The sequence below is a fragment of the Salvelinus fontinalis genome, unplaced genomic scaffold (assembly GCF_029448725.1).
Source record: "Salvelinus fontinalis isolate EN_2023a unplaced genomic scaffold, ASM2944872v1 scaffold_1095, whole genome shotgun sequence".
Taxonomy (NCBI): Eukaryota; Metazoa; Chordata; class Actinopteri; order Salmoniformes; family Salmonidae; genus Salvelinus; species Salvelinus fontinalis.
In genome coordinates, this window is record NW_026601304.1 from 1 (window position 1) to 60,138 (window position 60,138).

The 60,138-nt window shown below is 42.2% G+C and overlaps 2 protein-coding genes, 3 long non-coding RNA genes and 1 other non-coding gene across 6 annotated transcripts; 3 read left to right on the forward strand and 3 right to left on the reverse strand.

Annotated features, from left to right (window-relative positions):
- Window positions 1-15,172: 15,172 nt before the first annotated feature.
- Window positions 15,173-15,249, forward strand: trnaa-ugc (transfer RNA alanine (anticodon UGC)). Its single transcript has one exon. It is a non-coding gene; the product is annotated as a tRNA-Ala (tRNA).
- Window positions 15,250-19,313: 4,064 nt separating this feature from the next.
- LOC129848669 (uncharacterized) lies at window positions 19,314-28,976 on the reverse strand. The gene is made up of 11 exons (XM_055915763.1): window positions 28,776-28,976; window positions 28,395-28,603; window positions 26,227-26,418; window positions 25,928-26,089; window positions 25,719-25,808; window positions 25,405-25,544; window positions 25,135-25,309; window positions 24,848-24,989; window positions 24,640-24,705; window positions 22,951-24,518; window positions 19,314-21,716 (listed from the first exon to the last, which is right to left on the reverse strand). Exons 2-11 carry the CDS (start codon window positions 28,422-28,424, stop codon window positions 20,520-20,522), a joined length of 3,762 nt encoding a protein of 1,253 aa, XP_055771738.1. The 5' UTR covers window positions 28,425-28,603; window positions 28,776-28,976; the 3' UTR covers window positions 19,314-20,519.
- Window positions 28,869-33,259, forward strand: LOC129848670 (uncharacterized). Its single transcript, XR_008758526.1, has 4 exons — window positions 28,869-29,390; window positions 29,860-29,960; window positions 32,228-32,296; window positions 32,718-33,259. It is a non-coding gene; the product is annotated as an uncharacterized LOC129848670 (long non-coding RNA).
- An 8,679-nt stretch (window positions 33,260-41,938) lies between these two features.
- On the reverse strand, window positions 41,939-46,081 carry LOC129848667 (uncharacterized). The gene is made up of 4 exons (XR_008758524.1): window positions 45,992-46,081; window positions 45,416-45,515; window positions 43,083-43,151; window positions 41,939-42,669 (listed from the first exon to the last, which is right to left on the reverse strand). It is a non-coding gene; the product is annotated as an uncharacterized LOC129848667 (long non-coding RNA).
- Window positions 46,082-46,516: 435 nt separating this feature from the next.
- Window positions 46,517-58,058, forward strand: LOC129848666 (uncharacterized). Its single transcript, XM_055915762.1, has 12 exons — window positions 46,517-46,605; window positions 46,779-46,987; window positions 48,931-49,122; window positions 49,260-49,421; window positions 49,541-49,630; window positions 49,805-49,944; window positions 50,038-50,212; window positions 50,356-50,497; window positions 50,640-50,705; window positions 50,827-52,394; window positions 53,630-55,461; window positions 55,638-58,058. The coding sequence occupies exons 2-12, from the start codon at window positions 46,958-46,960 to the stop codon at window positions 55,837-55,839; spliced, it is 4,599 nt and encodes a 1,532-aa protein (XP_055771737.1). The 5' UTR covers window positions 46,517-46,605; window positions 46,779-46,957; the 3' UTR covers window positions 55,840-58,058.
- On the reverse strand, window positions 56,222-60,130 carry LOC129848668 (uncharacterized). Its single transcript, XR_008758525.1, has 2 exons — window positions 58,129-60,130; window positions 56,222-57,715 (listed from the first exon to the last, which is right to left on the reverse strand). It is a non-coding gene; the product is annotated as an uncharacterized LOC129848668 (long non-coding RNA).
- Window positions 60,131-60,138: the final 8 nt, after the last annotated feature.

Here is a 60,138-nt window from a genome sequence, read left to right on the forward strand (position 1 = left end):
CCCCAGCGCCATCTGAGCCATCCGTCTCCCCAGCGCCATCTGAGCCATCCGTCTCCCCAGCGCCATCTGAGCCATCCGTCTCCCCAGCGCCATCTGAGCCATCCGTCTCCCCAGCGCCGTCTGAGCCATCCGTCTGCCAGGAGCCTGCAAAGCCGCCCGTCTGCCATGAGCCTGCAAAGCCGCCCGTCTGCCATGAGCCTACAGAGCCATCCGCCAGACAGGAGCCGCTAGAGCCGTCAGCCAGACAGGAGCCGCTAGAGCCGTCAGCCAGACAGGAGCCGCTAGAGCCGTCAGCCAGACAGGATCTGCCAGAGCCGCCAACCAGACAGGATCTGCCAGAGCCGCCAACCAGACAGGATCTGCCAGAGCCGCCAACCAGACAGGATCTGCCAGAGCCGCCAACCAGACAGGATCTGCCAGAGCCGCCAACCAGACAGGATCTGCCAGAGCCGCCAGCAAGCCATGAGCAGCCAGATCCGCCAGAGAGCCATGAGCAGCCAGAGCCGTCAGAGAGCCATGAGCAGCCAGAGCCGTCAGAGAGCCATGAGCAGCCAGAGCCGTCAGAGAGCCATGAGCAGCCAGAGCCGTCAGAGCGCCATGAGCGTCGAGAGCCGTCAGCCTGCCATGAGCGTCGAGAGCCGTCAGCCTGCCATGAGCGTCGAGAGCCGTCAGCCTGCCATGAGCGTCGAGAGCCGTCAGCCAGCCATGAGCGTCGAGATTCGTCAGTCAGCCATGAGCTGCCCTTCAGCCTGAAAAGGCTAGATACCCAGAACTGCCCATCAGTCCAGAGCTGTCTCTCTGTCCGGAGCTGCCTTTCAGTCCGGAGTTGCCCCTCTATCCTGATCTCCCTCTCTATCTTGATCTACCTCTATATTCTTATCTATCCCTCTGTCTTGATTTATCTCTCTGTCCCGGTGATGTCCTTATTAGTGATGTTATTAAGGGGATTTTGTGGGAGTAAAAAGAGGGTGGACATTCTTGGAGGGAGGAAGCTAGGATGGATTATGGTGGGGTGGGGACCTCGCCCGGAGCCTGAGCCACCACCGTGGTTAGATGCCCACCCAGACCCTCCCCTAGACTTTGTGCTGGTGCGTCCGGAGTTCGCACCTTGTGGGGGGGGTAATGTCACGTTCCTGACCTATTTATGTTAGTTGTTATGTGTGTTAGTTGGTCAGGACGTGAGGTTGGGTGGGCATTCTATGTTTTCTGTTTCTGTGTTGGTTTTGGGTTACCTGGTATGGCTCTTAATTAGAGGCAGGTGTTTGGCGTTCCTCTAATTAAGAGTCATATTTAGGTAGGCGTTGTCACAGTGTTCGTTGTGGGTGATTGTCTCCTGTGTTTGTGTATGTCGTTGCGCCACACGGGACTGGTTTCGGTTTGTTTGTTTAGTGTCATTTATGTGTAGGCTTTTTCCCTGTTCGTGCGTTCTCGTGTGTTATGTGAGTCCGTCGTTCAGATCTGTTCTACACCGTTTATTTGTTTTGTTAGTGTATAGTCAAGTTCGTGTTTTTTTCGTCTTGTCAATAAATTCATTATGTATTCAAACTCCACTGCGCCTTGGTTCAATCCCTGCTCCTCTTCGGATGAAGAAGAGGAGGACAGCCGTTACACATGTTATGTGTATGCTTGTAATCGTTAACAACTGGGGAGTTTTTCAGGATAAAAATGAAACTGAATGGAGCTAAGCACATGCAAAATCCTAGATGAAAACCTGGTTCAGTCTGCTTTCCACCAGCCACTTGGACATTAATTCACCTTTTAGCAGGACAGTAACCTAAAACACAAGGCCAAATCTACACGGTGTACCAAGAACACAGTGAATGTTCCTGAGTTGCAGAGTTCCAATTTTGACTTAAATCTGCTTACAAATCTATGGCAAGAGTTGAAAATGGTTGTCTAGCAATGATCAACAACCAATTTGACAGAGCTTGACACATTTTTAAAAGAATAATGGGCAAATATTGTACAATCCAGGTGCGCAAAGCTCTTAGAGGCTTACCCAGAAAGACTCACTGCCTTAAACGCTTCCAAAGGTGATTTTAACATGTATTGACATATAGATTTTTCAATAAATTTGCTACAATTTCTACAAACATGTTTTCACTTTGTCACTATGGGGTGTTGTGTGTAGATAAAAGAAATTTATGCAAAAATGTATTCCATTTCCAATTCAGTCTGTAACAGAACAAAATGGGGAATAAGTCAAGGGGTATGAATACTTTCTGAAGGCACTGTACATATGAGGGCAATGCATGCCAGCACTTTCCCGATTGCATTTTGGCTGTTGAATGGCCTCATGTATGACAAAGTGTACGGCAACTCCAGATCAGACTGGGAGATTCAGGATGGCATTTACATTGGATAGGCATCGGGTAGGTACAACTCCTATGACATCATTGAAAGTCCACTAAGTGGATGGCATTTCTTGTCAATGAGTGGCAGGTTGTGTTGGTTTATTGTAGTAAACACCTGCCTTATGCACATGTCATCATGTGTGGTTGCATCCACCCTAGACACCATAATTTCACCAAGTCAATATATACGGCAACTCCAGGACAGCCAGCCAGGATGGTGGACATGCTTTTTGGGAAAAACTAAATGTGCCAGCTCAACCCAAACATCTTTAAGAGGTGCACCGGAACATCACTATGCACATCACAAATGCAGTGAGCCAGCGGAAGGTCATGTTTGGATTCAGGCAGACATATTGGACTAGCAATGAATCAAAGCTTACTTCGAAGTAACAAGGAGATGACTGAAGAGCCCAATCCTGGAGACAAAAGTTATACCACAGTTGGTATTCCGCAAGTTGTAGAGCTAGGGAGAGGGTGTCCAGTGTTCTCCTTCCTTTCGTTGGAGCCTCCGAATTGCCTCATTGTTCCTCAAAGAGACCCGCGACTTGGAATACTTGGTGTTTCCATTCCAAGCAGTCTGCTGCTTTCGTTTTATATCCAGACAATGGTGCTTGAGTATAATTAGGGCAGGCCTAATGGATTCCCAATTTCAGAGCTTGCAATATTGGGTTACATGAGTTTATGTGGCCCACCCCCCTCTAGCCAGGCATTATTCTGCATGTTTTTAGTTTAGGGAGTGTGTCATGATATTTATCAATCACTTATGCAGTCAAATATTTTTTCATAGCCATCCATTTCATAGAATGGAGACAGCTCAAAAATATGGTTGTGTTTTGTTCTACCGCTGGAAGGGGTATCTCAAAAGCTAAAGCCTTTTTTGAAGATTGCCCACTAGCCTATCTAGTTACACACACACACCCACATACACACCCACATAAACACACACACACACACACACACACACACACACACACACACACACAGCAGCCCTTTGCGCCTGCACAATACAATTACAATACTGGATGAATATGAAATGTTCACTCAATCCCTATAAAGCTGTTCTCACGCTATAAAGGAGATGCATTTATAATGCCATTATGATGGGATAGGCTATTGTTCAGTGTTTCAGTTTTATACAACTAATGTTAATTTACGCTTGTTTATTATTTTTCATTTTCCAAAAATAGTTAGCAAACCATTCAAAAAGCTTTCTGCAGAACAACTAAGCAATTGATAGATAGTCTACGAAGCTTTAGCAAAGTGCAATGACTTGGCTGGGAAAAAAACGATACGCTCAATTTCATTTGATTGAAGATAGGTTTACTAAACCATATTTAAAAAATGTAAACCAACGCCTAGAAGCTTCATTGTACATGCCACACTTCGAGAGTCGGTTGTATCATATTGCAACTGTCGAAATAAATTCTTACCTGTAGTGATTGGTGGCGGAGAACATGCCATACGGTTCAGTTTACACTAGTGATAAAAGTCCGTGTCAACGAATTGTCCTTAGCATTCAAATCAACGTTGTAACTGGTAGCGCACTTCAGTCCAGTTTTCAATTGGCGGCATATGTTGATGTGCGTGCATCTGCCCGCGAAAATAATTGGTGTCAGCGAATTCCCGTCAACTAGGAGAGGAGTCGCGCCACTGCCGCTTCGTGCGCAATGATGAGCAACAGTCCTCCAACCCTACAGCTGCTTCATGAGATTAACGTCACCAAAAATCACTTGTAGTCCTCAGAACTAATTAATTTATGTCCATTCATAATACCCTTGATAAAAAAAAATGTTACCTTCATTCCACCATTGGATAGTGTTACTCGTAAGCATATCCTATAGTTTATGGCAAAATCCTATCACGTTGCACATACAGCACAGGGACAATGTCTTTGTAGAACAAAGCATATATCCAGTATAAATTATTGAAGCCCAAAGGGACCGAGGGCACAATAAATGAATGTAACATTTAGTTATAGTCGTTTTCTATGAGGGCAACATCAGAGCATATTGAAGCCATCCTATTCTTAAATTAGCCAACACTTTACATAACAGGCTATAAATGTATTTATTCCATTACATGTAGGCCTAACTAAACTCTTAAAGACAAATACTACACCTGAGACACACTCAGACACACTGAACTGTGCTAAACTGTACATACTGTATGTTTTGTATGTTACTTTTACCATATAACATTCTTGTTGAATACCCAGTTCTCTTTTTGAGTTAGTGTTAAATAGTGTACACCATTGGAGGAAGTTGAGGACCATCCTTCTCAGTGAATTTCATAAAAATAAAAATAGTCAAACATAAGAAAGTGATCATTTTTATGAAAAACTATACTACACTGAACAAAAATATAAACACATCATGCAACCATTTCAAGGATTTTACTGATTTACAGTTCATATAAGGGAATCAGTCAATTGGAGAGAAAAAAATAGGCCCTAATCTATGGTTGAGAATGGTCTTGTCCTGTCTGCAGTGTATGGCCAGTTGGATATGTCTCATCCGGAAGTGGTGTAGGTCTCGTAGACCTTAACCACCAAATGTTTAGATCTATTGCAGTAGATTTGCTGATACTGCATGTCTCCAGCAAAGACATGGTTGGGGTGTTACGATTGTACACTTTTTGTGGAAGGGACCTAGGGAAACACACGTTTGTTGGTAAAGGTGTAAACCAATTGGGACCTAAGTGTTTAGAGACAATGAGGGACATTGGGAGCTGCTTTTGAGAGGAAAGATCATTCAACAAAGTGAAATTGCTGGGGGGGGGGGGGGGGGGGGGGCTGAAAAGTCTTAAGAGCGCAGTTCTTACACAGCATGTATTGTTGTGTATGGGAGATTGAGGAGAAATGGCACCTTTCAATCGTTCTCATACACGACAATACCTTTACTGTCGCTAAGCACAACTATGCACAACCAAAACTCCTTCCTCATCTCAAAGACCTATCTGTAAACTTTCCCCAGCCCATTGACTTTGACAGATCATTCTTGTCAATAGTAGCTCTTGGCAGTTTGTTTTTGTAGACATGTCTTTGTATTGTGTTTAGGGAATCTGCAGAGAGAATAATTAGGTGGTCGTGTCATTACAGTTGTAGTCTTTATTTTATACCTTTCAGTGTCCGTTGCTCGTTTTTGCCCCACAAACTTGTTGTGCTCCGCTTTGGGGTATTCTTCAGCAGGGTACTGTGGAAAGGTTTCAGATAACCTGAGTTTTACAAAGAGAAAAGGTAAAAATAGAAACTAGATAGACTAAATTGATTACATGGTCTGGAAGTTGCTCTGGGGGTCCTCAGGCTACATCTAACCACATGTAACCTCAAAACATTAACAAACTTTTACAAACACTACCCAGTTCATGGTTATGCCATGCTTACTGTAAATTGATCTATCTTAGCTGTCAGCTTGTAAATATTTTTGCTAACTTCCCTTGTGCAGAGCTAGACTTTAGAAGCACATACTGGTGGAATCAGATTATGTACCACCTACAACAAAACACACACCAATACACAATTGAACCACCCTACTAATGTTATTGATCTCTATTAGACTAGCTAGCTTAGCACACCTAACATGGACATTTCAATATTGTCAACTTGCTGTTAGCTAGAGTAAACTAACAAACCATAGATGATTTATACAACTTCAACATTTGCTAAAAACACAGAAACAGAGAATGAATTAGCTAAAGTGCATTCAGAAAGTATTCAGACCCCTTGACCTTTTCCACATTTTGGTATGTTACAGCCTTGTTCAAAAATGTATTAAATAGTTGTTTCCCCCTCATCAATCTACACACAGTACTCCATAATGACAAAGTAAAAATAGTTTTTTAGACATTTTTGCAAATTTATTAAAAATAAAAAATTGAAATATTACATTTATATAGTAAGTATTCAGAACCTTTACTCAGTACTTTGTTGAAGCACCTTTGGCAGCGATTACAGCCTTGAGTCTTATTGGGTATGACGCTACAAGCTTGGCACACCTGTATTTGGGGAGTTTCTCCCATTCTTCTCTGCAGATCCTCTCAAGCTCTGTCAGGTTGGATGGGGAGCTTCGCTGCACAGCTACTTTCAGGTCTCCAGAGATGTTCGATCGAATTCAAGTCTAGGCTCTGGCTGGGTCACTCAAGGACATTCAGAGAATTGTCCCAAAGCCACTCCTACATTGTCTTGGCTGTGTGCTATGGGTCATTGTCCTGTTGGAAGGTGAACCTTCGCCCCAGGCTGAGGTCCTGAGCGCTCTGGAGCAGCTTTTCATCAAGGATCTCTCATCTTTCCTTCGATCCTGACTAGTCTTCCAGTCCCTGCAGCTGAAACACATTACCACAGAATGATGCTGCCATCACCATGCTTCACAGTAAGAATGGTGCCAGGTTTCCTCCAGACGTGACACTTGGCATTCAGGCCAAAGAGTTCAACCTTGGTTTCATCATACCAGAGAATCTTGTTTCTCATGGTCTGAGAGTCCTTCAGGTGCCTTTTGCAAAACTCCATGCAGGCTGTTATGTGCCTTTTACTGAAGAGTGGCTTCCGTCTGGCCACTCTACCATAAAGGCCTGAATGGTGGAGCGCTGCAGAGATGTTGTCCTTCTGGAAGTTTCTCCTATCTCCACAGAGGAACTCCAGAACTCTGTCAGAGTGACCATCAGGTTCTTGGTCACCTCCCTGACCAAGGCCCTTCTCCCTTGATTGCTCAGTTTGGCCGGGTGGCTAGCTCTAGGAACAGTCTTTAGTAGTTCCAAACTTCTTACATTTAAGAATGATTGAGGCCACTGTGTTCTTGTGTACCTTCAATGCTGCAGAAAGGTTTTAGTACCCTTCCCCAGATCTGTTCCTCGACATTATCCTGTCTCGGAGCTCTACTGACGAATCCTTCGACGTCATGGCTTGGTTTTTGTTTTGACATGCACTGTCAACTGTGGGACCTTATATAGACAGGTGTGTGCCTTTCTGAATAATGTCCAATCAATTTTCCACAGCTGGACTCCAATCAAGTTGTAGAAAGATCTCAAGGATGATTAATGTAAACAAGATGCTCCTGAGCTCAATTTCGAGTCTCATAGCAAAGGGTCTGAATACTTATGTAAATAAGGTATTTCTGTGTTTTAATAAGTGTGACATTTAAAAAAAAGTTGTTCTGGGGTATTGTGTGTAGATTGAGGAGGAACATATTTTACTTCCATTTTAGAGTAAGGCTGTATCTTAACAAAATGTAGGAAAAGGGAACGGGTCTGAATACTTCCCGAATGGACTGTATATTGTTACGCTCGTCGAAATGATCGGACCAAGGTGCAGCGTGGTAGAGGTACATTTTATATTTATTAAAAATGAACACCCAAAAACAACAAAAGGAAAACGAATGTAACGTGCGGTAGGCTACACAGAACTGTACAAAAACAACATCCCACAAACTAAGGTGGCAAAACAGGCTGCCTAAGTATGACTCCCAATCAGAGACAACGATAGACAGCTGCCTCTGATTGGGAACCACACTCGGCCAAAAACAAAGAAATATGGAACATAGAATGCCCACCCAAATCACACCCTGACCTAACTAAATAGAGAAATAAAAAGGCCCTCTAAAGGTCAGGGCGTGACAGTACCCCCCCCCCCCCCCCCCCCCCCCAAAGGTACCCCCCCAAAGTATACTCCGGCCGCAAAACCTGACTCTATAGGGGAGGGTCTGGGTGGGCATCTATCCTCGGTGGCGGCTCCGGTTCGGGACGTAGCCCACGCTCCGCACGCTGATCCCTCCGCTTCCGTGGAACCGGACCGTGGATCGTCGCCGGAAACTCCCGACCGTGAATCATTGCCGGAGGAACCGGACCGTGGATCATCGCCGGAGGCTCTGAGCTGGGAACCACCGCTGGAGGCTCCGGACTGCAGCTCGTCGCTGAAGACTCCGGACTGCGGACCGTCGCTGGAGGCTCCGGACCGGGGACCGTCGCTGGAGGCTCCGGACCGGGGACCGTCGCTGGAGGCTCCGGACCGGGGACCGTCGCTGGAGGCTCCGGACCGGAGACCGTCGCTGGAGGCTCCGGACCGCGTACCGACGCTGGAGGCTTCGTGCCATGGGTCATCACTGGAGGCTTCGTGCCATGGGTCATCACTGGAGGCTTCGTGCCATGGATCATCACTTGATGCTTCGGGCCATGGATCATCACTGGAGGCTTCCTATGTGGAGCCGGAACAGGTCTCACTGGACTGAGGAGACGTACTGGAAGCCTGGTGCGTGGAGCTGCACTCCACATCTGCACTCCATATCTCTCTGTGTAACAATACATATTTTGGTTCATTCATCCCTGTTTCCTCATCTAGGTCTGCTCTTGGGTTCCCCTGTGTCGCTCCGCTTAACACTAATCTGCTCTGGTCAAGGCCATGTGTATCTATGTTTTATTTATGGGATGTACATACTGTACATAGGATATTAATTTGATCACTCTTTTGTTGCTGAAAATGTTCTTGCACTTCAGGAAATGCAGATGAGCTTTGTGATGAACATAAATTGACTGCCAATCCACACTAACACACGATTATATTAACCTTTGCGCTTTTCATGTAGCCTACTTTTGGCCAGCTAATAGCGTAACCACCATTCAAGCAACATTATGAGCGAAACACTCAAATCCTGTTGCCGCAGGATTCTTTTTCTGCGAAAATATAGGTCAAATTAAGATTGTTCATCTGTACAGTATTCCATGATTCACTCATTTCCACCGTTTTACCCCAGGTCACTTGGGGCACCCAGACTAAACGAGCACCATTGCGCCCTTCAAACCTGTATTCCTACTGCACAGTGATCTCTTTTCCATAGTTCTCCAGAGGTCAGCCCCCCATCAGATATTTTTCATCCATGAACAGCAAAGGATAATCCAACTCTTGAATCTTTCAATAATGGAATATCGAAGGGACTATGAGGGAGAACCATTGAGGAAAGGCCGCTAGGTTGCATTCTGATCAGTGTGCTATGTATCCTTCAAGTTGCTATATTGTCATGGATCATGTCCATTCCCTGCACTAAACCACTCAACAGCCACAACAAAGACACGCAGCAACAATTAGTTCAGCTGAGCCTCTAAACCCAGTCATGCATTATGCAGTATTTTGACTTCCATAATCTTTTGTTTTTGAGGAACTGTTTTCAAGGGGAAGTGCTTTACTTGGGGGAAGATGACCTTGGAATTTCCATCAGTGATCATGGAATCCAGTGATACATCTGAGATACCATTTTCAACAATTGAATGTGTAGGCCTATACAAATTGTGAACAGGTTGTAAAGAGCTAATTGACCTTTAGGCATTTTGCTTTGTGTTTTCAGAACGTAGAAAGCTCTTAACTACATAACCAGTAGCACTGTATCCAATTCGCATCATTTCTCAAAACCAAAATTGTCTCTATGTAAATCATGAGTATAGTATCTTCATCTGTTAATCTCAATATGTTTTGGGGAAGCATACATATGTGTGCAAATCCTACATTCCCTAAACTATCATACACATAGCCTCGATCCAGTCCAATGAGGTATCAACTTCAGAGCCTGCTCTATTGTATCAACAATCACCCTGCTCTACTCAGAATCAATTCAGCACCATGGACAGCTCAGGATGCCCCTTTAAGAAATTAATCACCATGGGCAGGGCAATGATCACTCCTCTCTATTCAAGATCCATTCAGCACCATGCACAGCTCAGGATGCCCCTTTAAGAAATGAATCACCATGGGCAGGGCAATGATCACTCCTCTCTATTCAAGATCCTTCCAGCACCATGCACAGCTCAGGATGCCCCTTTAAGAAATTAATCACCATGGGCAGGGCAATGATCACTCCTCTCTATTCAAGATCCATTCAGCACCATGCACAGCTCAGGATGCCCCTTTAAGAAATGAATCACCATGGGCAGGGCAATGATCACTCCTCTCTATTCAAGATCAATTCAGCACCAAGGACAGCTCAAGATGCCCTTTTAAGAATTTCAGCTCTCAGTCACAATTGAGAGTAATATCATTCCATTCTCTCAATAACCTATCCTCAGGCAATGGCAGTTCAGTATTGATTTTGTTCATGACCACCATTTCCCTCATTTATCTGTCACTCATCAATGCCAAAGCTGTCACCCCCCCCCCCCCCCCCACCCCCACACCCCCACACACACACTATATCACTACAGATGATGTGTCCAGTATTATGACAGTATGACAGTATTACATTATTAATTGACAGTATTACAGTATGACAATACTACAGTATTAGTTGGCAGAATTACAGTATTACAGTATTAGTTGACAGTATTACAGTACTAGTTGACAGTATTACAGTATGACAGTATTACAGTATTAGTTGACAGTATTACAGTATTAGTTGACAGTATTGCAGTATGACAGTAAGACAGTATTACAGTATTAGTTGACAGTATTACAGTATTAGTTGACAGTATTACAGTATGACAGTATTACACTATGACAGTATTACAGTATTAGTTGACAATCTTTCAGTATGACAGTATTACAGTATGACAGTATTACAGTGTGGCGACCATAAACAGGACAGTGTGTTGAGCAAAGTAGCTTTGTTAGGTTGTAGGCTACTTCTGTACCTATTCGAGCATCACTTCAAACCTCATGATATCACCATTGGATCATCATGTCCCCTGTATGAGTGCTGCTATAAACACTCATTAGACAGATGTTGTTGCCAAAGGGGACTTTGGTATCTGGGGTAAATTGTTTGGAGTTTTGTTACTTTTATTTCACCAGAGCAGCTGTGTGGTTGAGCGATGAGACTGAAAACTGTACAGTCATTCCACCTGAGGTTTTAAACCTTGCAGTTTCCTTTTCCGGTGTGTTTAATTTGAACATCAAACTCTCCCAATTTGGAGTTTCTGTGTTAAATGTACCCAGGCAATGGGCTGGGCAGTGATGTGCAAATTAACTGTGAAAACTGTCAGGGAAACCATAGAGTGATAGCAGAATTTTTTATGACAAAATGAATACAAAGATTTTAGAAGTAGTGTATTTATAGCTTGATGATAAATATGCTTATACAAAAGTAATTACGGAACCTAGGACTGGTTTCACAGACTCTTTAGGATTTTTGGCCTAATTCTGGTATGGTTAATTAAATCAATAACTTAAATTAAGAATGTGATTTCATGACGCGTTGCCATAATCCAAGACTTATATCAGCCATGTCTATGAAACCAAATCATCAGCTTGATATGAAGTGCAACTCGGTCCAAGTGCAGGCTTAATCCGGATCTGTGGATCTGACCCTTTATTGGCACCCCTCACATCTGATGAGTCAAAAGTACTGGAACATTTGACCTAAGGCTCTAGTCTAATTTGCTACTATCGGTGTCTTTCTTCACAGTGTGAGCCTACTGCAGTGAGTCATTCTTCCCCTTGTTCATTCAATTGCACATCTAGACCTTCAATGAGCCCTGCCGAGACACTTCACGTGGCTTTACCTACATTTTTATTTATTTTTTTAACATCAAAGAACAATCGAGGGAGAAAGGTGCTCATTCGTTTCTCATAAGTTGCCTAGACAACTGGTTTGCCTGCGTAGCCAAAGCTGAGCATCATTCATTTGGAGCTGTGATCGGTGTAATTGGTTCCCAAACCACTAGTTCCCGGGTTTTTCTCCCTTTTTTCTTCCTCACATCCACATCTTTTATCTTTGCCCACAACATTTTCCTCTTCTTTGTCCTCTGTCACTCTCTCATTCCTACAGTTCTGCTACCAACAAGGCTTAGGCTTTAGCTAAGTGTAGCCGATCCTTTTCCCCCCTCACATCAACATGCACCCTGGCATCACCTGGCACTGCCAGAGGCATAAGACCATTCAACCTGGCGTGCGTCAGGCGTGGCGCTTTATCGCCATCACTTGGCTAAGACACCCTTTGTGAACACTTCACTGACAAAAACACTGTTGAACACGGAGAGGAAGAGCGACACTACAAAACCATCTAAATACATCAAAAATCACCTGCCCTACAGTCCAACATGAAACCACTTTATTCAACTTGAATGTGTAACACAAACCAACCTTTTCCATTGGACCATGGTATAATAAAGCAATAAATATGTCACGCCCTGGTCTGTTTTACCTGTTCCTGTGATTGTTCCCACCCCCTCCAGGTGTCGCTTATTTTCCCCAGTGTATTTATCACTGTTTCCTGTCTCTCTGTGCCAGTTCGTCTTGTATGTTTAGTCAAGTCAACCAGCGTGTTTTTCCCGTACTCCTTTTGCTATTCTCTTTTTGATAGTCTTCCCGGTTTTGACCCCTGCCTGACACTGGACTACTTTCCCGCCTGCCTGATCATCCTGCCTGCCCTGACCTTGATTCTGCCTGCCCTTCGGTACCTTTTGGACTCGGAACTGGTTTTGACCCTTTTGCCTGTCCATGATCATTCTCTTGCCTTCCCCTATTGGATGAATAAATATTGTAAGACTCCAACCATCTGCCTCCTGTGTCTGCATCTGGGTCTCGCCTTGTGTCATGATAACATACACATTTGAGAGGAGACATATCACAAACTGTTTGCTCTATACAGGATAACATAGGTCATTCTATGGAGATGCATGTGTAACACTTGCCGACTAGGGTTACCTAAAATGTCTCAACTACTAGACTACGCCAGTTCCTGTTTAATGAGGGGACACACCTCAACCAGTACATGAGACACAGGTTCGTGACAGGTCACCTTAGATGTGTGCCATGAGCAATGCAATGGACTTACAATAAACTTCTTACAGTTACAGGTTTGAAACCAACTGGCAATCTTTTTTCAAGCCATTTTCACATCAATCAATACATACCCAGATGGGTTAACTACTCAGACTATAGTAAATACCTAGGACTTCAAATCATGTACTGTCACTTTAAGAGCATTCAATTATGTTGCATATCCTAATCATGACAAATCTACTTGGGAAAGCCATCCTCACCACGAGCACGGGGATTGGCACTTGGAGCAAGAACTACAGAAGGGGGGACGCCAGTATGAGCTAGCTCCAACCAGAGCTCCGCAGTTCAGACCTTTGAAGTTTGGACCAAGAACTTGCATCTTGTACTCCAGCTCCCTGCACTGCCCTAACAGATGGTGCTTGACCCCAAACACAGGTGCACCACAGGGGACATGAGGGCATGAACTGCAAGGAAAGAGACCGTTTAGGGCATGTGTCAAACTCATTCCACGGAGGGCCTAGTATCTGTGGGTTTTCGCTGTTCCCTTGGACTTGATTGAATTAAGGTCCCTGATTAGTAAGGAACTCCCCTCACCTGGCTGTCTAGGTTTGAATTGAAATGAAAAACCAAAAACCAGCAGACATTAGGCCCTCCATGGAATGAGTTTTACACTCCTGGTTTCAGGATGCTTCAATCATAGGAAAAGTAATGAAATACCAATTTGGTTGTTTTGACAAGTTCCTGGGAATGCTGAGAATGTTCCAAAGCCAAGCAACTATCTTGCACCACTCCAAGAACGTTGTGGAAGTTAGAATGCAAAATAACCATAGGAGAACCACGCTCTCACCAAGCTCTAAGAAACATATAGTTCTCAGAACGTTATGTGTTAGCTGGGAAAGGGCTTGGGGGTTTGCTGTAGGTTGTTTTTGGAATTTCCTTTTTTGATATGCCTCAATGTTCAATGGAGAATATGTAAAGGGGGCCTTTTTTTATGTCAAAATGTTAATTAAGTATGTGGCTAATGAGGCCATGAAAATATGAAATATTTGTGTGTGTGGACCTGTTTAATTATATTTGTAGGGACCAGAAGTCCCCACAAGAATAGTAAATGTGGAAAAAATTACCAACTGGGGACATTTTGTTAGTCCCCACAAAGTAAAATGCAACTTCTAGTGGATTTACGGGTTATGGTGGAATTAGTGTTAGGGTTAGAATTAGGTTTAGGGTTAGTTTTAGGGTTAAGGTTAGGTTTTGGGGTTAATGTTAGGGAAAATATGATTTTGAATGGTTATAAATTGTGTCCCCACAAGGTTAGTTAAACAAGACTGTGTGTGTGTGTGTACATCCAATCAATCAGAATAAACCAAATTACAACACAGTCAATACACAACTACATTGCTTATTGGGAAACACAGGCACAAACACAAAGCAAAATGCAGTGCCATCTGGCCCTAAATTGACAGTACACCGTGGCTAACTATTTGACCATGGTTATTGATCAAAACCTTAGAAAAACCTTGACAAAGTACAGGCTCAGTGAGCACAGCCTTGCCATTGAGAAGGGTAGACACAGGAAAACCTGACTCGCTGTAGAGGAAAGGCTGTGCAACCACTGCACAACAGCAGAACCTGAGACGGAGCTGCATTTCCTGACAAAATGTGAAAAATATATAACAATTAGAGAGTGTAATTTCCCCAAATTTGAAACCTTTATTAAAGATTTCAAAGACCTACCCGTCCTGTTGGGGGAGGACGCAGAGAGCTGTGGGTTGGCAGCGCACTACATTGCTGCCTGCCATAAGATGAGGGACAGTGTCTGACAGACCAATAAACCTGCACATGTACTCTACTGTATGCTTATTGCTTATTGTAATATGTACATTGTTAAGTCATGCCAATAAAGCAAATTGAATTGAAGAGAGAGATAGAGAGAGACTGACTGACTGACTGATTGAATGACTGACTGACTGACTGACTGGAGGCTGAGACAGTGGGGGGGGGGGGGGGGGGGGACGACACTGTGGCCAACCAGGCAGGATGTAACACCACCCACTTTGCCAAAGCAGAGCCCCCAACTTACTATCCTGAGACAAGGCTGAGTATAGACCATGAAGATCTCTTAGGTCCCGTGTGGCTCAGTTGGTAGAGCATGGCGCTTGCAACGCCAGGGTCGTGGGTTCAATTCCCACGGGGGGACCAGGGTTCAATTCCCACGGGGGGGACCAGGATGAATATGTATGAACTTTCCAATTTGTAAGTCGCTCTGGATAAGAGCGTCTGCTAAATGACTTAAATGTAATGTAAATGTAATCTCCACCGCACAAGCCCGAGTAGGGGCGCAAAACCGGACAGGACGATCACGTCAGTGACTCAACTCACCCAAGTCGAGTATAGCGAGAAAAAAAGCCTAGCACGACGTGACGCACCCCTCCTAGGGACGGCATGGAAGAGCCCTAGTAAGACAGTGACTCAGCCCCCATAATAGGTTCAGAGGCAGAGAATCACGGTGGAGAAACAGCAAGGGCGGTTAGTCACTCCAGTGCCTTGCCATTCACCTTTGCACCCCTGTGCCAGACTACACTCAATCATAGCACCAACTGAAGAGATGAGTCTTCAGTAAAGACTTAAAGGTCGAGACCCAGTCTGTGTCTCTCACATGGATAGGCAGACCATTCTGTAAAAATTGAGTCTATAGGAGAAAGCCCTGCCTCCAGCTGTTTGCTTAGAAATTCTAGCGACATTGTGACCGTAGCGTACGTGTCGTGTAGGTATGTACGACAAGACCAAATGGGAGAAATAGAGTATAGCATTGCAGTAGTCTGATCTGGAAGTGACAAAAGCATGGATGAGTATTTTTGCTTCATTTTGGACAAAAAGTTTCAGATTTTTGCAATGTTACAAAGATGGAAAAAAGCTGCCATTGAAATATTCTTGATAAGTTCGTCAAGAGATCATGGTCCAGAGTAACGCTGAGGTCCTTCACAGTTTTATTTGAGACAACTGTACAACCATAAAGCTTCATTGTCAGATGAAACAGATGATCTCTTTGTTTCTTGGAACCTAGAACTAGTTTTAAAAGTAAAACATTCACCTCTTCATGTCTGGAACACAGGATTCCAGGGTAGGCAATAGTAATGTTTTATCAGAACCACATGCTCTCACATTTTGTTGCGGCAATATGTTCTGAAACATTACAGGTACATTGTGTTATTACATTACCTGGGCCATTCCTACAATGCAGTGCCCTTTGGACATCATACCTTTTGGGGGAAAAAGTACATATATAAAGTATCAGTCAAAAGTTTGGACACCCTGTTAGATTTATGCAGCAAACAGTTTGGATAATCCACCTAAAAAATATGAAGTGCCTGAGCTTGAGCAATATGTTGAGGCTGTTCTGAGGGAAAAAGGGGGAGGTCCAACTCAAAATTAAGAAGGTTTTCTTAATACTTTGTACACTCAATGTATATACAAATATATACAGCTCTGGAAAACATTAAGAGACCACTGCAAAATTAGCAGTTTCTCTGGTTTTACTATTTATAGGTGTGTGTTTGGGTAAAATTAACATTTTTGTTTCATTCTATAAACTACTGACAACATTTCTCCCAAATTCCAAATAGAAATATGATCACATAGAGCATTTATTTGCAGAAAATGACAACTGGTCCAAATAGCAAAAAGTATGCAGTGTGTCAGACCTTGAATAATGCAAAGAAAATAAGTTAATATTCATTTTTAAACCACACAATACTAATATTTTAACTTAGGAAGAGTTCAGAAATCAATATTTGGTGGAATATTCCTGATTTTCAATCACAGCTTTTCATACCAATCAAAAGGTTTGGACACACCTACTCATTCAAGGGTTTTTCTTTATTTGTACTATTTTCTGCATTGTATAATATATTGAAGACATCAAAACTATGAAATAATAATCATGTTGTCACCAAAAAAGTGATAACAACTCAAAATATATTTTATATTTGAGATTCTTCAAAATAGCCACCCTTTGCCTTGATGACAGCTTTGCACACTCCTGGCATTCTCTCAAACAGCTTCATGAGGTAGTCATATGGAATGCATTTCAATTAACAGGTGGGCCTTGTTAAAAGTGAATTTGTGGAATTTCTTTCCTTAATGCATTTGAGCCAATCAGTTGTGCTGTGACAAGGTGTGGGTGGAATACAGAAGATAGCCTTATTTGGTAAAAGACCAAGTCCATATTATGGCAAGAACAGCTCAAATAAGCAAAGAGAAAAAAACAGTCCATCGTTACTTTAAGACATGAAGGTCAGTCAATCTGGAAAATGTCAAGAACTTTGAAAGTTTCTTCAGGTGCGCTAAACCATCCAAGTGCTATGATGAAACTGTCTCTCATGAGGACTGCCACAGTAAAGGAGTTAACTGCACCTGAGATTGCAGGCCAAATTCAAGTACAAGTAACAGTGCCTGTGCTGGAATAATACATTATGGCCTTTCTCTTGCATTTCAAAGATGATGTTACAAAAAAAAGGTTTATTTCTATGTATTATCTTTTACCAGATCTAATGTGTTATATTATCCTACATTCATTTCACATTTCCACAAACTTCAAAGTGATTCCTTTCAAATGGTATCAAGAATATGCATATCTGTGCTTCAGGTCCTGAGCTACAGGCAGTTATATTGGGTATGTAATTTTAGGTGAAAATTGAGGGACCGATCCTTAAGAGGGTAACCACTTCACTGTACTGTTTACAGTGTAAACTTTACACCTTCTGTATCCTTTGCATGTGACAAATAAACTTTTTTTTTTTTTTGATACAGCATGTGTTTACCATGTGGCCTCTCATGTGAATCCTTAAAGAGATGGATGGGGCTAAGGCTTAAGAGGGTGTGATTGATGCTGAATGGGTATGTAGACAAAGAAGAGCTATCCAGTAGGTGTACCAAAAGATTCAAGCAGTGGAGGCTCCTCAGAGGAGGAAGGGGAGGACCATCCTCTTCAGTGAATTTCTTAAAAATAAGAGTGTTAAAACATTGAAAAAGTTATAATTTTCAGATAAAACTATTGTAAATATATTCACGTCACCAAATAATTGATTAAAACACATTTAGCAATGAAGGTCTACAGTAGCTTCAACAGCCCTCTGTTGGGTAGCACCATGGTGTAGCCGGAGGACAGCTAGCTTCCATCCTCCTCTTGGTACATTGACTTCAATACAAAACCTAGGAGGCTTTTGGTTCTCTCCCCCTTCCATAGACTTAAACAGTAATTATGACAGGTTGGAGGACGTCCTCCGGAAGTTATCAGAGCTCTTGCAGCATGAACTGACAAGTTGTCCACCCAATCAAAGGATCAGGGAATGAATCTAGTACTGAAAGCATAAGCTACAGCTAACTAGCACTGCACTGCATAAAATGTGGTGAGTAGTTGACTCAAGAGAGAAAGAAAATAGTTGAACAGTTTTCAACAAATGAAATTCTTCAAAAATGAAGGAGAAGCAAGAGAGAGAGAGAGATTGTCATTGTCTTCACCTTCAGTTTCACCTCCGTAGCTAACATATGCAGTTGGCTAGTTTAGTTATTCAACCACCTGCCGCAAACAGAAGGAAGCTATGTTAGCTAGCTGGCCATGACTATTCAACACAACACTGGAACCCTTCCAAGTCGAGGTAAGCTTTTTGTTCTATTAATTTGTTGTCACCTGGGTCTGTCAGTGTAACTGCTTACTGACTGTACACTGTAATGTTACTTCCTGATTGTAGCGGGCTTACTAACGCATTAGTTCTATTAGCTATGTTAACTAGAACGTTACTTCAGCTAATATGGGGACAACGATGTAGGCTGTGTGTAGCGGTTATGACATGGTTTGGCTTGGAAAGGTTTTTTGGACTGGTCACATACAGCTGATGTGTTGTTCATTGAAGTCCGCAAACGAAGGGAAAAGGTGAGAGGAGGATATGCATAGAGGCTAGAATGAATACAACGTGGCTGCTATTATCAGGGGTGTATTCATTCCACCGATTCTGTTGAAAAACATTTGTTAAACAGAAGCAAACAAAACAGGGATAAAAATACCAGAATTTGTCGAATAGAAACTCTTGTTTGCAACTGTTGGACTAGTTATTACACCCTAGATACGCTTGATGCAGGCAAGAGTGTGAAAGGCGGTATTGAATGTGTCTGTCATCATCATTTTTCTCTTGAGCTGTGTGCACCTATGTTGTAAACTTTCATTAAACAATGTCACCATTCAGAGCAAAGATATATAATTACTCTCTCCTAATTTTCTATTTAATATTCCTAACTTAACACTTACATCTAAGAAAAACTACACATTGTAAATAAATGCTTTTGTCTTTTTTAGAAAATAAATGCATTCTTTAATAGCTCAATGTGATTCAAAATAATGTAAGCAAATGCTTCTACCATGTATGTCCAAGTCAGTTATCACTCTCGCTATGAGGAGAGATGTTGGAGGCAGTTCATGAATCGGCGCGGGGTGTCCCACTCTGAGCCAAAGTGCTGAGCATCTCATTGTCAGACGACAGCGTAGCCAGATGTGCGGCCAACTCTCTCTGCTTTGCCTCAACAACGTCCTCCCGAACAGACAGCATTATCTCTGCGACGAGTCTTTTGGATGAGTCTATATTAAAGATAGACTCCTTGTCTGAGCTGTCCACCGCTCTTAATGAATAAAAAATACATTTCATTTGTGCAACGCTTTTCATAACAGAGTTCTCAAAGCTCTACGAAAGCTCTACAAAAATAAAAACATTTAGAATCAAGGCTGTTCAAATATCAACAGTGGGCTAGGTGTTAAAAAGCTTTTCAGATTAGGACTATGAGAAAGACAGTATTACCTTGGCCTCTGGGACTCTGTAGTTGAGAATTCTCCCTCGAATGATGATGGACTGGTCGATCGCATTGTCTCAGTTGGGAATTGAAAAGCATCCCTGCAAACTGTGTCAATGTGCATCTTTTTAGGGGGCTCCTCTGGAACCTTCCTAAGGCGAAGCACTGGGCGCCGTGGCAGCCTCACCTTTGGCTTTCCCTCTGGAGGAGTAGGGACGAGGCCAGAGACATTGAAGACTGATTTGGAAGAGGTCAGGAGGGATTTGGACAGACTGTCTTCTTCGTATGTGGAGGAAATCCTTTGGGCCTCTTTGTCAATAGGGATATCGGATCGACTGGAGGGAAACTCCAATGAGCTCCGACAGTTGCTCATGGCATAAAGTGAGGATGATGCAGAGACATCCTTTTGCAACTGTGTCAGTTTCAATTCTGTGCCGTATGAAACTTCCTTTGAGGTTGAAGTAGGCACACCAATTACGGAGAGAGAGTCAATGCTTCTACTGAGGTGAGTAGCATTTTCAATGTCTTCAGGATTCTTCAAAGCATCAAGGTAGGACATTGACAGGCATTCTTTGACGGGCATGCAATTGACTGGGGATGCTGGTTTTGAAGTAATTACCTTATGAAGATCAAGGTCTTCCTGTGAGGATATTGCACCAGCGCTCATCCTCATCCAGTAGGTCATCACAGACAGTGTCCATGAGGCCTGAGGCAATATATTTTATCTTCAGGGATGACATCCAGATCCCTGGATATCCCTCAAAAGCTTCAGTTGAGTAAGATGCTACATCATCTAGGTCAGGCTGGAGTCCAGCCACATTAGGAACAAATGGTGTGTTGCTTGCCTTGAGAGAGGTTCCCATAGCACCCAAAATGTTGCTGACAGCATTGATGGCAGTCTGGCTTGCCTTGGGGGAAATCGTCCTGTTGGGAGAATCTTGTCTAATCATATTGATTATTTTAGTGTTGACCTGCTCCAGAACTTTGATGATTTGGTCTTTGGCAGTAGACTGTAGTTTGGGGGTAAGTGAAATGGCATCTACGTTGGCATTCATGGTCTCACTGGCTTTCCCGGTCAGCTGACAGGCCTGGTCTTTACTGCGTTTTCTGGATACACTTTTCAACATATCCTCAATAATTTCTTTCTCTGAGCAGTCCTCGCTTTTGAGGTTCACCGATCCAAATTGAGGCAAAGAGACAGAATGTCTTACCTCATTCCTCACAGATTGGGCCAGGGTTTCTTTGAAAGGTTCTGTGCTAATTTGGTCCAGAACTCCATCCACAAGGGTGACATAGAGGTTAGGGAAAGAGGTGCTTCTGGTGGCCCGGTGAGCTTTCCTTCTAGGGAATGAGTTAAAGACATAACTTACTCTAATGACTCTTTTTTCATCCGTATTCTTCTCACCTGGAGACATGAGCGCTGTGTCTTGGATCAAAATTGGCTTTACCTCATGGTCTTCAATCTTTATTGCAAGGACCTGTGATTTTGTGTGGCGTTCATCAAATCCAGACAGGCTGCTCTGAATTGGTCCAGGAACAACAACATTTGATGTACCTTCTTCAGGATCGTCATGTAGTAGGGCTAGTGGCTGGTCGTCTAAAATCATTTCACTGCACATATCGATGGCATCTTCCACTAAATCATCAGCGATCAACTCAACTTTTGCAGAGGCCATTGATTTCGCTGGGTGCTCGCCTGTTGCCTCAGAGAGCATTCCTTCCATATCTGCTCTGGAAGTAGTACAAGAACATGGAACACTGGCCATCACAGTTGTCTCCATGTCACCCAGAAGACTGCTCACAGCATTGATGGCTGTTTGGCTTACCTTTGGAGATAGAATCAGAATAATTTATCGCCATGCAACAAATGCAGTGGTGTAAAGTACTTAAGTAAAAATACTTTAAAGTACTACTTCAGTAGTTTATTTGGGTATCTGTACTTCACTATTTATATATTTTTGACAACATTTACTTCTACTTCACTGCATTCCTCATGAAAATAAAGTACTTTTTACTCCATACATTTTCCCTGTCATCCAAAAGTACTCATTACATTTTGAATGCTTAGCAAGACAGGAAAATAGTCAAATTCACACATTTATCAAGAGAACATCCCTGGCAGACTCACTAAATACACATGCTTCATTTGTAAGTGTTGGAGTGTGCTCCTGGCTATCTGTAATTTAAAATTACAAAAAAATGGTGCTGTCTGGTTTGCTTAATATAAGGAATTTGAAATGATTTATACTTTTACTTTTGATTCTTAGATATATTTAAAACCAAATACTTTTAGACTTTTACTTAAGTAGTATCTTACTGGGTGACTCATTTTTACTTGAGTCATTTTCTATTAAGGTATCTTCACTTTTACACAAATATGACAATTGGGTACTTTTTCCACCACTGAACAAATGATACTAGGAATTTATCTTGGTGTTGCAAATAGAAGCATCCCCATCAACAATCAATCAGATCACCATCAACACAGATAAAACATCAACACAAATACATTAAGAACACCTGCTCTTTCTATGACATAGACTGACCAGGTGAATCCAGGTGAAAGCTATGATCCCTTATGGATATCACCTGTTAATTCCACTTCAAATCAGTGTAGATGAAGGGGAGGAGACAGGTTAAAGAAGGATTTTTAAGCACTGGGACCCTGTGTGTACCATTTAAATGGTGAATGGGCAAGACAAAACATTGAATTGCCTTTGAACGGGGTATAGTAGTAGGTGCCAGGCACACCAGCTTGTGTCAAGAACCACAACGCTCCTAGGTTTTTCACGCTCAACAGTTCCAAGAATAGTCCACAACCCAATGGAGATCCAGCCAACTTGACACAACTGTGGGGAAGCTTTGGAGTCAACATGGGCCACCATCCCTGTGGAATGCTTTCGACACCACTCAATATTAGATTAGGAAGGTGTTCCTAATGCTTAGTATACTCAGTGTACATGACCTCCCTTGTAGGAAAAGTGTCATGGCATCACACAGCACATATAAATGTTGCATACAACATTACACAGTACATACAACATTAATATATTGACTTACTTCTGGGGATAGACATCTCTTGGGAGAACCCTTCTTGATCTTGACAACAAAATTTGTCTTGACCTCCTGGAAAACTTTCTGTATCAGTTGTGCTGCAGCAGATTCTAGTCTGTAGATCTCTTCTTCATCTGTAGCCTCTTCAGCCACGGTGCTAGAGCTTGTTCCTCCGCACTGTCGGGATACGTCCTTCAGCATATCCTCTAGCATTTTCCTCTCAAAGTAATTATCAATTTGAAGGTTCAACAATCCACATTCAGGCATAGAAAGGGTGCGTCTCACCTCATTCTTCACTGATTGGGCCAGATTGTCTTTGAAGGGTTCTGTGCTGAAGTGGTCCATAACTGCATCCACAACAAGTCCATACAGGTTGGGAAGAGAAGCGCTTCTGGTGGCTGCATTTTCTTTCTTCACCTTGTGCAAGAGAATAGGCTTTGAAACAACTTCTTCAGTATTGACTGAGGGGACAGAAAGGACGTTGTCTGTTTCACTGGTGTTACCATTCTCTACTCTTTCTTCTTTGCATTCTACAGTGGTTGTGGTATCCGACTCCTGGGACGAGGTTGATGCAGCTGCGGAGGCCTCTGAGCTGCTTGTCTTACTGTTGATTTCTGCAACCTCTGAAGTGTCAGATGAAAACACCATTCCATAACTGGGAGAGTTGGATAAAGATGAGATCACTGGCTCCGAGGGAAGTATTTCCAGAGTCAGGGAAGGAGATTTTTCATCTCTTTCACCCTGAAGCTCAGGAAAAGCCAGCTCGAATAGGATGCTGTCATATGCAGTGTTAATAAGGTCACAGGCGACACCTTCTAGTTTTGAACAGGAATCTCGGCGGTTCTCGGGGTCTGCCTTTTTTAATGCAGTCAATGCAGGTGGCTGAATGTTTGTTATACCTGAGGTGCCTTCTTCAGCATCACAGTCTAGTGCAAGCTCTTCAATGTTTTCCTCATTTAATAAGTGTCTAATGTCTTCCAAAACATTGCTTACCACATCAATGGCTGTTTGGCTGGCCTTTGCAGAGACAACTCTGAATTGGGTAGGGGAGTCTTCTCGGATCATTACGATAACCTGCTCCTGGACTTCCTCCAGAACGTCAGTGATCAACGTTGTCACATAGGTGTTTATGTCTTCTCCGTTGGCCATCCGCTCCTCTGGTTCTGGATCATCTGCTTGAGCATTGGGTTTGATTGTGTTGCCCCCACGGAGTCTGCAGGCAGGTTCATTGCTAGGATTGGCCGCTCGAGAGACGCACTTCAACACATCGTAAGCGATTCTGGCACTCAGAGCCCTTTGTGCCGCTGGTGTAGACCCTGGAATCGTCAGTTTGACCTCATCCCTGATTGACTCCGCCAGCTGCTTCCTGACAAGCTTGGAGCCTAAGTGGTCGAGGATGACAGATTTCAGCTGAGCTCTGTCTGGGATGCTTTGTCCCTTGATGGCTTTGAAGATCCTAAAAACAGGTTCTTGGAAACCCTTCAGCGGTGCCAGACCATCCAGGCATGGTCTCCTCTGGCGTGGTGCAAGGCTTGGTCTCCTCTGTAGCATGGCTGGCTTTTCCTTAGATTTTACTATTAATAACACACACACATTTTAAAAATTTGATTTAATTTAGCATTCACTGGCTATAAACATACTCTGAAAGATATTTCGTAATGAAATTGTGGTTCTTTAGTAAGGAAATGTTCTTACCTGACAGAGAAACTGTTTTCTTTACAGTTTTGGAGTGAGCAGGTTTGAGAGCAGGCTGAGCAGATGCTATAATAGATTATTTATTATTTTAAATACAAAATACGATATGATATACAGCACAGCACATTCAACTGCTCCTTGTAGGTTGCATTTGGCATAGTCATTTAAACATTGCTTAACTGTGTGATGAATTCAAATGAAATCTTACCTGGTTTTTCAAATATTTCTTCCAGCAGCTTATTTGGTTTGATAGAGGCCTCTCTCAACCTCTCAAACTCCTGGAGGTTTTTCAATTCCTCTTCCATTATCCTCAACTGAATAGCCTGTTTTTGTTCCATAATGCACATTTTCTGTGAAGAACATAGAGTCCAAAAATAGCAACTTAGCATCCACAAAAGTTGAGGTAAAATTATTTCTTAATTTTCATGATACATTCAAACTTGAAAATAATTGTGGGTAGTTTTGTGAAGTATGATGAAAGTGTGACATTTGTACCTTTCTGATGCGCTTTTCTTTGGCCTCTTTCATATACTTGGCCTTGTTCAAATCGTGCCTCACATCCTTTTCAATGAGTTTCAGCCTGGATCGCTCCTTAGAAACCCAATTCTCTTTAAACTCTCTCTCTTGGTCATACAACGCAGTTTGCAGGCCATATTTCTGTCCCCTGTCCCTATCAATACATTAAACAGATGAGTCATGACATTGCCAACACAGAGTAGGACTATATAAAACTCTACTTTATTACCTCATGCACTTCTTGCCTACCTGGAACCAATGGTTGACTGCAGATGCTTCAGGTTCTGTGCTCCTTTATTCAGTAAGTACTCTATCATATCTTCCAGGGTAACGTCCTTAGGTATATGGCCTTCCTCTTGCAACTGAACCATTCTCAGTATCTGTTCCTTCTTAAATAGGATAAATACAATTTTTGTACATTTTAAACACTTATCTACCTAATAAAATACATGTTACATTGTTTTTAGAGTGATGAATGATCATTTCACATTTTCTCGTGAAAATAACATGTGTAATCTTCACAGAAGTTCACATTTAAGAACGCAGTCATACTGCCCACATACCAACTTTTTGCTGTACGTTTTATGATGGTCAGTCTTGACCGTATCCAGGTAATGTTTGTATGTGTTATACTCCTTTAATGAGCATACAACCTTGAGAAGAGAGAGAATCAAAATGTTTCCTGCTATAATACTACTGGAGTTAACTATCGGTAAAGCTTACAGTTTTCTACTACACTGTTCAGAAACAATAATATTAACTTCAAACTTACGTTGTCCTCTTTAGTGATGAAGTTTCGCTTCTTTAACTTCTCATGCATTTCCTTCCGATGGTAGTATTCATTGAGGTTTGGGTCATGCAAACTGTTGTACGTCGGCCTCATAATGTGACAGTTTGGGTCACTGAGGTTGAAATCAGATGTAGGCTGATACAACTGAAGGAACAAGGATATAAACAAAAAAAATAAACATTCTACTGGACCCTTCTTCTATTCTACTGCACCATTCTATTGTATGCATGTTCTTTTTAAAAATGTTATACTGTATCCTGTTAAATATATGTTCTGCTTACCTTTTTACCCAGGCTGGCTCTATGAAATTTAAAGGCGACCCCAGGTAGGACTGGAAGCTTTGTCATGGCAGGCAATCTGCTGCTCACTGACGGCTTTGTTTCTATCATGATCTGAGGAGGCTTCCCTTTCAGTGGACGAGTTTGCATCTCTGGTTGCGAGGGTATCTGACACAGGGGCTTTGAGGTCTTCTCCTGAAAACAGCAACATAGCAATAATGTATTTCTTACAAACTCACCTGTGATAGTTCATCCGACCATTATGACATGGCGGCGAGCCTGATATGTCATCATAGGTTGACGCCCAATGAACTACTGTTGCCATAGGCTGAGTGCCAGTCTATTTGTTTTTTATATTAACTCCCTGCCACTGTCATGCCAAATATGATTTTTGATCCACAAGACTGAGGGGATTAGTTTATGTGGCCCGGGCTACCTCAGTGGGAGGAGTTCGCACTGGGTGAAAAGTGATTGCATCCGTTTTAAAACCGCACCGCCTCCCGGGGGTGAGCCAGGTGCCGAGCTCTGGCCGAAGGCGAAGTCGGCTCAAAATAAAAGTGACGTAACTATTAAGCTCATGGAGTGATGAGTAGGATTATGTGTTTTCACATGCAAAAGTGATTGCTTTGATAAAAACGCTTTATCTGCCTTCCCAATGAAAACTAGTTTGAAAATTCAAACATCTATTTTATGCAAAAGAGATGTGTTTCTGGAAGATGCACCATGCTGCCTTGTTGACAACATGACCGACTGGCGCAGATTACTGTTTCATTGAGAAGGGTGCTCCTTCCTCCCTACTTTCACCAAATGATGTGACTGACCATTGCCTGGTTCAACCCGGGCCAGCGTAATAGAACTCCCTCACTGTGTGTGTTGGCCAGAGGGTTGTTGCCAGGGGTCGGATCCATAGGATGTCCCAAGGATACCGCCTAGCATCAACCATGAGACTGACTGGGTTTGAACCGAGGTCAATCTTTTACAAAATAGCCTCCAAAACCCTACTCAATAAATTGGATGCAGTCCATCACAGTGCCATCCGTTTTGTCACCAAAGCCCCATATACTACCCACCACTGCGACCTGTACGCTCTCGTTGGCTGGCCCTCGCTTCACACTCGTCGCCAAACCCACTGGCTCCAGGTCATCTACAAGACCCTGCTAGGTAAAGTCCCCCCTTATCTCAGCTCGCTGGTCACCATAGCAACGCCCACCCGTAGCACGCGCTCCAGCAGGTATATCTCTCTGGTCACCCCCAAAACCAATTCTTCCTTTGGCCGCCTCTCCTTCCAGTTCTCTGCTGCCAATGACTGGAACGAACTACAAAAATCTCTGAAACTGGAAACACTTATCTCCCTCACTAGCTTTAAGCACCAGCTGTCAGAGCAGCTCATAGATTACTGCACCTGTACATAGCCCATCTATAATTTAGCCCAAACAACTACCTCTTTACCTACTGTATTTATTTATTTTGCTCCTTTGCACCCCATTATTTCTATCTCTACTTTGCACCTTCTTCCACTGCAAACCAACCATTCCAGTGTTATTTTTTTTTACTTGCTATATTGTATTTACTTCGCCACCATGGCCTTTTTATATTTTTTTATTTATGTATATATATATCTTGTTTGCCTTCACCTCCCTTATCTCACCTCACTTGCTCATATTGTATATAGACTTATTTTCACTGTATTATTGACTGTATGTTTGTTTTACTCCATGTGTAACTATGTGTTGTTGTATGTGTCGAACTGCTTTGCTTTATCTTGGCCAGGTCGCAATTGTAAATGAGAACGTGTTCTCAATTTGCCTACCTGGTTAAATAAAGGTGAAATAAAAAAAAAAAAAAAAAAAATCTCCATGTCACAAGACTGTGTTAGCCCACTGAGCTTAAATCTAGGCATTAGCTCAGACAGATAACACACATTTCAGGCAAGGTTACTCATCACACAAGAATAGTTCACTTTGTAGTCCTTTGTAGCTCAGTTCAGAGCATGGGACTTGTAAACTTTAATGACAATTAGGCTTGATTCACATAGTCCTACTGTTTATGTTCAGACTTCATATTATTGGAGTACACAATCGTCTATTTTACCTTTTCAATTACACAATACTTAGGCTAGACAATTGTTTACAAGTTTAGCAAAATGCAAAGGTAAAAGCAAAAGTGTTTACCTGACAGCTTTTAAAAACGTCGTTCTCCATTGCACAGCATGACAGGAAAGAGCAAAATGCCTCTGAACATGATTATTTGTCAATACATATGCATCATAATGTAGTGAGAATACTGTACCATCTGTGACGCAACGCATTGGCATATCCGAAATTCCATTGATTATACCGCATGTATTGGAGTCACATTGTTTAATTTTTCCCCTCTAAATCTGTTGGATTAAAAAAGTAAGGATCAATGTATATAATGAACGATTTAGGCCTATCAATAAAGATATTTTACATGAAAAACTGGGCTATACATTTCATTGTGTCAAAGCAAATTACTAAAGTTACACCGAATTTACACACAAAAACAAAAAAAGATTTATGATAGCAATGTACCAAATCAAAGCGGTTGGGATTTTACTGAAGAAGCAGACGGGTCGATTTCTGATGGATGAAACAGATTCCGCATTTAATTATCTAAGTCGTAACGGGCATTCCGAGTCTTTTCGGTGACTGGTATCATTTAATTTTGCTCCCAACGGGCTTTTCGTTCAGTAGTTCTTAGGAATTGACCTAAAACCATAATAAAATTGTCAATATATAATTTAAATCGTAAAAAGTTGCCTACCAGATCGTGAAATTTGAGTTCAAATACATTTTTACCTGACCAGATTATTAGATGGCCTACAAAAACAAACTGAGAAAAAAATGTAATGCGCTGAAAAAATGAGCGCGAACTAGACTGAGGCTCCTCACTAGATTGTTCCTGCACTGAGCAATTACCATCTTCTGTGAATATTTGTATAATTTGTCAGCAGATAATCGATGTCTGGATTCTGGGGTTCAAAAAGCAATAACAGTAGGCTATGCAAATCAGGAAGCCAAATTAACGTCTCTTTCACAGCTGCAATTCGGTTCCCGACGGTCACCAAAAAGAGCAGTTCGTTCGCGAATGACCGACCACTACAACAAAGCAAGATGGCTGAAGTTGTGGAACTCCAGAAACTAAAGGTTGTTAACCCGTTTTAGCTTAGTTTGAAACGTCTAATAAAGGTATTATATTTTGGGGAAATCAAGTATTGTATGTTGTTAGCTATCTTTACTTTGTAAATCATGATCTAGCACGCTGGGGATCTTCGGACACAAAGAGTCGTAGGTAGCTAGCTAGCGGACAGGACGGAAATAGTCCATGATTGCTGCACGGTGTAGCTAGCTAACAAGGCGTTTGAGATATCCACGCGTGTATTGGGTTGGGGTGGCTTTGTTAGTCAACGAGGGCCAAAGTTTGCTCTGCTACTGCTGTGAAGTTGGCAACTGACATCAGCGCTTGCGCGACTACAAGTGGATGAATGAAATTGTACAGGATGTTTGGCCTAACGTTCAAGCACTTCGCTGTTGGGCAGTAACATTTGAATTGCCAAAATTGCCATTTAGTAGGAAATCATCTCAAATGTAATCTACACTCATGTCTCTCCCACAGCTTGCTGAACTGAAGCATGAGTGTGAAACCAGAGGTCTAAGATGTGAAGGGCAACAAAGTTGAACTGATCACACGACTACAGGCTTATCTGGAGGAACATGGTGAGCATGCAATAATGTATGGACGAAATACACATGGGGTCAGGTTCCCATACTCTAATAAAGCCTGGTGCTGTTTCCAATCAATCAAATGTATTTATACAGCCCTTTTACATCAGCTGATATCAAATCAGCCGATGTCAATCAAATTTTATTGGTCGCATACACATATAGCAGATGTTATTGCCTATGTAGCGGAATGCTTGTGTTCCTAGCTCGAACAGTGCAGTAATTTCTAACGACACACAAATCTAAAAGTATGAAAGTGGAATTAAGAAATATAGAAATATTAGGATGAACCATGTTGGAGTTGTGTGTGTGATGGGATTTATGGACAGTGTGGATATAATACGTAGTATATCTGAAGAATACGTGAGTAGAATAGTATATGTACAGCAATAGTTGAATAGCATGGCCTTGACTAGAATACAGGATATACATATGAAATGGGGAAAATGGTATTAAATATGTATTAAAGTGACCAGTGTTCCATGTCTATGTACATGGGGCATCAGCCTCTAAGGTGCAGGGATGAGTAACCGGGTGATAGCCAGCTAGTGACTAAGTTCAGGGCATGATACTGAGTGGAGGCCGGCTAGTGATGGCTATTTAAGTCTGATTGTCTTGAGATAGAAGCTGTTTTTCAGTCTCTTGGTCCCAGTTTGGATGCACTTGTACTAACCTCGCCTTCTGGATGATAGTAGGGTGAACAATCCGTGACATATTTGGCTCAGGTCCTTGATGATGTAATTGGCCTTCCTGTGACACTGGGTGCTGTAGATATCCTGAAGGGCAGGCAGTGTGATATGTTGGGCTGCCCGCACCACCCTCTGGATAGCCCTGCGGTTGTGTGCAGTGCATTTGCCTTACCAGGCAATGCTACAGCCCGACAAGATGTAGGCAATGATGCAGCCTGACAAGATGCTCTCAATGGTGCATCGGTAAAAATGTGGGGGTCTTAGGGGCCAAATTTCTTCAACCTCCTGTTGCGCCTTGTTCACCACATCGTCTGTATGAGTGGACCATTTCAGATTGTCAGTGATGTGTATGTTGAGGAACTTTAAGCTTTTCACCTTCTCCACTGCGGCCCCATCCTCATCGATGTGAATGGGTGTGTGCTCCCTCTGCTCTCTCCTGAAGCCACCATCAGCTCTTTCGGTTTGTTGAGGTTATTTTCCTAGCACCACTCCGCCAAGGCACTCACCTCCTTCCTGTAGGCTGTCTCGTCATTTAGGAATGAATGGAATTCTACAGTATTTCAATTAAATGACATGTATTTAAGTATTCTGTAGTGGGGACATAGATTTCAGTCATCTCTAAAAAATTATACTTCAGGGGAAAAATGGTTTTGTATGTTTAGCTCACATAATATTATTTAAAAGTATGCATTAAGGTGTCTGTAATATGATTAACGTGTCACAAACAAATGTAGTCATTAATAAATGAATTTCTATTGCTTCCAAAATATTTTTTACAATATAATAAAATGCCTTATTAGTCATCTAGTATAGCCTATATATAAATCATTGGTGATTACAGAGTCACGTGTGAAAACTTGTGCTAATAAGTGAATAGCCATCTTAAAATACAACCTGACCCATTGCATTTAGGCCAATCTGGACTCAATATGTCCCAAAGTAGTCCTAATGATTCTGGGATTTACCCTCAAATAGTTGCAGCTCTATTCTAATGAGGCTATTCAGTATTAAAATATTCTGACAATCCGAGCAATAATGATCAAATCTTGCCAGAATAAACGGTGAATAAAATACCACAACACTCTTGATGCACAAATTCAACAATCTGAGGTATAATAACTGGAATACAGAGGAATTAGTGAAGGGAAGCGTTTCTGTGTCAACAGAACAATAGGTCATACAATGCTGTTAATAGAGACTACATTCCTGCCATTTTTCCTGCTTGTAAGTAAAGTTAATAAAGATTACTGGGGCGCTAAATTCATGCAGCTTTGTCCTCTCCTCCCTTTAGAACCTTAAAAGTCAATGAAAAAAAAAAAAAGTGTAATATTTTATGGTCAAATTGTGAGACTGTTTAACCCTTTCATGCGTGAGTTCCAAATATCTCTAACGGTCGCCCCAGCGTGAGTTTTTTTTATACACGTGATGTTAGAACGTTCTCTCCATTCCAGAATGTGATTGTTATGTAACAGTACATTTCATCCGCGCTGCCCTCAAACCAAAGCACACAGCCTGTTTTTATTTGTCAATTTTAAATTATTTTCTAACAAGTTTTTTATTTTCTAATAACAGTTTGAAATGAGGTGTGTTCCGCGTCACAACAGACACCCATCTTCAAATCCAGACTGCGTTTCTATCAAAGTAAGTGCCTAATTACGTTATAATAGTTTGTCGTGTTATACCGTTTCTACTGTAGCTCACTGTGTGTATGGAGCATAATATATTTGTGTATATTCCTTATAACTGCGGACACGCTAGGTAACGTTACTCATGTTACTCACCTTTTATGGTGTTATATTCAATCGTGCTTATGTAGCTAGTTACATGATTATATTAGCTCTGTAAAACAATGCTAAATATGTCAGAAGTATTGGCATGTTTTATTTTGACACTACCCTGGAAAAATTTAAAAATATCTTATACCACTTGGTCGTTTTCTGAGTGCATTCCACAAAGCTGTTTATCATGTCGGCCTTATCCACTGCTTCCATTTTGAGGTAATAGTCAAGCACGCAGTCTGGTTTCATATTTCTCTGTCTGGTTTGTTTCTCTCTCCCGTCAGGTGGTCCACCTTCCCTGTGGCTGACATGGTTGCTGTATGGACAGTGGAGAGGACATGGACGTCTCGTTTGTTATGGCACTTTACTGCCAGCTGTTAACATTTCTTATTTTGTATAATGGGTCATTTAGGATGGTAGTACCGTTGATGAAATGCAGTCATAGCAGCAGAACTAGAAAGCAGTCTTTACTGTCACCAGGAATGCATACATTTCACTAATTGTGGTTGTCCCCCACTCCTAGCTCTCTCTTATCCTGTAGCTCCAAGGCATAGCGATTGGTCTCTACTATGTCTCCCACCAGCTCCTCTGTCAGAAACAACTTGAAGCACTCTGCCTCAGTTGGAAATGGCAAGGGGCGTTGCACTCCAGACGGGGACTCGTCAAAGCAAACAGCAGGGCCAGGAGGGGTGGAATGACTGGTGGCCTTCCAGCTACCACAGAACTCCTGTACTTCATCCACTGTTGGTATACCTCCATCACCACCAGCATCTTCAAAGGCACCTGGGACTTCGTCAGTGGACAAGGGAAATGCAGATTCAGGGTTCTCAATGGCTACAAGGTTGGGGGGGCAGCTCCTCATTGTCAGAATCTGATTCCTGACTTTCAGACTCATTGTCAGAATTGTAAAAAATCTCCAGAATGTTCTCATTTGTTTGTCTCCTTTTGAAAGACAATGCTAATGCTTCAGCTTAGCTCACTAGCTACATACATAAACAACAACACTGAATGGTTTAGAGTGAGAGGGTACGTGGTTGAATGCCGGTACTTTATTTATTTTTATTTTTATTTCACCTTTATTTAACCAGGTAGGCTAGTTGAGAACAAGTTCTCATTTGCAACTGCGACCTGGCCAAGATAAAGCATAGCAGTGTGAACAGACAACAACACAGAGTTACACATGGAGTAAACAATAAACAAGTCAATAACATGGTAAAAAAAAAAGAATCTATATACAATGTGTGCAAAAGGCATGAGGTAGGCAATAAATCGGGTAATTACAATTTAGCAGATTAACATTGGAGTGATAAATCATCAGATGATCATGTGCATGAAGAGATACTGGTGTGCAAAAGAGCAGAAAAGTAAATAAATAAAAGCAGTATGGGGGGTGAGGTAGGTAAATTGGGTGGGTAGTTTACAGATGGACTATGTACAGCTGCAGCGATCGGTTAGCTGCTCGGATAGCAGATTTTTAAAGTTGTTGAGGGAGATAAAAGTCTCCAACTTCAGAGATTTTTGCAATTCGTTCCAGTCGCAGGCAGCAGAGAACTGGAAGGAAAGGCGTCCAAATGAGGTTTTGGCTTTAGGGATGATCAGTGAGATACACCTGCTGGAGCGCGTGCTACGGGTGGGTGTAGCCATCGTGACCAGTGAACTGAGATAAGGCGGCACTTTACCTAGCATAGCCTTGTAGATGACCTGGAGCCAGTGGGTCTGACGACGAACATTTATTTTTATTTATTTATTTAACCAGGTAGGCAAATTGAGAACACGTTCTCATTTACAATTGCGACCTGGCCAAGATAAAGCAAAGCAGTTCGACACATACAACAACACATAGTTACACATGGAGTAAAAACCAACATATAGTCAATAATACAGTGAAAAAAAAATAAGTCTATATACAATGTGAGCAAGTGAGGTGAGATAAGGGAGGTGAAGGCAAACAGATATATGTATAAATAAATAAAAATATAAAAAGGCCATGGAGGCGAAGTGAGTACAACACAGCAAGTAAAATAAAAACTAAAAAAAACACTGGAATGGTTGGTTTGCATTGGAAGAAAGTGCAAAGTAGAGACAGAAATAATGGGGTGCAAAGGAGCAAAATAAATTAATAAATACAGTAGGTAAAGAGGTAGTTGTTTGGGCTAAATTGTAGATGGGTTATGTACAGGTGCAGTAATCTATGAGCTGCTCTGACAGCTGGTGCTTAAAGCTAGTGAGGGAGCTAGGTGTTTCCAGTTTCAGAGATTTTTGTAGTTCGTTCCAGTCATTGGCAGCAGAGAACTGGAAGGAGAGGCGTCCAAAGGAAGAATTGGTTTTGGGGGTGACTAGAGAGATATACCTGCTGGAGCGCGTGCTACAGGTAGGTGCTGCTATGGTGACCAGCGAGCTGAGATAAGGGGGGACTTTACCTAGCAGGGTCTTGTAGATGACCTGGAACCAGTGGGTTTGGCGACGAGTATGAAGCGAGGGCCAGCCAACGAGAGTGTACAGGTCGCAGTGGTGGGTAGTATATGGGGCTTTGGTGACAAAACGGATGGCACTGTGATAGACTGCATCCAATTTATTGAGTAGGGTTTTGGAGGCTATTTTGTAAATGACATCACCGAAGTCGAGGATTGGTAGGATGGTCAGTTTTACAAGGGTATGTTTGGCAGCATGAGTAAAGGATGCTTTGTTGCGGAATAGGAAGCCAATTCTAGATTTGACTTTGGATTGGAGATGTTTGATGTGGGTCTGGAAGGAGAGTTTACAGTCTAACCAGACACCTAGGTATTTGTAAATGTCCACATATTCTAAGTCAGAGCCGTCCAAAGTAGTGATGTTGGACAGGCGGGCAGGAGCAGGCAGCGATCGGTTGAAGAGCATGCATTTGGTTTACTTGTATTTAAGAGCAGTTGGAGGCCACGGAAGGAGAGTTGTATGGCATTGAAGCTCGCCTGGAGGGTTGTTAACACAGTGTCAAAAGAAGGGCCAGAAGTATACAGAATAGTGTCGTCTGCGTAGAGGTGGATCAGAGAATCACCAGCAGCAAGAGCGACATCATTGATGTAAACAGAGAAGAGAGTCGGTCCAAGAATTGAGCCCTGTGGCACCCCCATAGAGACTGCCAGAGGCCCGGACAACAGACCCTCCGATTTGACACACTGAACTCAATCAGAGAAGTAGTTGGTGAACCAGGCGAGGCAATCATTAGAGAAACCAAGGCTGTCGAGTCTGCCAATGAGGATGTGGTGATTGACAGAGTCAAAAGCCTTGGCCAGGTCAATGAATACGGCTGCACAGTATTGTTTCCTATCGATGGCGGTTACGATATCGTTTATGACCTTGAGCGTGGCTGAGGTGCACCCATGACCAGCTCTGAAACCAGATTGCATAGCGGAGAAGGTGTGGTGTGATTCGAAATGGTCGGTAATCTGTTTGTTGACTTGGCTTTCGAAGACCTTACAAAGGCAGGGTAGGATAGATATAGGTCTGTAGCAGTTAGGGTCAAGGGTGTCCCCCCCTTTGAAGAGGGGGATAACCGCAGCTGCTTTCCAATCTTTGGGGATCTCAGACGACACGAAAGAGAGGTTGAAGAGGCTAGTAATAGGGGTGGCAACAATTTCAGCAGATAGTTTTAGAAAGAAAGGGTCCAAATTATCTAGCCCGGCTGATTTGTAAGGGTCCAGATTTTTCAGCTCATTAAGAACATCAGCTGACTGTATTTGGGAGAAAGAGAAATGGGGAAGGCTTGGGCGAGTAGCAGAGGGGAGGGCAGTGCTGTTGTCCGGGGTAGGGGCAGCCAGGTGGAAAGCATGGCCAGCCGTAGAAAAATGCTTATTGAAATTCTCAATTATAGTGGATTTGTCGGTGGTGACAGTGTTTCCTATCTTCAGAGCGGTTGGAAGCTGGGAGGAGGTGTTCTTATTCTCCATGGACTTTACGGTGTCCCAGAACTTTTTTGAATTTGTGTTGCAGGAAGCAAATTTCTGCTTGAAAAAGCTAGCCTTGGCTGTTCTAACTGCCTGTGTATATTGGTTTCTGGCTTCCCTGAAAAGTTGCATATCACGGGGGCTGTTCGATGCTAATGCAGAACGCCATAGGATGTTTTTCTGTTGGTTAAGGGCAGTCAGGTCAGGAGAGAACCAAGGGCTATATCTGTTCCTGGTTCTAAATTTCTTGAATGGGGCATGCTTATTCAAGATGGTGAGGAAGGCATTTTTTAAAAATGACCAGGCATCCTCTACTGACGGGATGAGATCAATATCCTTCCAGGATACCCCGGCCAGGTCGATTAGGAAGGCCTGCTCGCTGAAGTGTTTCAGGGAGCGTTTGACAGTGATGAGTGGAGGTCGTTTGACCGCTGACCCATTACGGATGCAGGCAATGAGGCAGTGATCGCTGAGATCTTGGTTGAAAACAGCAGAGGTGTATTTGGAGGGCAAGTTTGTTAGGATGATATCTATGAGGGTACCCGTGTTTACGGAATTGGGGTGGTACCTGGTGGGTTCATTGATAATTTGTGTGAGATTGAGGGCATCAAGCTTAGATTGTAGGGTGGCTGGGGTGTTGAGCATGTTCAAATTTAGGTCGCCTAGCAGCACGAGCTCTGAAGATAGATGGGGGGCAATCAGTTCACATATAGTGTCCAGAGCACAGCTGGGGGCAGAGGGTGGTCTATAGCAGGCGGCAACGGTGAGAGACTTGTTTTTAGAGAGGTGGATTTTTAAAAGTAGAAGTTCAAATTGTTTGGGAACAGACCTGGATAGTATAACAGAACTCTGCAGGCAGTCTTTGCAGTAGATTGCAACACCGCCCCCTTTGGCCGTTCTATCTTGTCTGAAAATATTGTAATTGGGGATAAAAATGTCTGAATTTTTGGTGGTCTTCCTAAGCCAGGATTCAGACACGGCTAAAACATCCGGGTTGGTAGAGTGTGCTAAAGCAGTGAACAAAACAAACTTAGGGAGGAGGCTTCTAATGTTAACATGCATGAAGCCAAGGCTATTACGGTTACAGAAGTCATCAAAAGAGAGCGCCTGGGGAATAGGAGTGGAGCCAGGTACTGCAGGGCCTGGATTCACCTCTACATCACCAGAGGAACAGAGGAGAAGTACGATAAGGGTACGGCTAAAAGCTATGAGAATTGGTCGCCTAGAGCTACAAGAGCAGAGAGTAAAAGGAAGTTTCTGGGGGCGATAAAATAGTTTAAAGGAATAATGTACAGACAAAGGTATGGTAGGATGTGAATACAGTGGAGGTAAACCTAGGTATTGAGTGATGATGAGAGAGATCTTGTCTCTAGAAACATCATTGAAACCAGGTGATGTCATCGCATATGTGGGTGGTGGAACTGAGAGGTTGGATATGGTATAGAGAGCAGGGCTAGAATCTCTACAGTGAAATAAGCCAATAAACACTAACCAGAACAGCAATGGACAAGGCATATTTACATTAAGGAGAGGCATGCTTAATCGAGTGATCAATAAGGGTCCAGTGAGTAGAGGTTGGTTGGGGTCGTGGCGATCCAGACAGCTGGCCGGGTATATGGCTATCGGTAGCAGCATAGGATGGAGGTCTGTTTGTAGATACCTCGTGCGTTTCCGTCGGTAGGTTCCGTGTAGTGGGGTTTTGTTCAGATAGCAGCCGATAAGACAGCTAACGATTAGCGGGCCTCAGATGAGCGTTCAGGTAACGTCGGGACGGAGGTGCCGGTTGGATAAATCCCTCGGGCAGATAACGTCGGCAGTCAGTCGTGAAGGCCCGGTGGGGTTCCGTATCTGCAGCAGCAACAAAAGAAACGGGTCCGGATGGTGATGGAGCTCCTCAGCTGGCTAGCTCCAGCATGATTTGAGTTTGCTCCGGGGTCGACGTAAGCCAATAGTCACACGGTATGCAGCTAGCTAGCTGCGAAATCAAGGTGCAAGTGTCCAGAGCCTGCGGTTGGAATCCGGGGAAACTGAGAGAAAAAAAGTCCCGGAATGCTCCGGTCCGAGTCGCGTTGCACAAAAGTGCCGGTAGATTATCGAGCTAAAGGAATAGCTGATGACCGCAAAACGTGGGCAGCTGAAACACCAACGCTAGCCAGCAAACCGGCTAATTTCGGGGCAGCTACAGATTAGCTTCTGGCTAGCTATCGGAGTAGCTTCTGGTTAGCTTTCAGGCTAGCTTCTGAATTAGCCCCTGGCTATCTTCCACGATGGATTTTCAGATTGAGGTAAATAATACTTATTGTAATTGGTGAAGCGGGTTGCAGGAAAGCTTTTGCAGGAAAGCTTTTGTAGTTGAGTTCTTGGATAATAAAATAAATTAAAGATATGTGAAGAAAAGGTGTAAATATATATATATATACACGACACGACAATACGGAAAAAGACGTCTGAACTGCTAAGCCACCTTGGAACATGTAGCGAGGGCCAGCCGACTAGGGCATACAGGTCGCAGTGGTGGGTCGTATAAGGTGCTTTAGTAACAAAACGGATGGCACTGTGATAAACTGCATCCAGTTTGCTGAGTAGAGTATTGGAAGCTATTTTGTAGATGACATCGCCGAAGTCGAGGATCGGTAGGATAGTCAGTTTTACTAGGGTAAGTTTGGCGGCGTGAGTGAAGGAGGCTTTGTTGCGGAATAGAAAGCCGACTCTAGATTTGATTTTGGATTGGAGATGTTTGATATGAGTCTGGAAGGAGAGTTTGCAGTCTAGCCAGACACCTAGGTACTTATAGATGTCCACATATTCTAGGTCGGAACCGTCCAGGGTGGTGATGCTAGTCGGGCGTGCGGGTGCAGGCAGCGAACGGTTGAAAAGCATGCATTTGGTTTTACTAGCGTTTAAGAGCAGTTGGAGGCCACGGAAGGAGTGTTGTATGGCATTGAAGCTCATTTGGAGGTTAGATAGCACAGTGTCCAAGGAAGGGCCGGAAGTATACAGAATGGTGTCGTCTGCATAGAGGTGGATCAGGGAATCGCCCGCAGCAAGAGCAACATCATTGATGTATACAGAGAAAAGTCGGCCCGAGAATTGAACCCTGTGGTACCCCCATAGAGACTGCCAGAGGACCGGACAACATGCCCTCCGATTTGACACACTGAACTCTGTCTGCAAAGTAGTTGGTGAACCAGGCAAGGCAGTCATTAGAAAAACCGAGGCTACTGAGTCTGCCGATAAGAATATGGTGATTGACAGAGTCGAAAGCCTTGGCCAGGTCGATGAAGACGGCTGCACAGTAATGTCTTTTATCGATGGCGGTTATGACATTGTTTAGTACCTTGAGCGTGGCTGAGGTGCACCCGTGACCGGCTCGGAAACCGGATTGCACAGCGGAGAAGGTATGGTGGGATTCGAGATGGTCAGTGATCTGTTTGTTGACTTGGCTTTCGAAGACCTTAGATAGGCAGGGCAGGATGGATATAGGTCTGTAACAGTTTGGGTCCAGGGTATCTCCCCCTTTGAAGAGGGGGATGACCGCGGCAGCTTTCCAATCCTTGGGGATCTCAGATGATACGAATGAGAGGTTGAACAGGCTGGTAATAGGGGGTGTGACAATGGCGGCGGACAGTTTCAGAAATACGGGGTCCAGAACAGATTGTATATCTGTTCTTGGTTCTGCATTTTTTGAACGGAGCCTGCTTGTCTAATATGGTGAGGAAGTAACTTTTAAAGAATGACCAGGCATCCTCAACTGACGGGATGAGGTCAATATCCTTCCAGGGTAGCGCCACTTGTATCAATAAATCACTATCAGAAAATGTTTTGTGTGGCAATTATTTGGATTTACGGTTTTATTCACATGTTTTCAAATCTAGGTGACAAATCATGCATTCCCGATTCTTGCACATATATGTGTGTAAAATACTTTTTTGAAGGTTGTACTGATGGTGATGAGCTAAGCTAATTCCAGCTGTGGAGCCATGTTTGTTGACATTCAATGCGTTCTGTGTTCACGTACTCGTCTGTTTGACAAAAGATGTTATAACAAAATGAGGTGAGTAAGAGTTCACTCATTTTGAGGACTTCCTGAAATGAATGGTGGGATGTGAACGACGGTAGATGACACACCCCTTAAACATGCATACTATAAACAGACCAAACTAATCTTATTATCTTCGGTTTCTGTGAGGAAAAAATGCATGGCTGCGCGCAGAAACTAGTCGGATTACTTTCAATCAATGGTGGGCTCCCCGTTATGGCTGCCAGAGCCATACCGGAAAAATGTAGGCTACATTTGTCCTAGCGCTAACTGAGTAAAGATTGACCCAACGCAAGCAGTCATATTTTCTAACTCTCAGCTGACAAATGTAAGAAATACCATTGTAAATAACACAAACATATTGCTATTACATTGTTATAACTAACTTCTTTCTAAAAAACAGGGTTTCTCACAAGCAGAAACTGAGACACACACACACCAGAGACAGATGGCTGACACAGAACATTCATAAACACTGATAAGGCAGGAAAGGCCTTGAGCAAGAGTGCTTGGGTCTGTATTTCACGAAATAATGAGACACACACATAACCAAGGACTGAGGTAAACCTTTCATAAACACCGATTAGATAGGAACATCTGCGCACACACCTAAATCTCCTGTTTTAACTGAACATTGGTAACAAAGAACTTTTGATACAAGACTCAGAAGGATGACGCACAGCTCATCAGGACCAATCTGAGAAGACAACAACCTGATCAGGACCAACCAGAAAACCAGATCTACCAGACTCAACCTACTTTCTGTCCTGTATAAAATGTCTATGTATTTCTGTTATCTGGGCTCTGTCTGCAGGTTCATTACGAGCTGAATGAACGAGTCCAAGCATGCTTGTATCAGATATCTTTACCTCTGAATAAAACTGCTTTTTATTATACGAATATCCACCCTGTCCAGAGTCTCTACTTCGTCTCAGTTCTCCAGTAAACGTGTCATCAACACAAACTACAATATGAATTAGCTAATAGCAATTACTATGTATAATTAATCACATCACGGGTGAGTTCACCATTGATCGAAATAATTAGGTAAAGGACTTTTTAGAAATCGAAAGTAATCCGACAATTAGTTTCAGCGCGCAGCCATATATTTTTTCCTCACCGAACCCGAAGATAAGACAAGGTGAGTTTGGTCTGTTTTTAGTATGCATGTTTAAGAGGTGTGTCATCTACCGTCGTTCACATCCACCATTCATTTCCGGAAGTCTTCAAAATGAGTGAACTCTTACTCACCTAATTTTGTTATAACATCTTTGGTCAAACAGACGATTACGTGAAACCAGAATGCATTGAATGTCAACAAACATGGCTACACAGCTGGAAATAGCTTAATCAGTACAACCTTCAAAAAAACATTTTACACACATATTTGTGCAAGAGTCGGAATGCATGATTTGTCACCTAGATTTGAAAACATGTGAATAAAACCGTAAATACAAAAATAATTGCCACACAAAACATTTTCTGATAGTGATTTATTTGTCACAAGTGGCGCATGCCGGCATTCAACCACGTACCCTTTCACTCTAAACCATTCAGTGTTGTTGTTTATGTATGTAGCTAGTGAGCTAAGCTGAAGCATTAGCAATGTCTTTCAAAAGGAGACAACAAACAAATGAGAACATTCTGGAGATTTTTTACAATTCTGACAATGAGTCGGAGTATGAAAGTCAGGAATCAGATTCTGACAATGAGGAGCTTCCCACCAACCTTGTAGCCATTGAACTCTGAATCTGCATTTCCACTGACGAAGTCCCAGGTGCCTTTGAAGATGCTGGTGGTGATGGAGGTACCAACACTGGATGAAGTACAGGAGTTCTGTGGTAGCTGGAAGGCCACCAGTCATTTCACCCCCCCTGGCACTGCTGTTTGCTTAGACAAGTCCCCGTCTGGAGTGCAACACCCCTTGCCATTTCCAACTGAGTCAGAGTGCTTCAAGTTGTTTCTGACAGAGGAGCTGGTGGGAGACATAGTAGAGACCAATCGCTATGCCTTGGAGCTACAGGATAAGAGAGAGCCAGGAGTGGGGGACAACCACAATTAGTGAAATGTATACATTCCTGGTGACAGTAAAGACTGCTTTCTAGTTCTGCTGCTATGACTGCATTTCATCAACGGTACTACCATCCTAAATGACCCATTATACAAAATAAGAAATGTTAACAGCTGGCAGTAAAGTGCCATAACAAACGAGACGTCCATGTCCTCTCCACTGTCCATACAGCAACCATGTCGGCCACAGGGAAGGTGGACCACCTGACGGGAGAGAGAAACAAACCAGACAGAGAAACATTAAACCAGACTGCGTGCTTGACTATTGCCTCAAAATGGAAGCAGTGGATAAGGCCGACATAATAAACAGCTTTGTGGAACGCACTCAGAAAACGACCAAGTGGTATAAGATATTTTTCCAGGGTAGGTTCAAAATAAAACATGCCAATACTTCTGACATATTTAGCATTGTTTTACAGAGCTAATATAATCATGTAACTAGCTACATAAGCACGATTGAATATAACGCCATAAAAGGTGAGTAACATGAGTAACGTTACCTAGCGTGTCCGCAGTTATAAGGAATATACACAAATATATTATGCTCCATACACACAGTGAGCTACAGTAGAAACGGTATAACACGACAAACTATTATAACGTAATTAGGCACTTACTTTGATAGAAACGCAGTCTGGATTTGAAGATGGGTGTCTGTTGTGACGCGGAACACACCTCATTTCAAACTGTTATTAGAAAATAAAAAACTTGTTAGAAAATAATTTCAAATTGACAAATAAAAACAGGCTGCGTGCTTTGGTTTGAGGGCAGCGCGGATGAAATGTACTGTTACATAACAATCACATTCTGGAATGGAGAGAACGTTCTAACATCACGTGTATAAAAAAAACTCATGCTGGGGCGACCGTTAGAGATATTTAGAACTCACGCATGAAAGGGTTAAACAGTCTCACAATTTGACCATAAAATATGACACTTTTTTTTTTTTACATTGACTTTTATGGTTCTAAAGGGAGGAGAGGACAAAGCTGCATGAATTTAGCGCCCCAGTAATCTTTATTAACTTTACTTACAAGCAGGAAAAATGTCAGGAATGTAGTCTCTCTTAACATGACCTATTGTTCTGTTGACACAGAAACGCTTCACTAATCAGTACAACTTCCTCTATATTCCAGTTATTATACCTCAGATTGTTGAATTTGTGCATCTAGAGTGTTGTGGTATTTTATTCACTGTTTATTATGGCAAGATTTGATCATTATTACTCGGATTGTCAGAATATTTTAATACTGAATAGCCTCATTAGAATAGAGCTGCAACTATTTGAGGGTAAATCCCAGAATCATTAGGACTACTTTGGGACATATTGATTCCAGATTGGCCTAAATGCAATGGGTCAGGTTGTATTTTAAGATGGCTATTCACTTATTAGCACAAGTTTTCACACGTGACTCTGTAATCACCAATGATTTATATATAGGCTATACTAGATGACTAATAAGGAATTTTATTATATTGTAAAAAATATTTTGGAAGCAATAGAAATTCATTTATTAATGACTACATTTGTTTGTGACACGTTTATCATATTACAGACACCTTAATGCATACTTTTAAATTATATTATGTGAGCTAAACATACAAAACCATTTTTTCCCTGAAGTATAATTTTTTAGAGATTACTGAAATCTATGTCCCTACTACAGAATACTTAAATTAATGTAATTTAATTGAAAAACTGTAGAATTCCATTCATTCCTAAATGACGAGACAGCCTACAGGAAGGAGGTGAGTGCCTTGGTGGAGTGGTGCTAGGAAAATAACCTCAACAAACCGAAGGAGCTGATGGTGGCTTCAGGAGAGAGCAGAGGGAGCACGCACCCATCCACATCGATGGGGCCGCAGTGGAGAAGGTGAAAAGCTTAAAGTTCCTCAACATACACATCACTGACAATCTGAAATGGTCCACTCATACAGACGATGTGGTGAACAAGGCGCAACAGGAGGTTGAAGAAATTTGGCCCCTAAGACCCCCACATTTTTACCGATGCACCATGGAGAGCATCTTGTCAGGCTGTATCATTGCCTACATCTTGTCGGGCTGTAGCATTGCCTGGTAAGGCAAATGCACCGCACACAACCGCAGGGCTATCCAGAGGGTGGTGCGGTCAGCCCAACATATCACACTGCCTGCCCTTCAGGATATCTACAGCACCCAGTGTCACAGGAAGGCCAATTACATAATCAAGGACCTCAGCCAAATAAGCCACGGATTGTTCACCCTACTATCATCCAGAAGGCGAGGTTAGTACAGGTGCATCCAAACTGGGACCAAGAGACTGAAAAACAGCTTCTATCTCAAGACAATCAGACTTAAATAGCCATCACTAGCCGGCCTCCACCCAGTATCATGCCCTGAACTAAGTCACTAGCTGGCTATCACCCGGTTACTCATCCCTGCACCTTAGAGGCTGATGCCCCATGTACATAGACATGGAACACTGGTCACTTTAATAAATATTTAATACTATTTTCCCCATTTCATATGTATATTCTGTATTCTAGTCAAGGCCATGCTATTCAACTATTGCTGTACATATACTATTCTACTCACGTATTCTTCAGATATACTACGTATTATATCCACACTGTCCATAAATCCCATCACACACACACACACTCAACTCCAACATGGCTCATCCTAATATTTCTATATTTCTTAATTCCACTTTCATACTTTTAGATTTGTGTGTCATTAGAAATTACTGCACTGTTGGAGCTAGAAACAAGCATTCCACTACATACGCAATAACATCTGATATATGTGTATGCAACCAATAAAATTTAATGGACATTGGCTGATTTGATATCAGCTGATGTAAAATGGCTGTATAAATACATTTGATTGATTGGAAACAGCACCAGGCTTTATTAGAGTATGGGAACCTGACCCCATGTGTATTTCGTCCATACATTATTGCATGCTCACCATGTTCCTCCAGATAAGCCTGTAGTCGTGTGATCAGTTCCACTTTGTTGCCCTTCACATCTAGACCCCTGGTTTCACACTCATGCTTCAGTTCAGCAAGCTGTGGAAGAAACATGAGTGTAGATTACTGGTTAGATTACATTTGAGATGATTTCCTACTAAATGGCAATTTTTGCAATTCAAATGTTACTGCCCAACAGCGAATTACTTGAACGTTAGGCCAAACATCCTGTACAATTTCATTCATCCACTTGTAGTCGCGCATGCGCTGATGTCAGTTGCCAACTTCACAGCAGTAGTAGAGCAAACTTTGGCCCTCGTTGAATAACAAAGCCACGCGTGGATATCTCAAACTCCTTGTTAGCTAGCTACACCGTGCAGCAAGCATGGACTATTTCCGTCCTGTCCGCTAGCATCTGCTAGCTAGCTACCTACGACTCTTTGTGTCCGAAGATCCCCACCGTGCTAGATCATGATTTACAAAGTAAAGATAGCTAACAACATACAATACTTGATTTCCCCAAAATATAATACCGGTATTAGACGTTTCAAACTAAGCTAAAACGGGTTAACAACCTTTAGTTTCTGGAGTTCCACAACTTCAGCCATCTTGCTTTGTTGTAGTGGTAGGTCGATCGCGAACGAACTGCTCCTTTTGGTGACCGTCGGGAACCGAATTGCAGCTGTGAAAGAGCCGTTAATTTGGCTTCCTGATTTGCATAGCCTACTGTTATTGCTTTTTGAGACCCAGAATCCAGACATCGATTATCTGCTGACAAATTATACAAATATTCACTGAAGATGGTAATTGCTCAGTGCAGGAACAATCTAGTGAGGAGCCTCAGTCTAGTTCGCGCTCATTTTTTCAGCGCATTACATTTTTTTCTCAATTTGTTTTTGTAGACCATCTAATAATCTGGTCAGGTAAAAATGTATTTGAACTCAAATTTCACGATCTGGTAGGCAACCTTTTACGATTTAAATTATACATTGACAATTTTATCATGGTTTTAGGTCAATTCCTAAGAACTACTGAACGAAAAGCCCGTTGGGAGCAAAATTAAATGATACCAGTCACCGAAAAGACTCGGATGCCCGTTACGACTTGATTAATTAAATGCGGAATCTGTTTCATCCATCAGAAATCGACCCGTCTGCTTCTTCAGTAAAATCCCAACCGCTTTGATTTGGTACATTGCTATCATAAATCTTTTTTTGTTTTTGTGTGTAAATTCGGTGTAACTTTAGTAATTTGCTTTGACACAATGAAATGTATAGCCCAGTTTTTCATGTAAAATATCTTTATTGATAGGCCTAAATCGTTCATTATATACATTGATCCTTACATTTTTTTATCCAACAGATTTAGAGGGGAAAAATTAAACAATGTGACTCCAATACATGCGGTATAATCAATGGAATTTCGGATATGCCAATGCGTTGCGTCACAGATGGTACAGTATTCTCACTACATTATGATGCATATGTATTGACAAATAATCATGTTCAGAGGCATTTTTCTCTTTCCTGTCATGCTGTGCAATGGAGAACGACGTTTTTAAAAGCTGTCAGGTAAACACTTTTGCTTTCACCTTTGCCATTTAGCTAAACTTGTAAACAATTGTCTAGCCTAAGTATTGTGTAATTGAAAAGGTAAAATAGACGATTGTGTACTCCAATAATATGAAGTCTGAACATAAACAGTAGGACTATGTCCCATGCTCTGAACTGAGCTACAAAGGACTACAAAGTGAACTATTCTTGTGTGATGAGTAACCTTGCCTGAAATGTGTGTTATCTGTCTGAGCTAATGCCTAGATTTAAGCTCAGTGGGCTAACACAGTCTTGTGACATGCAGATTTTTTTAAATTTATTTATTTATTTCACCTTTATTTAACCAGGTAGGCAAATTGAGAACACGTTCTCATTTACAATTGCGACCTGGCCAAGATAAAGCAAAGCAGTTCGACACATACAACAACACATAGTTACACATGGAGTAAAACAAACATACAGTCAATAATACAGTGAAAATAAGTCTATATACAATATGAGCAAGTGAGGTGAGATAAGGGAGGTGAAGGCAAACAAGATATATATATACATAAATAAATAAATATAAAAAGGCCATGGTGGCGAAGTAAATACAATATAGCAAGTAAAAAAAAATAACACTGGAATGGTTGGTTTGCAGTGGAAGAAGGTGCAAAGTAGAGATAGAAATAATGGGGTGCAAAGGAGCAAAATAAATAAATACAGTAGGTAAAGAGGTAGTTGTTTGGGCTAAATTATAGATGGGCTATGTACAGGTGCAGTAATCTATGAGCTGCTCTGACAGCTGGTGCTTAAAGCTAGTGAGGGAGATAAGTGTTTCCAGTTTCAGAGATTTTTGTAGTTCGTTCCAGTCATTGGCAGCAGAGAACTGGAAGGAGAGGCGGCCAAAGGAAGAATTGGTTTTGGGGGTGACCAGAGAGATATACCTGCTGGAGCGCGTGCTACGGGTGGGCGTTGCTATGGTGACCAGCGAGCTGAGATAAGGGGGACTTTACCTAGCAGGGTCTTGTAGATGACCTGGAGCCAGTGGGTTTGGCGACGAGTGTGAAGCGAGGGCCAGCCAACGAGAGCGTACAGGTCGCAGTGGTGGGTAGTATATGGGGCTTTGGTGACAAAACGGATGGCACTGTGATGGACTGCATCCAATTTATTGAGTAGGGTTTTGGAGGCTATTTTGTAAAAGATTGACCTCGGTTCAAACCCAGTCAGTCTCATGGTTGATGCTAGGCGGTATCCTTGGGACATCCTATGGATCCGACCCCTGGCAACAACCCTCTGGCCAACACACACAGTGAGGGAGTTCTATTACGCTGGCCCGGGTTGAACCAGGCAATGGCCAGTCACATCATTTGGTGAAAGTAGGGAGGAAGGAGCACCCTTCTCAATAAAACAGTAATCTGCGCCAGTCGGTCATGTTGTCAACAAGGCAGCATGGTGCATCTTCCAGAAACACATCTCTTTTGCATAAAATAGATGTTTGAATTTTCAAACTAGTTTTCATTGGGAAGGCAGATAAAGCGTTTTTATCAAAGCAATCACTTTTGCATGTGAAAACACATAATCCTACTCATCACTCCATGAGCTTAATAGTTACGTCACTTTTATTTTGAGCCGACTTCGCCTTCGGCCAGAGCGGGGCACCTGGCTCACCCCCGGGAGGCGGTGCGGTTTTAAAACGGATGCAATCACTTTTCACCCAGTGCGAACTCCTCCCACTGAGGTAGCCCGGGCCACATAAACTAATCCCCTCAGTCTTGTGGATCAAAAATCATATTTGGCATGACAGTGGCAGGGAGTTAATATAAAAAACAAATAGACTGGCACTCAGGCTATGGCAACAGTAGTTCATTGGGCGTCAACCTATGATGACATATCAGGCTCGCCGCCATGTCATAATGGTCGGATGAACTATCACAGGTGAGTTTGTAAGAAATACATTATTGCTATGTTGCTGTTTTCAGGAGAAGACCTCAAAGCCCCTGTGTCAGATACCCTCGCAACCAGAGATGCAAACTCGTCCACTGAAAGGGAAGCCTCCTCAGATCATGATAGAAACAAAGCCGTCAGTGAGCAGCAGATTGCCTGCCATGACAAAGCTTCCAGTCCTACCTGGGGTCGCCTTTAAATTTCATAGAGCCAGCCTGGGTAAAAAGGTAAGCAGAACATATATTTAACAGGATACAGTATAACATTTTTAAAAAGAACATGCATACAATAGAATGGTGCAGTAGAATAGAAGAAGGGTCCAGTAGAATGTTTATTTTTTTTGTTTATATCCTTGTTCCTTCAGTTGTATCAGCCTACATCTGATTTCAACCTCAGTGACCCAAACTGTCACATTATGAGGCCGACGTACAACAGTTTGCATGACCCAAACCTCAATGAATACTACCATCGGAAGGAAATGCATGAGAAGTTAAAGAAGCGAAACTTCATCACTAAAGAGGACAACGTAAGTTTGAAGTTAATATTATTGTTTCTGAACAGTGTAGTAGAAGACTGTAAGCTTTACCGATAGTTAACTCCAGTAGTATTATAGCAGGAAACATTTTGATTCTCTCTCTTCTCAAGGTTGTATGCTCATTAAAGGAGTATAACACATACAAACATTACCTGGATACGGTCAAGACTGACCATCATAAAACGTACAGCAAAAAGTTGGTATGTGGGCAGTATGACTGCGTTCTTAAATGTGAACTTCTGTGAAGATCACACATGTTATTTTAACGAGAAAATGTGAAATGATCATTCATCACTCTAAAAACAATGTAACATGTATTTTGTTAGGTAGATAAGTGTTTAAAATGTACAAAAAATGTATTTATCCTATTTAAGAAGGAACAGATACTGAGAATGGTTCAGTTGCAAGAGGAAGGCCATATACCTAAGGACGTTACCCTGGAAGATATGATAGAGTACTTACTGAATAAAGGAGCACAGAACCTGAAGCATCTGCAGTCAACCATTGGTTCCAGGTAGGCAAGAAGTGCATGAGGTAATAAAGTAGAGTTATATAGGCCTACTCTGTGTTGGCAATGTCATGACTCATCTGTTTAATGTATTGATAGGGACAGGGGACAGAAATATGGCCTGCAAACTGCGTTGTATGACCAAGAGAGAGAGTTTAAAGAGGATTGGGTTTCTAAGGAGCGATCCAGGCTGAAACTCATTGAAAAGGATGTGAGGCACGATTTGAACAAGGCCAAGTATATGAAAGAGGCCAAAGAAAAGCGCATCAGAAAGGTACAAATGGTACACTTTCATCATACTTCAAAACTACCCACAATTATTTTCAATTTTGAATAAATCATGAAAATTAAGAAATCATTTTACCTCAACTTTTGTGGATGCTAAGTTGCTATTTTTGGACTCTATGTTCTTCACAGAAAATGTGCATTATGGAACAAAAACAGGCTATTCAGTTGAGGATAATGGAAGAGGAATTGAAAAACCTCCAGGAGTTTGAGAGGTTGAGAGAGGCCTCTATCAAACCAAATAAGCTGCTGGAAGAAATATTTGAAAAACCAGGTAAGATTTCATTTGAATTCATCACACAGTTAAGCAATGTTTAAATGACTATGCCAAATGCAACCTACAAGGAGCAGTTGAATGTGCTGTGCTGTATATCATATCGTATTTTGTATTTAAAATAATAAATAATCTATTATAGCATCTGCTCAGCCTGCTCTCAAACCTGCTCACTCCAAAACTGTAAAGAAAACAGTTTCTCTGTCAGGTAAGAACATTTCCTTACTAAAGAACCACAATTTCATTACGAAATATCTTTCAGAGTATGTTTATAGCCAGTGAATGCTAAATTAAATCAAATTTTTAAAATGTGTGTGTGTTATTAATAGTAAAATCTAAGGAAAAGCCAGCCATGCTACAGAGGAGACCAAGCCTTGCACCACGCCAGAGGAGACCATGCCTGGATGGTCTGGCACCGCTGAAGGGTTTCCAAGAACCTGTTTTTAGGATCTTCAAAGCCATCAAGGGACAAAGCATCCCAGACAGAGCTCAGCTGAAATCTGTCATCCTCGACCACTTAGGCTCCAAGCTTGTCAGGAAGCAGCTGGCGGAGTCAATCAGGGATGAGGTCAAACTGACGATTCCAGGGTCTACACCAGCGGCACAAAGGGCTCTGAGTGCCAGAATCGCTTACGATGTGTTGAAGTGCGTCTCTCGAGCGGCCAATCCTAGCAATGAACCTGCCTGCAGACTCCGTGGGGGCAACACAATCAAACCCAATGCTCAAGCAGATGATCCAGAACCAGAGGAGCGGATGGCCAACGGAGAAGACATAAACACCTATGTGACAACGTTGATCACTGACGTTCTGGAGGAAGTCCAGGAGCAGGTTATCGTAATGATCCGAGAAGACTCTCCTACCCAATTCAGAGTTGTCTCTGCAAAGGCCAGCCAAACAGCCATTGATGTGGTAAGCAATGTTTTGGAAGACATTAGACACTTATTAAATGAGGAAAACATTGAAGAGCTTGCACTAGACTGTGATGCTGAAGAAGGCACCTCAGGTATAACAAACATTCAGCCACCTGCATTGACTGCATTAAAAAAGGCAGACCCCGAGAACCGCCGAGATTCCTGTTCAAAACTAGAAGGTGTCGCCTGTGACCTTATTAACACTGCATATGACAGCATCCTATTCGAGCTGGCTTTTCCTGAGCTTCAGGGTGAAAGAGATGAAAAATCTCCTTCCCTGACTCTGGAAATACTTCCCTCGGAGCCAGTGATCTCATCTTTATCCAACTCTCCCAGTTATGGAATGGTGTTTTCATCTGACACTTCAGAGGTTGCAGAAAACAACAGTAAGACAAGCAGCTCAGAGGCCTCCGCAGCTGCATCAACCTCGTCCCAGGAGACGGATACCACAACCACTGTAGAATGCAAAGAAGAAAGAGTAGAGAATGGTAACACCAGTGAAACAGACAACGTCCTTTCTGTCCCCTCAGTCAATACTGAAGAAGTTGTTTCAAAGCCTATTCTCTTGCACAAGGTGAAGAAAGAAAATGCAGCCACCAGAAGCGCTTCTCTTCCCAACCTGTATGGACTTGTTGTGGATGCAGTTATGGACCACTTCAGCACAGAACCCTTCAAAGACAATCTGGCCCAATCAGTGAAGAATGAGGTGAGACGCACCCTTTCTATGCCTGAATGTGGATTGTTGAACCTTCAAATTGATAATTACTTTGAGAGGAAAATGCTAGAGGATATGCTGAAGGACGTATCCCGACAGTGCGGAGGAACAAGCTCTAGCACCGTGGCTGAAGAGGCTACAGATGAAGAAGAGATCTACAGACTAGAATCTGCTGCAGCACAACTGATACAGAAAGTTTTCCAGGAGGTCAAGACAAATTTTGTTGTCAAGATCAAGAAGGGTTCTCCCAAGAGATGTCTATCCCCAGAAGTAAGTCAATATATTAATGTTGTATGTACTGTGTAATGTTGTATGCAACATTTATATGTGCTGTGTGATGCCATGACACTTTTCCTACAAGGGAGGTCATGTACACTGAGTATACTAAGCATTAGGAACACCTTCCTAATCTAATATTGAGTGGTGTCGAAAGCATTCCACAGGGATGGTGGCCCATGTTGACTCCAAAGCTTCCCCACAGTTGTGTCAAGTTGGCTGGATCTCCATTGGGTTGTGGACTATTCTTGGAACTGTTGAGCGTGAAAAACCTAGGAGCGTTGTGGTTCTTGACACAAGCTGGTGTGCCTGGCACCTACTACTATACCCCGTTCAAAGGCAATTCAATGTTTTGTCTTGCCCATTCACCATTTAAATGGTACACACAGGGTCCCAGTGCTTAAAAATCCTTCTTTAACCTGTCTCCTCCCCTTCATCTACACTGATTTGAAGTGGAATTAACAGGTGATATCCATAAGGGATCATAGCTTTCACCTGGATTCACCTGGTCAGTCTATGTCATAGAAAGAGCAGGTGTTCTTAATGTATTTGTGTTGATGTTTTATCTGTGTTGATGGTGATCTGATTGATTGTTGATGGGGATGCTTCTATTTGCAACACCAAGATAAATTCCTAGTATCATTTGTTCAGTGGTGGAAAAAGTACCCAATTGTCATATTTGTGTAAAAGTGAAGATACCTTAATAGAAAATGACTCAAGTAAAAATGAGTCACCCAGTAAGATACTACTTAAGTAAAAGTCTAAAAGTATTTGGTTTTAAATATATCTAAGAATCAAAAGTAAAAGTATAAATCATTTCAAATTCCTTATATTAAGCAAACCAGACAGCACCATTTTTTTGTAATTTTAAATTACAGATAGCCAGGAGCACACTCCAACACTTACAAATGAAGCATGTGTATTTAGTGAGTCTGCCAGGGATGTTCTCTTGATAAATGTGTGAATTTGACTATTTTCCTGTCCTGCTAAGCATTCAAAATGTAATGAGTACTTTTGGATGACAGGGAAAATGTATGGAGTAAAAAGTACTTTATTTTCATGAGGAATGCAGTGAAGTAGAAGTAAATGTTGTCAAAAATATATAAATAGTGAAGTACAGATACCCAAATAAACTACTGAAGTAGTACTTTAAAGTATTTTTTATTTAAGTACTTTACACCACTGCATTTGTTGCATGGCGATAAATTATTCTGATTCTATCTCCAAAGGTAAGCCAAACAGCCATCAATGCTGTGAGCAGTCTTCTGGGTGACATGGAGACAACTGTGATGGCCAGTGTTCGATGTTCTTGTACTACTTCCAGAGCAGATATGGAAGGAATGCTCTCTGAGGCAACAGGCGAGCACCCAGCGAAATCAATGGCCTCTGCAAAAGTTGAGTTGATCGCTGATGATTTAGTGGAAGATGCCATCGATATGTGCAGTGAAATGATTTTAGACGACCAGCCACTAGCCCTACTACATGACGATCCTGAAGAAGGTACATCAAATGTTGTTGTTCCTGGACCAATTCAGAGCAGCCTGTCTGGAGTTGATGAACGCCACACAAAATCACAGGTCCTTGCAGTAAAGATTGAAGACCATGAGGTAAAGCCAATTTTGATCCAAGACACAGCGCTCATATCTCCAGGTGAGAAGAATACGGATGAAAAAAGAGTCATTAGAGTAAGTTATGTCTTTAACTCATCCCCTAGAAGGAAAGCTCACCGGGCCACCAGAAGCACCTCTTTCCCTAACCTCTATGTCACCCTCGTGGATGGAGTTCTGGACCAAATTAGCACAGAACCTTTCAAAGAAACCCTGGCCCAATCTGTGAGGAATGAGGTAAGACATTCTGTCTCTTTGCCTCAATTTGGATCGGTGAACCTCAAAAGCGAGGACTGCTCAGAGAAAGAAATTATTGAGGATATGTTGAAAAGTGTATCCAGAAAACGCAGTAAAGACCAGGCCTGTCAGCTGACCGGGAAAGCCAGTGAGACCATGAATGCCAACGTAGATGCCATTTCACTTACCCCCAAACTACAGTCTACTGCCAAAGACCAAATCATCAAAGTTCTGGAGCAGGTCAACACTAAAATAATCAATATGATTAGACAAGATTCTCCCAACAGGACGATTTCCCCCAAGGCAAGCCAGACTGCCATCAATGCTGTCAGCAACATTTTGGGTGCTATGGGAACCTCTCTCAAGGCAAGCAACACACCATTTGTTTCTAATGTGGCTGGACTCCAGCCTGACCGAGATGATGTAGCATCTTACTCAACTGAAGCTTTTGAGGGATTTCCAGGGATCTGGATGTCATCCCTGAAGATAAAATATATTGCCTCAGGCCTCATGGACACTGTCTGTGAGGACCTACTGGATGAGGATGGTTTCCTCAGACGGAGCGCTGGTGCAATATCCTCACAGGAAGACCTTAATCTTCAGAAGGTAATTACTTCAAAACCAGCATCCCCAGTCAATTGCATGCCCGTCAAAGGATGCCTGTCAATGTCCTACCTTGATGCTTTGAAGAATCCTGAAGACATTGAAAATGCTACTCACCTCAGTAGAAGCATTGACTCTCTCTCTGTAATTGGTGTGCCTACTTCAACCTCAAAGGAAGTTTCATACGGCACAGAATTGAAACTGACACAGTTGCAAAAGGATGTCTCTGCATCATCCTCACTTTATGCCATGAGCAACTGTCGGAGCTCATTGGAGTTTCCCTCCAGTCGATCCGATATCCCTATTGACAAAGAGGCCCAAAGGATTTCCTCCACATACGAAGAAGACAGTCTGTCCAAATCCCTCCTGACCTCTTCCAAATCAGTCTTCAATGTCTCTGGCCTCGTCCCTACTCCTCCAGAGGGAAAGCCAAAGGTGAGGCTGCCACGGCGCCCAGTGCTTCACCTTAGGAAGGTTCCAGAGGAGCCCCCCAAAAAGATGCACATTTACACAGTTTGCAGGGATGCTTTTCATTTCCCAACTGAGACAATGCGATCGACCAGTCCATCATCATTCGAGGGAGAATTCTCAACTCCAGAGTCCCAGAGGCCAAGGTAATACTGTCTTTCTCATAGTCCTAATCTGAAAAGCTTTTTAACACCTAGCCCACTGTTGATATTTGAACAGCCTTGATTCTAAATGTTTTTATTTTTGTAGAACTTTCGTAGAGCTTTGAGAACTCTGTTATGAAAAGCGTTGCACAAATTAAATGTATTTTTTATTCATTAAGAGCGGTGGACAGCTCAGACAAGGAGTCTATCTTTAATATAGACTCATCCAAAAGACTCGTCGCAGAGATAATGCTGTCTGTTCGGGAGGACATTGTTGAGGCAAAGCAGAGAGAGTTGGCCGCACATCTGGCTGTGCTGTCGTCTGACAATGAGATGCTCAGCACTTTGGCTCAGAGTGGGACACCCCGCGCCGATTCATGAACTGCCTCCAACACCTCTCCTCACAGCGAGAGTGATAACTGACTTGGACATACATGGTAGAAGCATTTGCTTACATTATTTTGAATCACATTGAGCTATTAAAGAATGCATTTATTTTCTAAAAAAGACAAAAGCATTTATTTACAATGTGTAGTTTTTCTTAATGTAAGTGTTAAGTTAGGAATATTAAATAGAAAATTAGGAGAGAGTAATTATATATCTTTGACACGGGTGTGATCTTTTTAGTGGTCCCTGAAGCGTACGCTCACACCCGTGTGATTAGAACACTCATTTAGAACGGCCAGTTTCGAATGAGGCAACAAACAGCGTTTGAGCTGGCCACACTTTTTTTTCCCAGAAACTATTTACACAAACACAGTCCTTAAAGTTATGTCCAGAATGTGAGCAGTTTATTTTTGGATTCAATGTTAAGATATTCACAGAAGTATATATAGCATAACACAATCATCCTAACCGGAAAAATGTAGGCTACATTTGTCCTAGCGCTAACTGAGGAAAGATTGACCCAACACAAGCAGTCATATTTTCTAACTCTCAGCTGACATAAACTACAATATGAATTAGCTAATAGCAATTACTATGTATAATTAATCACATCACGGGTGAGTTTACCATTGTTCGAAATAATTAGGTAAAGCACTTTTTAGAAATCGTAAGACGATTAGTTTCATCGAGCAGCCATGCATTTTTTCCTCACAGAAACCGAAGATAATAAGACAAGATGAGTTTGGTCTGTTTATAGTATGCATGTTTAAGGGGTGTGTCATCTACCGTCGTTCACATCCCACCATTTCGTTCCGGAAGTCCTCAAAATGAGTGAACTCTTACTCACCTCATTTTGTTATAACATCTTTGGTCAAACAGACGATTACGTGAACCCAGAATACATTGAATGTCAACAAACATGGCTACACAGCTGGAAATAGCTTAGCTCATCATAATCAGTACAACCTTCAAAAAAAGCATTTTACACACATAATATATGTGCAAGAGTCGGAATGCATGATTTGTCACCTAGATTTGAAAACATGTGAATAAAACCGTAAATACACAAATAATTGCCACAAAACATTTTCTGATACAAGTGGCGCGTGCCGGCATTCAACCACGTACTCTCTCACTCTAAACCATTCAGTGTTGTTGTTTATGTATGTAGCTAGTGAGCTAAGCTGAAGCATTAGCAATGTCTTTCAAAAGGAGACAACAAACAAATGAGAACATTCTGGAGATTTTTTACAATTCTGACAATGAGTCGGAGTATGAAAGTCAGGAATCAGATTCTGACAATGAGGAGCTGCCCCCCAATCTTGTAGCCATTGAGAACCCTGAATCTGCATTTCCACTGACGAAGTCCCAGGTGCCTTTAAAGATGCTGGTGTGTGATGGAGGTATACCAACAGTGGATGAAGTACAGGAGTTCTGTGGTAGCTGGAAGGCCACCAGTCATTTCACCCCTCCTGGCCCTGCTGTTTGCTTTGACGAGTCCTTGTCTGGAGTGCAACACCCCTTGCCATTTCCAACTGAGTCAGAGTGCTTCAAGTTGTTTCTGACAGAGGAGCTGGTGGGAGATAGTAGAGACCAATCGCTATGCCTTGGAGCTACAGGATAAGAGAGAGCCAGGAGTGGGGGACAACCACAATTAGTGAAATGTATACATTCCTGGTGACAGTAAAGACTGCTTTCTAGTTCTGCTGCTATGACTGCATTTCATCAACGCTACTACCATCCTAAATGACCCATTATACAAAATAAGAAATGTTAACAGCTGGCAGTAAAGTGCCATAACAAACGAGACGTCCATGTCCTCTCCACTGTCCATACAGCAACCATGTCGGCCACAGGGAAGGTGGACCACCTGACGGGAGAGAGAAACAAACCAGACAGAGAAACATTAAACCAGACTGCGTGCTTGACTATTGCCTCAAAATGGAAGCAGTGGATAAGGCCGACATAATAAACAGCTTTGTGGAACGCACTCAGAAAACGACCAAGTGGTATAAGATATTTTTCCAGGGTAGGTTCAAAATAAAACATGCCAATACTTCTGACATATTTACCATTGTTTTACAGAGCTAATATAATCATGTAACTAGCTACATAAGCACGATTGAATATAACACCATAAAAGGTGAGTAACATGAGTAACGTTACCTAGCGTGTCCGCAGTTATAAGGAATATACACAAATATATTATGCTCCATACACACAGTGAGCTACAGTAGAAACGGTATAACACGACAAACTATTATAACGTAATTAGGCACTTACTTTGATAGAAACGCAGTCTGGATTTGAAGATGGGTGTCTGTTGTGACGCGGAACACACCTCATTTCAAACTGTTATTAGAAAATAAAAAACTTGTTAGAAAATAATTTCAAATTGACAAATAAAAACAGGCTGCGTGCTTTGGTTTGAGGGCAGCGCGGATGAAATGTACTGTTACATAATCACATTCTGGAATGGAGAGAACGTTCTAACATCACGTGTATAAAAAAAACTCACGCTGGGGCGACCGTTAAGAGATATTTGGAACTCACGCATGAAAGGGTTAAACAGTCTCACAATTTGACCATAAAATATTACACTTTTTTTTTTTTTACATTGACTTTTATGGTTCTAAAGGGAGGAGAGGACAAAGCTGCATGAATTTAGCACCCCAGTAATCTTTATTAACTTTACTTACAAGCAGGAAAAATGTCAGGAATGTAGTCTCTCTTAACATGACCTATTGTTCTGTTGACACAGAAACGCTTCACTAATCAGTACAACTTCCTCTATATTCCAGTTATTATACCTCAGATTGTTGAATTTGTGCATCTAGAGTGTTGTGGTATTTTATTCACTGTTTATTATGGCAAGATTTGATCATTATTACTCGGATTGTCAGAATATTTTAATACTGAATAGCCTCATTAGAATAGAGCTGCAACTATTTGAGGGTAAATCCCAGAATCATTAGGACTACTTTGGGACATATTGATTCCAGATTGGCCTAAATGCAATGGGTCAGGTTGTATTTTAAGATGGCTATTCACTTATTAGCACAAGTTTTCACACGTGACTCTGTAATCACCAATGATTTATATATAGGCTATACTAGATGACTAATAAGGAATTTTATTATATTGTAAAAAATATTTTGGAAGCAATAGAAATTCATTTATTAATGACTACATTTGTTTGTGACACGTTTATCATATTACAGACACCTTAATGCATACTTTTAAATTATATTATGTGAGCTAAACATACAAAACCATTTTTTCCCTGAAGTATAATTTTTTAGAGATTACTGAAATCTATGTCCCTACTACAGAATACTTAAATTAATGTCATTTAATTGAAATACTGTAGAATTCCATTCATTCCTAAATGACGAGACAGCCTACAGGAAGGAGGTGAGTGCCTTGGTGGAGTGGTGCTAGGAAAATAACCTCAACAAACCGAAGGAGCTGATGGTGGCTTCAGGAGAGAGCAGAGGGAGCACGCACCCATCCACATCGATGGGGCCGCAGTGGAGAAGGTGAAAAGCTTAAAGTTCCTCAACATACACATCACTGACAATCTGAAATGGTCCACTCATACAGACGATGTGGTGAACAAGGCGCAACAGGAGGTTGAAGAAATTTGGCCCCTAAGACCCCCACATTTTTACCGATGCACCATGGAGAGCATCTTGTCAGGCTGTATCATTGCCTACATCTTGTCGGGCTGTAGCATTGCCTGGTAAGGCAAATGCACCGCACACAACCGCAGGGCTATCCAGAGGGTGGTGCGGTCAGCCCAACATATCACACTGCCTGCCCTTCAGGATATCTACAGCACCCAGTGTCACAGGAAGGCCAATTACATAATCAAGGACCTCAGCCAAATAAGCCACGGATTGTTCACCCTACTATCATCCAGAAGGCGAGGTTAGTACAGGTGCATCCAAACTGGGACCAAGAGACTGAAAAACAGCTTCTATCTCAAGACAATCAGACTTAAATAGCCATCACTAGCCGGCCTCCACCCAGTATCATGCCCTGAACTAAGTCACTAGCTGGCTATCACCCGGTTACTCATCCCTGCACCTTAGAGGCTGATGCCCCATGTACATAGACATGGAACACTGGTCACTTTAATAAATATTTAATACTATTTTCCCCATTTCATATGTATATTCTGTATTCTAGTCAAGGCCATGCTATTCAACTATTGCTGTACATATACTATTCTACTCACGTATTCTTCAGATATACTACGTATTATATCCACACTGTCCATAAATCCCATCA

Bases quoted from the DNA above. Each gene is read 5' to 3' on its own strand.
- LOC129848669 (XM_055915763.1), bottom strand. From the start codon at position 28,424: ATGGAGAACGACGTTTTTAAAAGCTGTCAG. The intron at 25,809-25,927 runs GTAAGTTTGAAG...TCTCTTCTCAAG, and splicing joins TCATCACTAAAGAGGACAAC to GTTGTATGCTCATTAAAGGA. The intron at 25,310-25,404 runs GTAGGCAAGAAG...ATGTATTGATAG, and splicing joins CAGTCAACCATTGGTTCCAG to GGACAGGGGACAGAAATATG.
- LOC129848666 (XM_055915762.1), top strand. From the start codon at position 46,958: ATGGAGAACGACGTTTTTAAAAGCTGTCAG. The intron at 49,123-49,259 runs GTAAGCAGAACA...TTGTTCCTTCAG, and splicing joins GAGCCAGCCTGGGTAAAAAG to TTGTATCAGCCTACATCTGA. The intron at 49,631-49,804 runs GTATGTGGGCAG...ATCCTATTTAAG, and splicing joins AAACGTACAGCAAAAAGTTG to AAGGAACAGATACTGAGAAT.